Here is a 72,089-nt window from a genome sequence, read left to right as displayed (position 1 = left end):
AACGAGTACCCGAGCATTTTAGTGCTCGTTAGTGTTGAGCGAACATGCTCGACACTGCTCGGTACTCGCCCAAGCATCACGCTACTCGGGATGTTCAGTGAGCACCGAGCATTTCCGGGTCCCCACCCTGCATGTTTGGCGCTCTTTACAGAGCCAATGAACATGCAGGGATTGCCAGCCAGTCACTGTAATGCCGCAGCCATGTTGGTTGTGGGCATTACAGTGATTGGCTGGCCGCACAGCGTCACCTCGAGTATTTAAAACTGGGCGCCGCCATCTTGGACACAGTCGCTGATTTAGGGAGAGATATAAACTGCGAAATAGTTAGTGTAGGGTCTGTAAAGGCTGCCAGATCAAACAAACAGTCCTTCTCAGGACTAATATCCATCCCAGATATCAGGCAGGAAAGGCTGTATAGGAGACGCAGTGGTTATACCAGCAAACGCTGCATTACAGTCCTGTGTGCTGCTCCTGTTGCTGAAATTGCTGGACTTAGCTCCAGGTCTCAGGGGACAGGAAAAATCCATTTTTTTTTCATCTAAATCCTCTTTTTTTTTTCCTCCTTCACACTGTACAAATACCCGTCTTATTAACCTTTTGGTGTCCCCCCCCCAAAAAAAAAGCATGTCTCTGATTTTTCAGACACAAATATATCTGTTGAAAATAGTCAGGTGTAGGCTAGAGAAACAGAAGTATTGTTTCGCACTTCCATGATTCAAACCTCTGTATTATCCACTTTTGGGCCATTTGTATCTAAAAAAAAAGCAGTTTGAGTGTGTCGCTCACTGTTCAGCCGCAAATATATCTATTTAAAAAAGTCTGGTATACCCCAGTAAACAATAACTGTGGTTTTGCCATCCCACGGTAAAAAATCTCTATTATTCAGGTTTTGGTATATTTTCCGTAAAGAAAAACAGTAGTGTCTCCTGACTGTTGTGACACAAAAATATATCTGTTGAAAATAGTCTGGTGTAGGCCCGAAAAATCACAGTGTGGTTTTGCAGTTCCACGGGTCAAATCTCTGTACTATCCAGTTTTGGGCCTTTGGAATCTAAAAAAAAAACTGTTTGAGTGTGTCGCTCACTGTTCAGCCGCAAATCTATATATTTAAAAAAGTATGGTATACCCCAGTAAACAATAACTGTGGTTTTGCCATCCCACGGTAAAAAATCTCTATTATTCAGGTTTTGGTATATTTTCTGTAAAGAAAAACAGTAGTGTCTCCTGACTGTTGTGACACAAAAATATATCTGTTGAAAATAGTCTTGTGTAGGCCCCACAAATCCCAGTGTGGTTTTGCAGTTCCACGGGTCAAATCTCTGTACTATCCAGTTTTGGGCCTTTGGTATCTAAAAAAACCCAGTTTGAGTGTGTCGCTCACTGTTCAGCCGCAAATCTATATATTTAAAAAAGTCTGGTATACCCCAGTAAACAATAACTGTGGTTTTGCCATCCCACGGTAAAAAATCTCTATTATTCAGGTTTTGGTATATTTTCCATAAAGAAAAACAGTAGTGTCTCCTGACTGTTGTGACACAAAAATATATCTGTTGAAAATAGTCTGGTCTAGGCCTGACAAATCCCAGTGTGGTTTTGCAGTTCCATGGGTCAAATCTCTGTACTATCCAGTTTTGGGCCTTTGGTATCTAAAAAAACACAGTTTGAGTGTGTCGCTCACTGTTCTGCCGCAAATCTATATATTTAAAAAAGTCTGGTATACCCCAGTAAACAATAACTGTGGTTTTGCCATCCCACGGTAAAAAATCTCTATTATTCAGGTTTTGGTATATTTTCCGTAAAGAAAAACAGTAGTGTCTCCTGACTGTTGTGACACAAAAATATATCTGTTGAAAATAGTCTGGTGTAGGCCCGACAAATCCCAGTGTGGTTTTGCAGTTCCACGGGTCAAATCTCTGTACTATCCAGTTTTGGGCCTTTGGTATCTAAAAAAACACAGTTTGAGTGTGTCGCTCACTGTTCAGCCGCAAATCTATATATTTAAAAAAGTCTGGTATACCCCAGTAAAAAATAACTGGTTTTGCCATCCCACGGTAACAAATCTCTATTATTCAGGTTTTGTTAGTTTTTACGTAAAGAAAAACAGTTATAGTTTCTCCTGATTGTTCAGATTGTTTAAAAGAGTCGGGTGTAGGCCAGAGAAATAGAACTGTGGTTTTCCTCTTCCACGGTTCTAATCTACATTTTATTACCCTTTTTCCATTGATAGTGCAAGTGTAAGCTATTTTACTTCCATAACAATGGGCAAGGCGCGTGGCAAGGAACGTGGAAGTGGACGTTCTGGTGATGGTTCGTGCAGAGGACGGGGCAGTGGCCAAGGTGAAAATGTGCCACAACCAACAGCCACATCTTCTCGCTCCCACTTCTTGACCGAATTACTAGGGAAGCACAGAACAACACCAGTATTGAGAACAGATCAGTGTGAACAGGTTATTAATTGGATAGCAGATAATACTTCCAGTTACCTGGGCACCACCACCTCCGGTCTGTCTTCCACACGGTCAACTCTTAGTAGCCGTGAGTCTCGACTGCATACTCCTCCTCACCCTGATGCTCCTTCCTCCCACCATGCCGAGTGTCGCCAGACAGCAATTGATCCCACACTTGGACACTCTGAAGAGATGTTCACTGGTCCATTTCCATATTTGTGCCCCTCGTCTGATATGCTTGAAGTGGTGGTAGAGGAGATCCCATGTAGCGATGCCCAAATATTTGAACAGCCGAGGCCACAGGAAGTCGACGCTGGCAATTTGTCACAAGAGGTGGACGATGACGAGACACAATTGCCAGGAAGTGAGGAGGAGCATCGTGGTGCGCAAGTGGAAGAGGAGGAGGTGGTGGATGATCTAGCAACTGACCCAACGTGGCAGGAGGACATGCAGAGTGAGGCCAGCAGCACACAGGGGGAGGGAGGCAGAGTACCCCAACAGGCAGGAAGAAGCAGTGTGGTGGCCTCAGACAGAAGGCGGGCAACCGTTCCCCGTAACACCAACACGAGGGACATTGCAAGTACAAGCAGTAGGTCTTCTAGAGTCTGGAATTTATATAAAGACTCTGCTGATAACCCCTAAAAGGCCATATGTTCCACCTGCCATGCCAGCATCAGTGTAACGGGTCTGGGAGGTGGAACCTCTGAGCAACTATACAAGGGGGCAGTCCTTGTAAGGAAGCGGGTGGCTCCCAGGGAAGGCGGGCAGGTAGTCACGGCAAGTGACAGGGACAGTCTCTGGGTAGAAGGGCAGGTAGTCACGGCAAGTGACAGGGACAGTCTCTGGGCAGAAGGGCAGGTAGTCACGGCAAGTGACAGGGACAGTCTCTGGGTAGAAGGGCAGGAGGTCACGGCAAGTGACAGGGACAGTCTCTGGGTAGAAGGGCAGGAGGTCACGGCAAGTGACGGGGACAGTCTCTTGATAGGCTAGCAGGCAGGTGGCTGGTGGGTGCTCCCAGGTGAGCGGGCGAGAGTCTCTGGACAGGCAGGTGGTCACGGCAAGTAACGGCAGAACCTCCAGGTAGACTAGCAGACAGTTAGCAGGTGGACGCTCCCAGGTGAGCGGGCAAGAGTCTCTGGACAGGCAGGTGGTCACGGCAAGTGACGGCAGAGCCTCCAGGTAGGCTAGTAGACAGGTAGCAGGTGAGGGCTCCCAGGTGAGCGGGCAAGAGTCTCTGGACAGGCAGGTGGTCACGGCAAGTGACGGTAGAGCCTCCAGGTAGGCTAGCAGGCAGGTAGCAGGTGAGCGCTCCCAGGTGAGCGGGCAAGAGTCTCTGGACAGGCAGGTGGTCACGGCAAGTGACGGCAGAGCCTCCAGGTAGGCTAGCAGGCAGGTAGCAGGTGAGCGCTCCCAGGTGAGCGGGCAAGAGTCTCTGGACAGGCAGGTGGTCACGGCAAGTGACGGCAGAGCCTCCAGGTAGGCTAGCAGGCAGGTAGCAGGTGAGCTCTCCCAGGTGAGCGGGCAAGAGTCTCTGGACAGGCAGGTGGTCACGGCAAGTGACGGCAGAGCCTCCAGGTAGGCTAGCAGGCGGGTAGCAGGTGAGCGCTCCCAGGTGAGCGGGCAGGCTGGTCCATAGACAGACTGACAGGTGTCGGAGGGCAGACTGTCGGACCGCAGGCTTGCAAGCAGGTAAGCGGATATCAGGCAGGTATCAAGCAGGAAACTGGCAGGTGACTGGCAGGTAACAGGCAGGAATCTGGCAGGTAACTGGTAACGGGACCTGAGGGCTGAAGCAGAGTTGAAAGGCTTTGCAACAACATTGCTCGGGCACCTCCATTTTGGAGGAGGTGCCTTATATATGGTGAAGTCCTCCGGCTATTGGCCGGGGACTCCTTAGGATGGCGCGCGCGACCCCTTTAAGAGAGGGGGAGCGCGCGCGCGCCCTAAGCACCGTGGCCGGGAAGCAGCGCGCGCTGCCAGCAGAGCGGGTGGAAGACGCCGGGCACGGAGCGGAGAGGTGAGGGGAACAGCGTCCCTGCCTAGCAGGAGGCAGGGACGCCGACGCTACAGTACCCCCCCCTTTAGGCCCCCCCTTTTTTAGGCCAGAGAGAAATTTATCAAGGATGAGAGGGGCATGGATGTTCTCCCGGGGCTCCCACGTTCTCTCCTCAGGATCAAACCCCTTCCAATCTACCAGAAAAAAGTTTTTTCCTCTTACCCTTTTGGTGGCCAGAATGTTCTCTACCTCAAACTCATTCTCAGCGGAAACCGGAGCAGGGGGCGTACCTGTAGACTTGGAAAAAGAGTTAAGTACCACGGGTTTGAGGAGAGATACATGGAAGGAGTTAGGGATCCGTAAGTTGGCCGGGAGTTTCAATTTATAGGCCACCGGATTGACTTGTTTGATAACTTCCAGTGGGCCGATGAACCGAGGCCCTAACTTGTAGGAGGGAATCTTGAGCCGGACATACTTGGACGAGAGCCAGACTTTATCTCCAGGACGGAATTGTGGAGGATCCAGGCGTTTTTTGTCATCGTGTTTTTTCATCCGCTCGGACGACTGAAGGAGTGCGGATCGGGTACTCTCCCAAATGGAGGAGAATTCGCTAACGAGAGATTCCGTGGCCGGATTGTCCACCGAGGTGGAGACGGGAAATGGGATCCGAGGATGCTGACCGAAGACTTCAAAAAACGGGGATTTGGAGGAAGATTCGCTCTCGTGATTATTGTAAGAGAATTCGGCCCATGGTAGGAGATCCACCCAGTCCGAATGGTGGGCATTAACGAAGTGCCGGAGGTAACTGGTCAGGATCTGATTGATCCGCTCCACTTGACCATTGGACTGTGGGTGGTAAGCGGAGGAGAAGTCCAGGGTGATGTCAAGCAGCTTACATGTGGCTCTCCAGAAGCGTGAGGTGAACTGAACCCCACGATCCGACAAGATGTGGAGGGGCAGGCCATGGAGACGGAAGATGTGGCGGATAAAGTCTTTAGCCAGTTCAGGTGCAGACGGGAGACCCGGCAGGGGAATGAAGTGCGCCATCTTGGAAAAGCGGTCAGCGACCACCCAAATGACCGTACAACCGGCAGAGACAGGGAGATCCGTTATAAAGTCCATAGCTATATGCTGCCACGGGGCAGCAGGTACTGGAAGAGGAAGGAGGCGACCGGCTGGCAGGTGTCTCGGAACTTTGTTGCGGGCGCAGGACACACAGGCTGAAACAAAGTCTATTACATCCTTGTGCAGGGTAGGCCACCAGTAATGCCGGGTAATAAGCTGGAGGGTCTTTTTCTGACCGACGTGGCGAGCTAGCTTAGACGAGTGACCCCAGAGTAGGACCTTCTTCCGATCAGGTACTGTTACGAACGTCTTACCGGGAGGGAGACGATTTAGATTCAGGGGAGCCACCTGCATACTCTAGCAGGATCATTGATGTGCTTCGGTTCCTCCTCTAGATCAGACACCAGGAAGGATCGGGACAAGGCGTCAGCTTTGATGTATTTGTCTGCCGGGCGAAAATGAAGAACGAAATCAAAGCGGGCTAAAAACAAGGAACACCGGGCTTGGCGCGGGTTAAGTCTCTGGGCGCTCTGGAGGTAAGCCAAGTTCTAGTGGTCCGTGTAAATTATTACCGGGTGAAGAGCCCCCTCGAGCAGGTAACGCCACTCCTCCAGTGCCAGCTTAATGGCCAATAACTCTCGATCTCCTATAGAATAATTGCGCTCAGAAGGGGAGAAGAGTTTGGAGAAGAAGCCGCAAGTTACCATTCTTCCGGAAGGCGACTTTTGGGTAAGTACCGCTCCGGCTCCAGAGGAGGAGGCGTCAACTTCCAGGAAGAATTGTTTGTTGCCGTCCGGACGATGCAGCACCGGGGTGGAAGAGAAAGCCTGTTTTAAGGAAAGAAAGGCTTCCTCTGCTTCGGGCGGCCATTCTCTGGGATTAGTGCCCTTACGGGTGAGCGCAGAGATTGGGGCAGTCCGGGAAGAGAAGTGCGGTATGAAGAGGTGGTAGTAGTTGGCGAAACCCAGGAACTGCTGAATAGCTTTCAACCCCTCTGGTCGGGGCCACTTCTGGATGGCAGACAGTTTCTCAGGATCCATTCGTAGGCCGGTCTGAGAGATTATGTAGCCCAGAAACGGAAGCAAGGTGTGCTCAAAGAGGCACTTCTCATATTTAGCGTAGAGGTGGTTCTGCCTGAGCCTGAGCAGAACCTGACGAACATCCCTCCGGTGAGTGAGAAGATCCGGAGAGAAGACCAAGATGTCATCCAGGTACACCACTACGCAGGAGTAGAGAAGGTCCCGGAAGATGTCATTGACCAACTCTTGAAAGACGGCGGGAGCGTTACAGAGACCGAAGGGCATTACCAGGTATTCATAGTGGCCGTCCCGGGTGTTGAATACCGTCTCCCATTCATCCCCCTGACGGATACGGACCAGGTTATACGCCCCACGGAGGTCCAGCTTGGTGAAGATTCTAGCCCCCCTCAAACGGTCAAATAATTCCGGAATCAGCGGAAGGGGGTATTTATTCTTCACCGTGATCTGGTTAAGGCCTCTATAGTCTATACAGGGACGGAGTGAGCCGTCCTTCTTTTTTACGAAGAAGAAGCCTGCTCCCGCGGGGGAAGTAGATTTCCGGATGAATCCCCGGGCCAGATTTTCCTCAATATATTCTGACATGGATCGGGTCTCAGCAGCGGACAAAGGGTAAATGCGCCCACGGGGAGGAGTAGCGCCGGGCATCAGGTCGATTGGGCAGTCGTATGGTCTATGAGGGGGTAATGTCTCTGCCTCCTTTTTATTATAGACGTCCGCATAAGACCAATAAGGAGCCGGAAGACCAGGTAGATTGGCTGGAGAAGGAGAAAGACGGACAGGATGGACGGGAACTAAACAAGTCTTATGGCAGTCCTGTCCCTAGCGAAGGACTTCTCCGGTCTGCCAATCAAGCACGGGTGCATGTCTCTGAAGCCAAGGTAGGCCTAGTAAGAGGGCGTGAGAGAGTCCAGGCAGAACATGAAAGAAGATGCTCTCTGAGTGCAGCATTCCCACCTGCAGGGTTATGGATTCGGTGATGAGTTGGATGGGATGTGGTAAGAGGCCCCCATCCACGGCAGCGACAGATAAGGGTACAGCTAGAGATTTGGTGGGAATGCGGTATTTCTCTACCAGGGACTGAGAAATGAGATTTCCGGCAGCTCCAGAGTCAAGTTGGGCTAGTTCAAAATAACGGTTCTCCCCGCAGATGATAGAGACCGACAGCAACAGAGATGGAGAGGGTTTACTCTTGTCTAGGATGACCTCTCTGAGCAATCCTAGACACAGGCTTTTCCCGACCTCTCCGGGCAGGAACGGATCCGGTGCTCCTTACTGCCACAGTAGAAGCAGCTCCCCTCGGCTCGGCGTAACTCTTAACGGGTTTTGACCATCTTGGTCTGGTCGACCTGCATAGGCTCAGGTGAGTGCGCCTGGGGAGTAACGGGAGAAGTGACAGGTTTCTGGAAGGTAGGGGCTAGACGTGGAAACCTCCTCTCACGGGTGACCTCTTTGGCGCGCTCCTGGAACCGGATGTCAATCCGGGCGGCAAGTGTTATTAAGTCGTCGAGAGTGGTAGGAATGTCCCGACCGGCGAGTTCATCTTTAATACGGCCGGACAGACCCTCCCAAAAGACAGACACCAGGGCGTCGTTATCCCAGGCCAGCTACGAAGCAAGGGTATGGAACCATATGGCATATTGGCCCACGGTGAGATTACCTTGACGGAGGCGTAGCAGAGATGATGCGGATGAGGTCTTCCGTCCTGGTTCGTCGAAGACTTTCCGGAAGGCCGTGAGAAAGGCTGGCAGGTTGGACACCAGGGGGTCTCCTCTCTCCCATAGAGGATTTAGCCAAGCCAGTGCCTCTCCCGTGAGATGGGACATGATGAAGGCTACTCTGGCTCGGTCGGTGGAAAACTGGTGTGTCAACAGTTCGAAGTGCAGAGTGCACTGGTTAATGAAGACCCGTGCCTGGCTGGGATCTCCGCCAAAACGAGGAGGGGCGGAGAGGCGGGGACCGGGAAGAGATGCCATGGTGTTGATGGGCTGCAGCGGTGCCGGGGTAGTAAGTGTGCGAGTGGAGGCAGCTCCCGAAGAGGTAGTCAATGTGTCCAGGCGGGAGTTAACACCACGCAGGTGACTCAGGATGGACTCCTGTTGGGACCTCTGACGGGAAAGTTCATGACATAGGTCCGAGAGCAAGGGAGCTTGGGTGCCACCGGGTTCCATGGCCCGAGCAAACTGTAACGGGTCTGGGAGGTGGAACCTCTGAGCAACTATACAAGGGGGCAGTCCTTGTAAGAAAGCGGGTGGCTCCCAGGGAAGGCGGGCAGGTAGTCACGGCAAGTGACAGGGACAGTCTCTGGGTAGAAGGGCAGGTAGTCACGGCGAGTGACAGGGACAGTCTCTGGGCAGAAGGGCAGGTAGTCACGGCAAGTGACAGGGACAGTCTGTGGGTAGAAGGGCAGGAGGTCACGGCAAGTGACAGGGACAGTCTCTGGGTAGAAGGGCAGGAGGTCACGGCAAGTGACGGGGACAGTCTCTTGATAGGCTAGCAGGCAGGTGGCTGGTGGGCGCTCCCAGGTGAGCGGGCGAGAGTCTCTGGACAGGCAGGTGGTCACGGCAAGTAACGGCAGAACCTCCAGGTAGACTAGCAGACAGGTAGCAGGTGGACGCTCCCAGGTGAGTGGGCAAGAGACTCTGGACAGCCAGGTGGTCACGGCAAGTGACGGCAGAGCCTCCAGGTAGGCTAGCAGACAGGTAGCAGGTGAGCGCTCCCAGGTGAGCGGGCAAGAATCTCTGGACAGGCAGGTGGTCACGGCAAGTGACGGCAGAGCCTCCAGGTAGACTATCAGGCAGGTAGCAGGTGAGCGCTCCCAGGTGAGCGGGCAAGAGTCTCTGGACAGGCAGGTGGTCACGGCAAGTGACGGCAGAGCCTCCAGGTAGGCTAGCAGGCAGGTAGCAGGTGAGCGCTCCCAGGTGAGCGGGCAAGAGTCTCTGGACAGGCAGGTGGTCACGGCAAGTGACGGCAGAGCCTCCAGGTAGGCTAGCAGGCGGGTAGCAGGTGAGCGCTCCCAGGTGAGCGGGCAGGCTGGTCCATAGACAGACTGACAGGTGTCAGAGGGCAGACTGTCGGACCGCAGGCTTGCAAGCAGGTAAGCGGATATCAGGCAGGTATCAAGCAGGAACTGGCAGGTGACTGGCAGGTAACAGGCAGGAATCTGGCAGGTAACTGGTAACGGGACCTGAGGGCTGAAGCAGAGTTGAAAGGCTTTGCAACAACATTGCTCGGGCACCTCCATTTTGGAGGAGGTGTCTTATATATGGTGAAGTCCTCCGGCCATTGGCCGGGGACTCCTTAGGACGGCGCGCGCGGCCCCTTTAAGAGAGGGAGAGCGCGCGCGCCCTAAGCACCGTGGCCGGGAAGCAGCGCGCGCTGGCAGCAGAGCGGGAGGAAGACGCCGGGCACGGAGCGGAGAGGTGAGGGGAACAGCGTCCCTGCCTAGCAGGAGGCAGGGACGCCGACGCTACAATCAGCAGGGGTGACAAAACTACCAGCCTGACCACCACCAGCATGATCAGGCACATGGCAGCAAAGCACCCGACTTTGTGGGGCGAAACCCAGGTTCCACGACCAGTGTCAGCGGGTGTCACCACTGCTTCTTCCACTGTTGTGCGTGCAATAGAACCCCCTGTTGTGTGTGCAAGGCAATCCCCTGTCCATACTGCAAGTAAAGATGCCCCCTCCTCTCAGTCTTCACTTGTTATGGCAGTTTCTCAAGAAACAGCATCAACGTCCACGTCCATGTCCCACCGCAGCGTTCAATTGTCCATATCCCAGACCTTTGAACGAAAGCGGAAATTCGCAGCTAATGCCCCACAGGCCACAGTCCTAAATTTGCATATTTCACGACTGCTTGCGTTGGAAATGCTGCCTTTTAGGCTGGTGGACACGAAATTCTTCCGCAATCTTATGGCGGTGGCCGTCCCTCGGTACTTGGTCCCCAGCTGACACTATTTTGCCCGGTGTGCCATCCCCGCACTACACAAGCACGTGTCCCAAAGCATCTGCCGTGCCATCAACAACGCAGTTACTGGGAGAGTCCACCTGACAACGGACACGTGGACAAGTGCTTGCGGCCAGGGATGGTACATCTCTCTGACGGCACACTGGGTAAACATAGTGGAAGCCGGGACCCAGTCGGACCTTGGGACGGAACACATCCTCCCCATACCAAGGATTGTGGGCCCTATGTCAGTCATAGTGGCCCCCACAGTGTATAGCTCCTGCGCATCCTCCTCCTCCTCCTCATGTTCAGCCTCCATCTCAGATATCACCACATCAGTTACAAGCTGGAAGCACTGCAGTACTGCCTCTGCCAAGCGGCAACAGGCTGTGCTGAAACTCATAAGCTTAGGTGATAAACCCCACACTGCTTGTGAGTTGTGGACAGCTGTGAAAGAGCAGGCAGATCTGTGGCTGAGACCGCTGAACCTACATCCCGGCATGGTCGTGTGTGACAATGGCCGCAACCTGGTGGCGGCTCTGAGGCGAGTTGAGATCACACACGTACCATGCCTGGTTCATGTGCTTAACCTCGTGGTTCAGCGGTTTCTTAAATCGTACCCCGAGTTGCCAGATCTACTCGTGAAAGTACGCCGCCTGTCAGCTCATTTTCGCAAGTTGGCTACAGCTTCCGCCGCCCTTCCTGTGTTGCAGCAGCGTTTGCAGCTTCTGGCACACCGACTGGTGTGTGATGTCCCCACACGTTGGAACTCTACCCTCCACATGTTGCAAAGGATTTGTGAGCAGAAGAGAGCAGTTGTGGAGTACCAGATGCAACAAGGCCGTCGATATTCAGGTCAGACTCCACACATAAGACCTCAGGAGTGGACCTGGATGTCTGACATATGTACCATCCTGACAAACTTTGAGGAGGCCACCAAGATGGTGAGTGGCGATGACACCATCATTAGTGTCAGCATCCCACTTGTCTGTCTTTTGCAACGCTCTCTGCAGAGAATTAAAGAGGAGGCATTGCAGCCAGAGTATGATGAGATGGATCAAGAAGCCGTAGTGGGCTATTACACACAGCCCAGCCTCATCTCATTTCAACAGGCATTGGGGGACAATGAGGGAGAGGAGGAGGAGGAGGAGGAACAGGAGCTGGTATCATGCGCTGTTGACGGTAGTATCTGTACAAGTGTCATACCGTCGGTTCAGCGTGGGTGGCCTGAGGACAGGGGGGAGGAGGAGGAGAGCATGGTCAGTCATCATCTTGGTGAGGACACGGAAATCTTGCACGTTACCAGTCTGGCACGTATGGCTGACTTTATGTTACGCTGCCATAACCGTGACCCTCGCGTTGTCAAAATGTTGGGTGACAGTCATTACTGGTTGGTGACACTTTTAGACCCCCGCTACAAGGAGAACTTTCACTCTCTTATTCCTGAGGTGGAGAGGTCTACAAAAATGTGGCAGTACCAGAAGGTCCTTGCTGCAGAACTCTTAAAAAAATTCCCATCTGAACACGCTAGCGGCAGAGGTCACAGTTCGAGTACAGGCGAGAGAGATGCAACTCCAATCCAGCAGAGGCAGGGGAACACTGTCAACGTTCTGGGACAGATTTCTGACACCCGCCCAGCTTACAGGCCCTGAGGCACGGGGTACTCTCACAAGGAGTGGAAAGTTTCAAAAGATGGTGAGGGAGTACCTTGTTGACCGTACCAGCGTCCTCCGTGATTCCTCTGTGTATTTTAATTATTGGGTATCCAAGCTGGACACTTGGAATGAACTCGCTCTGTACGCCTTGGAGGTCCTGGCCTGCCCTGCCGCTAGCGTGTTATCGGAGCGTGATTTTAGTGCCGCTGGGGGAATTATAACTGATAAGCGCACTCGCCTGTCAACTGACAATGCTGACAAGCTGACCCTTATCAAAATGAACAAGGGCTGGATTGGGCCAGACTTCTCATCACCACCAAATGACAGCAGAGTAACATAAAGTCAAATCCACTGTGTTATTTCGGGAGGTGTATTCACATGCACCGCTTCACTCCCACACATAGGTATACGCTTCCTCATTTCGGCTGTTTTATGTTCTTCTCCTTATCCTCAGCCTCCACCACCACTATACCACCAGGGTGCCAGCATTGCAAGTTCCTCCGTCCTTATTTTTGTCAGCTTTTGCTTGGAAGGCTTAAGCAAAGACTGTGGGAGTCCCACTCCCCAATAATGGGACTTATGTTTGTAATATGCTGTACTGCATGGCTCTTGTAAGGGGCATTGCAAGTTGCTCCGTCCTAATTTTTGGAAGCTTTTGCTTGGAAGGCATAAGCAAATCCTATGGGAGACCCACTCCCCAATAATGGGACTTATGTTTGTAATATGCTGTACTGCATGGCTCTTGTAAGGGTCATTGCAGTTCCTCATAATTTTTGGAAAGCCTTCCATTCACTGCTTAGGCCAACAGTGCACAGGAGACCCAGTTGCTATAAATGGAAAAAAAGGTTTAGTTGAGTCCCCCTGACCTCCATGTCATTTCCAAGGGGCATTGGAGTGCCTCGAAATTTTTGGTAGGCATTGCACTCACTGTATGCCCTATAACTGTGTAGCCGAACCGCTCCTTTTGTTACAGAAACATATCCTACAAGACATATCTGGTTGACTGGCCTGATATTGATGTGAATGGTCCCTGTTCCTCCTGCTCTTTCTCCTTTGCCACTACCTCATCCATCATTTATCACCTGAAGCTTTGTTTTAACGGGAGTCATAGAACTTGGATAATAGCAGGAAAACATCCAGCAATCCTCGGAGGAGGTAGGATATGCGCCAAAACGCTGACCACCTCAGGCCTAGCCGCTACTACATACATGCGCTTGCATTCCAACAAAACAAAACAGATGCTAACTTCTATCATCTTCATCATGCTCCTCACCTTGGCACTCTCAACTCCCCTGATGGAGAAGCCAGGGTCCACCGGAGGAGTCTGGTTGTCTGGTGGGCTCGGCCAATGCTGCCCTATAGCAGGCCAGGCTAAGAAAAGTGTGGGAAAGGTTACCGGGACAAATAGGGTAGGCTGGGGACCGAGTATGGACACCCGGCCGCCCCCTGGAGGCTGGGGAGCAAGCGGGGACATCCGGCCACCGGGCGGCTGGGGACTGAGTATGGATACCAGGCCGCCGACGCAGCCATGGCGTGGTGGCCAGATTCCGCCTCCACATGCCTAAAAGGCCCAATTTAAAGTGCAAGCAAGCAGTATGATATTGCAGCCTGGGGGTGGGTGGGTGGCAGGCTGCATACTTGCCCTTGCATTGCAAGGAATGGGAGAGGTACAATTGAACACTGCCCTGGGACAAGGACTTGAACGGGGATAGTTGCAAGTCTGCAATGACAGGTGCAGGGTGGGAGGCATCTTCGCATGTACCATGAACAGGGGTTTGGCATGCACACACTACAGCGGAATAGGCTCTCCTTCCCACTAAATGCACTGGGGAGGGCACAAGTAATGTTTTGATATAAGTGCTTAATCTTATGTATAAGGCACACCAGGACAAATAGGGGCAGCTGGGGACTGAGTATGGATACCTCGCTGCCGAAGCAGCCATGAGGTAGTGGCCAGCTTCGGCCTCCTCCAAACTAAAAGGCCCCATTTCAAGTGCAAGCTAGCAGTATGGCATTGCAGTCTGGGGGTGGGTGGCAGGCTGCACACTTACACTTGCATTAAAAGAAAACAAAGCAGATGCTAACTTCTGTCATCATCATCATGCTCCTCACCTTGGCACTCTCAACTCCCCTGATGGAGAAGCCAGGGCCCACCGGAGGAGTCTGGTTCTCTGGTGGGCTCATCCAATGCTGCCTTAAAGCAGGCCGGGCTAAGAAAAGTGTGTGGGGGGATGTTCCAAGGAGAAATAGGGGTGGCTGGGGACCGTTTATGGACACCCGGCTGCCCCTAGGCGGCTGGGAACCGTGTGTGGACACCCGGCCGCGGGGCGGCTGGGGACCGAGCATGGACACCCGGCCGCTGGGCAGCTGGGGACTGAGTATGGATTCCAGGCCGCCAACGCAGCCATGACGTGGTGGCCAGATTCCGCCTCCACAGATTCCGATACCCATGCTGTCCCCATGTCATTTGAGCACTGTCACTATCGTTTTGGGCACTTGTTAGGCTTTTAAAATACTGCCAGGGGTGCCACCGCAAAAATGCTTGGGTCTCCCATAGACTAACATTGGGCTCGTTGCTCGGGTATCACGGCGAGCTCGGCCCGAGCTTCGAGCACCCGAGCATTTTAGTGCTCGATCAACACTAGTGCTCGCTCATCACTATTTACAACCTTATCTGGCCATGTGGTGTGTGACACATCATCAGACACATGCAAACAGTGCTGAAAAGCATCTCTAACTCCCAGGTCACTGCTTAAAAGTGTGCCCATCATCAGTGATCCTTGGCGCAAGCGAAGATGCCTCCCGCCATGCACCTATCGTTGCAGACTTGCAACAATCACCGTTCACGTCCTTGTCCCAGTGCAGCATTCAGTTGTCCTTACTCCATTCCTTGGAATGCAATCGCAAGTATGCAGCCAGCCACCCACCAACCCACAGGCTGCAATACTATACTGCCAAATTTTTGACAGCTGCTTGCACTTGAAATGTTGCCTTTTAGGCTCATGGAGGCAGATGTTTTTCATAACCTCATGCCGGCAGCAGCTGGGTATCCATACTTGGTCCCCAGCCGCTATTGTTTCTCCAGGTGTCGTCTCCGCCTTCCACAAGCATGGGTCCCACAACATTACCCGTGCCCTCCCCAGTACACTTACTGGGAAGGACCACCTAACCACAAACAAGTGGACAGGTGAATGTGGCCAGGGATGGTACGGAGCCAGTCCACAGCTTTTTTTGCTGAGTTGTATTTCACCACAGCCATATTCTTTATCTTGGTGAAAGGACTTGGGAAACTATATCTACCCAGCTGTCATTTCTCCCGGGAAGTCCTCTTAAGCTGTTTTCACTTGAAATGTGGCCTTTTAGGCTCGGTGAGGCGGAAGCATTTCATAACCTCATGCCAGCGGTGGCCGGGTGTCCATACTCGGTCCCCAGACGCCACTGTTTCTCCTGGTGTCATCTCTGCCTTCCACAAGCACGGGTCCCACAATATTACCCGTGCCCTCCCCAGTGCATTTACTGGGAAGGACCGCCTAGCCACAAACACGTGGATAGGTGAATGTGGCCAGGGACGGTACAGAGCCAGTCCACAGCTTTTTTTGCTGAGTTGTATTTCACCACAGCCATATTCTTTAGCTCGGTGAAAGGACTGGCATAGAGGGAAACCGTATCTACTCTGGGTGTCATTTCTCCCAGGAAGACCTCTAAAGCAGCTTTTGGAGAAGCAATGGCAGCCTGTCCAACATTAACTCGCACTTCTCGGTGGTGCTTTGACACACAAACATCTTTCTTTGCGCATTTAATTTCATGACTACAGAGTTGGGCAATGTACACAGAAAGGCCTTCATATTATATATAGTCGTGGCAAAATGCCACTTGAAAAATACATGGCTAATGATTGCCACAAGCCTACTCAACATAACATATAATAACAGGAGAAACAGAGTACATAAAGGCATAAAAACGTAATAACTTTATTAGATAGCAAATATAAAAGCAGCCACTGAAGGTGGCAGCATAGAACAAATAATAGAGTTACAGAGTGCAGCACATGGTGGTATGTATACAAAGTGTATATACCAAAAAAGGATTCCCTCAAAATGGAGGGAAGAGAAAAGGTAAGCACAAAATGTACCAGTGGTACACACCATACATATGCATAAATAAACACAAATGCACAGGTGAGTATATACAGACAATAAAGGTACCAATGGTACACACCATACATATGCATAAATCAGCACAAATGCACAGGTAAGTATACATAGACAATATAGGTACCAATGGTACACATCATACATGTGCACAAATCAGCGCGAATGCAAAGGCGAATATATACTGACAATATAAATACATGATATCGCTTACCAAATATAAATATAGATACAGAGAATAGACAGGCCAGGGGCCAGGAGAACTGAGGGTGCCAAGTGGCCCAAAATAGAGCCTCGACGCGCGTTTCGCCCCTTAGCTGGGGGCTTTCTCAAGAGGCATAAGAGTATGAAAAACCAGGGCCTTTTTAAAGTATTAAGCATGGTCACATGACCGCATCATAGGTCACGTGGCCGGATGTAAGGGAAGGATTCGTGCCAAGCGGCGCATGCGCCGGACGCCGAGCGCCGTCAGCGCGGGCAGCGTCCGTCACCCAGCAACGCGCATAGCGGAAGCACAAGATATGTGCCCCGGAAATGCGCAGCTGGGGAAGAGACGGCCGTGCCCGGGCCGAGAACACCGTGCCTCCGGCGCATGCGCACCACGAATCAGTCCCCAAGGCATAACATAACCACAAATAGCAGGGAAAAACCCCCACGGGAGAGAGACAAGGACCAAGATAAATGGGACAGCATATATCTCAGATGTAGTGTGGCAACATACAGCATAGGATAATAAATAAGATGCACAAATTGTGAGGAGATAGACAGTTCTGTCACACGTATGGCCAGTATCCATATGTCCATATATCGCAGCAGTCCCATAGGATCCAAATAAGTCATCACGTGGGTCAAAATATGTTTGTCCTTTGTATGTGGTATCTTGGCAACAGGAAGGGAAAGGACCAAGAGAGAACAAAACAAAAACAAAAAGAAAAAAGAAAAGTAAAATGAATAAAGTGAAAAAAATACAGGATAATAATAAAAACAACATGTACCAATTAAAAACAGCAAGAGCAATATTCAGGGCCATAGGCATAAATAAAGCATAACATCTGAGGCGGAGAACAATCCACGGGAAAGGAATCATGTCACAAAAAGGGAGCGAAACTAAGTGTCTCATTAAGGCCCAGGGGAGACATGGTTTTCAAACGTATAATCCATTTTGTTTCCCTCTGGCCAAGAATCTTGGCCCAATCACCACCACGGGAGCCGAGGTGTAGAACATCAATTCCACGCACTTTCAGGGATTTGGGGTCACAGTTATGTTTACTATGGAAGTGACGTGGGATGGTTTTTAGCTCGCGTGGGTCGGCCACCGTCTTGGCCGCGCCGATGTCGCGCACATGCTCCCGTATCCTCACCCGCAACTCTCTCGTGGTAAGTCCGATATAAATTAAGTTACAAGCACAAGTTGCATAGTAGATTACATTGGTTGAAGCACACGATATAAAGTGACGGATTTGGTAATCCCGAGAGCCGTCGGATGAGGAGAAGGAAACAGAGCGCGCGGCATTGGCGCAGGCAAGACAGCGGCCGCAAGGGAAAAACCCAAGTCTTGGTCCACGCGACCCAAAAGGGTTGGTGGGTTGGGGGATATAATGACTCCGTGTCAACATGTCACGGAGGTTATTAGCTTTCCTAGGTGTCATGAGTGGGTAGTCCCCCACAGATTCGCGTAGGGAGGGCTCCGCACCAAGAACAGCCCAATGTTTGGAGAGGATCCGCCGCATCTCCGCCCACTCATGGTTGAAAGTGGAGATGTAGCGGATCCTCCCCGTGTCTCTCTTCACACCAGATAAAGTAGAATATAGTAGATGGTTGCGAGGAGTAGCCCTCGCCCTCTTATAGCCACGACGGATGCATCTGTTACTGTATCCTCGTTCCTGGAATCGTCGAGTAAGATCAGCTGACTGAATCTCAAATTGAGAATCAGTTGAGCATATGCGCCTCATCCTCAGTAATTGTCCCACCGGGACGGCGCCAATGGTAGAGATAGAATGAGCAGACGAGGCATGGACGAGGGATTTAGTAGATGTCGGTTTACGAAAGACATTTGTCTGTATATAACCTCTTTCATCAACTTCCAAGTTAATGTCCAAAAAGGACATTTTGGATTGGTGGTGGGTATATGTGAGCCTGATTCCCCAATCATTTTGATTCAACCTGCTCATAAATGCATCGAGCTCCTGCACTGAGCCCCGCCACAAAAGAAAAATATCATCAATATATCTCAGCCATGTCACGGCCAGGTCATTGTCCTGGACACCCCCATCGCCAAAAATTTCTCTCTCCCATGCCCCCAGGAAGAGGTTGGCGTATGAGGGTGCACAGGCCGCCCCCATGGCCGTGCCACATAGCTGGAGATAAACAGTGTCCTTAAATAAAAAATAATTATGATGCAGGACGAAGCGCAGGAGCTCGAGCAAGAAATCACCAGAGGGGCCGTCCAGGTCGGAGCCCCGGAGGAAGAGGCGCACAGCCTCCAGGCCCAATTCGTGTTGGATGCATGTATAGAGACTTTCAACATCCGCCGTGACTAAGAGGGTCTGTTTATCCACAAGGACCCCGTCCACCCGCCGGAGGACCTCCGATGTGTCTTGGACATAGGAAGGTAAGGTCTCCACTAGTGGGCGAAGGTGGGAATCAATGTAAGTACAAATAGGGCCCACCAGACCACCTATACCAGACACGATCGGACGCCCCGGCGGGCGGAGGGGGTCCTTGTGGAATTTGGGAAGTAAATAAAATGTGGCTGTACGAGGGAAGCGTACCGTTAACGCCTCCACCGTGTTTTTATCAATAATATTCATTTCACAGGCCCTGGCTAGGATGCCTTGTAGGGTGGAGGAGAATGAGGCGGTAGGATTGAATGCCAACTTGGAATACGTGTTACAATCCCGTAGTTGTTTCAGGGCTTCTTTTTCGTACTGTGAGCAGGGCCAGATTACAATATTGCCCCCCTTGTCAGCTGGTTTTATTACAACGTCAGTTAGAGACTGAAGTTGGCTAATTGCTTGTCGCTATAGATAAGTCAAATTGTCAAATCTTCTGTGAGTAGATAGACGTTTTAGGTCTTCTGTCACAAGTCGCACAAAGATGTCGACTGCTGGGCTAATTGACAAGGGGGGGAACCTTGCAGATCTAGATCTTATTTTTTCTAGTGACCCACCTCTTTGTGAGTTTTCCTGCTCCAGTAGAAGTGCTTCCAGGGTCTGTACCGCCTCCCTCTCCGCAACCTCTGTCGGGCTCCCATCACCACCGGGCCTGGAATGCAATTTTTGCAAAATTAATTTACGAGCAAAAAGGGGGAGGTCCTTAAGTGCAGTAAAAAAGTCAAATGAATTGGTAGGTGCAAATGACAAACCCAACTCAAGGACCTCCACCTGTGCTCTAGTAAGAGTTGGGCAATGGCCTGATCTGCAATGCGGTTTGAGAAATAATATGCATAAGCACGTCCGATCGACATTAAAAAAACAGCCATAGAGTGTCCGGGAACCTTCCCCACATTTTTCTTAGCCACGGCTGCTTCTCGGCAGGGTTGGACGGACCCACCAGAACACCGGAGACTTCTCCGGTGGACCCTGGCTTCTCCTTCAGGAGAGTTAATAGTGCCGAGGTGAGGCCACCATCTGCTTAGTTTTCTGTTACTTGGAATGCAGGACACTATCTCTCCTGGTGTTGTCTCCGCCTTCTAGAAGCACGGGTCCCTGAACATTACTGCTGGTACTTTTCTGTGAGAATCTGCTTGCTTCCTACCAGCCTGGAATATTTCCAGTAAACTATGGTACGACGCCATGGTATTAGCACTGCCTCCAGTACCAGTAGCGAAGTCTTCCCCAATTTCCTTCTCAGGAATTTTATTTGGTAGATTGAGTGGCTGCCCAAATACATTAGTTTCTCACAAAGGAGCTGAAGATAGAGTGGCAGCAGGTGCAAGTTTCTCCAGCCTGTTAGATATCAGAGGGTGAACGGCAGCACATTGGATCAGTGGTTAGCACTGAAGCCTAGCAGCGCTGGGATCCTGGGTTCAAATACAAGCAAGGACAACATCTGCAAGGATTTTGTATGCTCTCCCCATGTTTGCGTGGGTCTCCACTAGAGATGAGCGTTGTTCTACTCGAACTGTTCGCCAATCTCAAATTCGAGCTGTTTTGGGCGGTGTTCGAGCCGGTCGGCGAACACGAACAATTTGAGAAAAATTCGGCTGTTCGAGGTTATGTTCGATAACTGTTCGTGCACCAAAATCATAACTGGATTTTTTCTCAGTAATGATGAAAATTAATGTTAATACGCAGTTTGAGTGTACAGCGGGGCGGGGGGAGGGGCAGGGGATGGATCTCTGCAGGAACAATGAAGATCTCCATTTTTTTTTCTCTTTCCCGCATTTGCAGTGGGGAGGTGCAATCTGTCAGCCTATCAGCAGCGCACACACGGAGCGAAGTGCTTTTTTTCACACAAGCAAGGGCATGTGTGATTGGCAGTGTATGTCACATGTCCTTGCCCTATAAGACCAAGCCATTTTCCCCGTCGCCACCATTTTCTCACTGCTGCAGCTGCGTGTTAGACGGCACCGCTGTTGCTGTGTGCGCTATACCTTGTTAATTTCAAGCCAATTTTCGCACAAATATACAGATAGCTTGGGAGTAGGGAATAGTTGTGATTGCAGTCCTTTTAAGGACTAGGTTACAGCATTTCCTACGACTTTTATCAGGCAGGTCTGTGCTCTTAAATAGATAGATTGTGGGAGTAAAGACTAATTGTAATTGGAGTCCTTTTCAGGACTAGGTTACATCAGTTCCTATCAGTTTTTGCCAGGCAGGTCTGTGCCAGTGCTGTTCAAGTTTTTTTCACAGCATTTGGCTGAATCTAGCAAAGCTAATCCTTTTTGGCCTATTGCAGAGTGTGTTAGTCAGTGGAGTAGCCTATCTGTGTTGCAAGATATACCACCTGTGTATAGAATACCAATTTTTTTACTGCACCTAGTGAAGTAAAATCTTTTGGGCATAGCATCATTCTATTAGTCCATCTATACTGACCTCCATCAGGTTGCAAACTGAATATAATTTTTTTCTGCATCTAGCTCTGAAAAAATATTTGGGCTTCTAGCAGTGTGTGGGACTTGGTCTATTAGTCCATCTATACTGACCTCCATCAGGTTGCAAATTAAAAATAATTTTTTTCTTCATTTAGCTCTGAAAAAATATTTGGGCTTCTAGCAGCGTGTGGGACTTGTTCTATTAGTCCATCTATACTGACCTCCAACAGGTTGCAAATTAAAAATAATTTTTTTCTGCATCTAGCTCTGAAAAAATATTTGGGCTTCTAGCAGTGTGTGGGACTTGGTCTATTAGTCCATCTATACTGACCTCCATCAGGTTGCAAATTAAAAATAATTTTTTTCTGCATCTAGCTCTGAAAAAATATTTGGGCTTCTAGCAGTGTGTGGGACTTGGTCTATTAGTCCATCTATACTGACCTCCATCAGGTTGCAAATTGAATAAAAAAATTTTCTGCATCTAGCTCTGAAAAAATATTTGGGCTTCTAGCGGTGTGTGGGACTTGGTCTATTAGTCCATCTATACTGACCTCCATCAGGTTGCAAATTAAAAATAATTTTTTTCTTCATTTAGCTCTGAAAAAATATTTGGGCTTCTAGCAGTGTGTGGGACTTGTTCTATTAGTCCTTCTATACTGACCTCCAGCAGGGTGCAAATTGAATATAATTTTTTAATGCATCTAGCTCTGAAAAAATATTTGGGCTTCTAGCGGTGTCTGGGAGTTGGTCTATTAGTCCATCTATACTGACCTCCATCAGGTTGCAAATTAAAAATAATTTTTTCTGCATCTAGCTCTGAAAAAATATTTGGGCTTCTAGCAGTGTGTGGGACTTGGTCTATTAGTCCATCTATACTGACCTCCATCAGGTTGCAAATTAAAAATAATTTTTTTCTGCATCTAGCTCTGAAAAAATATTTGGGCTTCTAGCAGTGTGTGGGACTTGGTCTATTAGTCCATCTATACTGACCTCCATCAGGTTGCAAATTGAATAAAAAAAATTTCTGCATCTAGCTCTGAAAAAATATTTGGGCTTCTAGCGGTGTGTGGGACTTGGTCTATTAGTCCATCTATACTGACCTCCATCAGGTTGCAAATTAAAAATATTTTTTTTCTGCATCTAACCCAGCCAATAGTTTTGGCCTAATACCACAGTTTGGCCACTCAGCTCTGCTCGGTTACCATCCATTGTTTTTTTGTGCAAACAACTCCAGAGTTGTGAATTAGTTAACCACCAAAATGAGTGGAAAAAGGCCTGCTGCTGGTGGAAAGGGGAATAGGCGTGTTGGGAAGGGGAAAAAAGGTTGTGTCCGTGGGGTAGGTGCAGAAGAAAGACCATCTTCCAGCCAAACTAAAATGTCTACTTCTTTTAGCGGACAATGTGATAAGACCCCTTTCTTACGGCCACGCCAATCGCTACAAATTCCAGATGAGGCACAAAAACAGCAGGTGCTTCAACGGATATCAAGTGCTCCTTTAAGTGGGCTCTCCTCCACATCAACTTCAACATCACAAATACTCCAGTCCTCAAAGGTGTCACCCAAATCGCACTTGCTTCCTCACAGCTCCCAAATCTCCAGCTGCCCGTCTGAGTATGAGGTAGAACAGATGGTTGAGTCTGCAGAGCTGTTTACTCATACTATAGCCTGGGAATCAGAGGTCGACTCCAGCGCTTCTGTGAATCCAGACGAGGAAATGATCTGCACTGATGCCCAGAATCTTTATGAGTCAGATCCAGGACCAGACGCAGAAGGTTCTGACCATAATGTAGACCCTCATTCCCAAACTGTAACTCCTGTTGGTGGAGACAATGAGGAAGACGATGATAAGACTCAAATACCTGATTGGAGAAACAACTTTAGTTTTTTGTCAGGGCAGGAACAGGTTGGCTCTGAGGACGACGGGTGTGATAACGCACAGGGTGATGATGATGAGGTCGGAGATCCCACTTACTGTCAACCCACAGTCAGCCAAGAGATGAGGTCAGCAGAGGAGGTGGAGGAAGATGCTAGTGACGACGAGGTCAGGTTGCGCCTTCCTGGACAGAGACGTAGTACTGGAAGCACGTCAACAACTGCATCCTCAAACACAACTCTGCCTCTCACCACAAGTCGTGGTGGCTCTTCAGGTCGCATGGGTGCTAAGCCTTGCATAGCCTGGGCATTTTTTCAGATCGATAAAGATGACCCAACTCGTGTTATCTGTAACATTTGTCAGCAAAAGCTAAGTAGAGGCCAAAAAATACATAGTTTGAGTACTTCATGCATGAACCGGCACATGGACATGAAGCATAAGTTGCAGTGGGAAGCTCAGTGTGCTACAATGCGGTCTAGCCGGCCGGGCCAACCACCGTCTGCCATATCTTGTGCATCCGCGGCCTCTTCATCCTCTGTGACTGGGGGGACAGCAGTCACACCTGTTTTGGGGCGCAGACCTGCCACCTCTTTACCCGCAACAGCCAGCGTGATCGGCAGGTCATCATTTTCTTTGGAGGTGGTAACACCAGCTGGTCTTGAGCGCTGTCCGACATCGATAGCACCACCTTTGGATCAAGGCAACCTAACATGTCCGCCTGCATCTTCCTCACAGACCGGCAGTTTGCCGGGGACACCCTTATCAACCCCGTCTAAGCACAATAGCCAGCCCTCGGTCCCTCAGATGTGGACAAGTAAAAGACCATTTCCTCCTAGCCATGAGAAAGCTAAGAGGTTGAATTTCACCATCTGCAAGCTCTTGGCTACAGAAATGCTGCCTTTCCGCCTGGTGGACACAGAGGATTTTCGAGACCTTATGTCCGTCGCAGTGCCCCAGTACCAGATGCCCAGTCGGCACTACTTCTCAAAGAAAGGTGTGCCTGCGCTCCACCAGCATGTCGCACACAACATCACCGCTTCTTTGAGAAACTCTGTGTGTGACAGGGTGCATTTCACCACAGACACTTGGACGAGTAGGCATGGACAGGGGCGTTACATGTCGCTGACTGGGCACTGGGTAACTATGGTGACAGCAGGACAAGGGGCTGCTGTCCAAGTCTTGCCGTCCCCACGAGTTGTGCGTCAATCCTCTTTATGTCATTTTTCCTCCACTGCTTCTGCCTCCTCAACCTCCTCTCGGTCTTCCACCTGCACCCAAAGCCTGTCTGGTCATGCCACAAGCTTTCTAACTGCGCAGAAGGGATCCTGCACACCTCCTTACTATGCTGGCAGTAGGGCTCAACGTCATCAGGCGGTTTTTACATTGAAATGTCTGGGAAATGTGAGTCACACAGCTGAGGAGTTGTGGTCAGCTCTGGAGAACCAATTTCATGAATGGTTGTCTCCACTGGACCTGAAACCAGGGAAGGCCGTGTGCGACAATGCTGCAAACCTGGGTGCGGCCCTTCGCCGGGGCAATGTCACACACGTGCCTTGTATGGCTCACGTGTTGAACCTGGTTGTCCAGCAATTTTTAGCCCACTATCCCAGACTAGATGGCCTTCTGCAGAGGGCACGGTCGCTGTGTGCTCACTTCCGCCGTTCGCATCCCGCAGCTCAGCGACTTACATCTCTACAGAAGTCGTTGGGCCTGCCACTTCACCGGCTAAAATGCGATGTGCCTACCTGGTGGAATTCAACTCTGCACATGTTGCAGCGACTGTGGCAGCACCGACAAGCCCTGGTGCAATACGTTCTGACGTATAGCCTGGGCCAACGAGATTCAGAGGTGGGGCAAATCACGCTGGAGGAGTGGTCTCAGATCAGGGACCTATGCACCCTTCTGCACAGTTTTGAAATGGCGACGAAGATGTTTAGTGCTGACGATGCCATTATCAGCATGACTATTCCGGTGATTTACATGCTGGAGCACATGTTAAACAGAATTCGGAGTCAGGTGGTGGCACAAGAGGAGGTGGAGGAAGTAGAGGAGGAGGAGTTGTATGCGGAAGGGCTAACATCTGCAAGGTCCAGACGGTCGGCAGCACCAAGGCGGCAGGCATGTGAGGGTGGGGGAGATGATTTTACCAGGGCGCATGGTAGCAGCCAAACTAGTGAGGAAGGTGCAGGAGCCCAGGAAGAAGTGGAGGACGAACTGATGGAAGACTCATCAGATGAGGGAGACCTTGATCACATTTCTGTTGTGCGAGGTTGGGGGGAGAGGACAGAGGAAGGAAGCATGATTGCTACCTCGCCACCAACACAACAGGGACTTGGTGCTCCTGGATGCGCAACACACATGAGTGCCTTCTTGCTGCACTACCTGCAACATGACCCTCGAATTGTGAGAATTAGAAATAATCCTGACTACTGGGTTGCCACACTGTTAGATGCCCGGTACAAAAGTAAATTTGCAGAAATTATTCCTGCCATAGAAAGGGATGCACGCATGCAGGAGTATCAGCAGAGACTGTTGCAGAATCTTACTTGTGCTTTTCCACAAAATACCAGTGGTGCACGTAGTGAATCTCACAGTTCCAACTTGCCAACCGTGGGACCGTCAAGTGTTCAGCACTCAAATCGTAACAGAACCACAGTATCTGCTGGTAACATCAATTTTGCGGAATCATTTCACCACTTTTTTAGCCCATCCTTTGCAAGGCCACAGGAGACAAGAAGTCTGACACATAGTCAACGCCTACAGACGATGGTACAGGAGTATCTCCAAGTAAACATTGAAGCCACGACTGTGTCACTGGACCCTTGCTCTTTTTGGTCTTCCAATCTGGATAAATGGCCGGAGCTAGCCACTTACGCCTTGGAGATCTTGTCATGCCCCGCAGCCAGCGTTCTGTCTGAACGTGTGTTCAGCGCTGCTGGTGGTGTGCTGACAGATAAGCGCACGCGGCTCTCCACTGATAATGTAGACAGACTCACGTTCATAAAGATGAACAAATCATGGATCCGAAACGACTTTTCTACCCCTGTGTCATCCTGGGGAGAGTAAAAGCTTGATGATTGGTTAAAATCACCCTACCAACCGTTTTAAGCTTTCAAATTACTAATCATGTTTATCTGTATCTTGACTGGAAAATAATTTGGGCTTTGTAGCAGTGTGCAGCACTGATCCTATTAGGCCATCTATAATAAGCTTCACCAGATTTAAAATTAAAAATAATTTTTAGCTGCATCTAGCCCGGAAAATAATTTTGGGGCTCCGAGATGCGCAAGACACATAAGTGCCTTCTTGCTGCACTACCTGCAGCATGACCCTCATATTGTCAGAATTCGAAGTAATCATGACTACTGGGTTGCCACACTCTTAGATCCCCCAAACTTTTCGATCAACCTTTTCATTTTAATAAAGACCAAAAAAATGGTCATTTTTGAAATTATAAGCATTAGCAGGTTGTTAGAAACTGAAATCAAACAGTTTTCAACTCAAAACTTTATTCTAGGTGATGTTACATTTTCACATAGGACCCCTTGTTCGAAAGGAGCTTCTGAACTCTCTCGTCCATTGAATTTGTCAGGTTTTGGATGGTTTCTGCTTCAATTGTTTTGCATGAGGACAGAATACCCTCCCAGAGCTGTTGCTTAGATGTGAACTGCCTCCCGCCATCATAGACACTCCTTTCAATGATGCTCCAAAGGTTCTGAATGGGGTAGAGGTCAGGGGAGCATGGGGGTCACACCATAAGTTTGTCCCCTTTTATGCCCATATCAGCCAGAGATGCAGATGTTTTATGTGCAGCATGAGATGGTGCATTATCATGCAGAAAAATGATCTTGCTGTGAAATACACGGTTCTTCTTCTTGAACCATGGCAGGAAGTGCTGTTTGAGAAAATCCACATACATTATGGAGTTCATCTTTAGCGCCTTCAGGGATCCTAAAGGGGCCGACAATCTCTCTCCCCATGATTCCAGCCCAAAACATTACTCCACCTCCTCCTTGTTGGCGCTGTAGCCGTGTTTGCGTGGGGTGTCCATCAACCAGCCATCCTCCACTCCATTCATCTGGACCATCGAGCGCTGCACGGCACTCATCCGTGAACAAAACAGTTTTGAAATCAGTCTTCATGTAATGTTTGGCCCACTGGAGCCGTTTCTGCTTGTGTGAAGTGGATAGAGGAGGTCGACAGGATGGCATATGCACAGCTGCAAACCTCTGAAGGACCCTGCATCTTGTTGTTCGGGGGACGTTGGAGGCACAAGCAGCTTCAAAAACTTGTCTGCTGCTATGACAAGGCTTTTTTGCCGCTGCTCTTTCAACCTGACGTAATTGCCTGTAGGAAAGAGTCCTCAATTTGCCCTTATCAGCACGCACACGTGTGTACTGTGAATCAGCTACATACTTCTTGATTGCCAAGACACTTCATCCTGATCATCGCACAATGTTGATTGTAGTCATGCCTTGACCTAAACACTCCACAATTTGTTGCTTCTCAGCAGCCGACACATCCTTTTTCTTTCCCATTTTGGCAGAAAATGTAGGCTGCTTAATAATGTGAGAGAGCCTTCTTAAGTAGTCTTGCCTTTCATTGGACACACCTGCCAAACTAATTAGCACAGGTGTCTGCAATTGCTTACAGTGATATAAAGAGCCCTGACACACATCACCATCAATGAGTTTAACTGACAAACAAACAAATTCTTCCCTTATCACTCCTAAACACTTTTTGCATAATAATTTGGAACGCGGTGTACATGTGCTTTTCCACAAAACACCAGTGGTTCACGTAGTGAATCTCACAGTTCTAACTTGCCAACCGTTGTCTGTATGGAATTGTTCAATAAAGGGCCCAAAATTAAGATAACATAGATGGGAGAGGTCTCTATGAATAGGAATTCCTAAGTATTTGATACCCTGTGAGGGCCAGGCAAAGGGAAAGTTGGACTGGATGGAATCCTATATGGATTTAGGGAGGAAGACATCGAGGGCCTCAGACTTCGCTGCATTGATTTTAAAATTTTACCATGTAACAAAGTGATCTATTTCAGCCATAACAGCAGGGATGGATATATGTGATTGAGTGATATATACTAGGACATCATCAGCAAATAGAGAGCACTTGTACTCGGTGCCTCCCACCTCAATCCACCTAATATTGGGGTTATGGCGAATTGATGAGAGCAGGTGCTCCGTCACTAGGATGTATAAGAGAGGGGACAGAGGACATCCCTGCCTTGTCCCATTGGTGATTGTGAAAGGTGATGAAAATGTTCTGACGCACCCCCTGTGCCTTGGGACACCCGGAGCCGGACCCTTTTTGGTGGATGCTGGTGGTTGTAGTCTTCATGGCGGCGATCCGGTTCCGTGGCTCAGGGCGGTCAAACCAGTGGCGGAACTATTTATGTGGTTTTGATGTTTAAATGTCCGACTACGCCACCCGTGGATTGCGGTCAGAGTGAACCGCCGCTACAGGGCAGACCGCTAAGGCTGGTGTTGTGGGTGCAGCAGAGCGTAGCATAACTCCCCACGGGAGGAGTATAGCCTCAGGGCAGTGTATGCGGAGGATGGGGGTGATGGTGCAGGGCAGCAGCAGTAATGACACGGAGTCAGTGATGCAGTTCAGGGCCTTTACTCACAGTTCTTATTATCCAGACCACGTCTGCAGGTAACGGCTGCCCACGTCATACTGTGCTCACCAGGTGAGGGGCTCAGACAACTCCCAGATAACTTTGGAGCGCTTCACAGGACCCCCTTTGTGTGTCCTTTGTCTGGCCTTTCTTACCAACACTTCTGTCCGGCTGCCTCGGGCCTCCTCTTGGTAAACTTGGCGCCAGTTTCCCTGACCCTATGTGGTGCCTTCCTAGCGGGTGGAGCAAGGGGCTGCGCCACATAAAATGTCAGAGCCTCCGGTTTCTAGCTGAGGGTCGTTTCCTGCCTCCACTAGTTCGGGGACCGGTCTCCCCCTTTGGCCTGACCCCTCCACGCAGGTGGATTCGGGCGTGCGGTGGCGACTCGCCCGTCCGCACCCCTGGGATCCCTTCATTCCTCGTTCCTGGAGCCTTCTCCGCTCCTCTTCCTTCCTTCTCCCTCTTGCAGGCCTGGGCCTCTGTTACTAGGCCCGCCTCCGGAGCAGAGCTCATGCAGAGCCCCTGCTCCCTGCCACTTCTGCTCAGACTTCTCTGCACTGAACTAAGATGGTGCCCACCTTTTATACTCCCTTCTCAATGCACCCAGGAACTGCTTCCTCCCTGCTCCTGCACTGCAGGGTTCCCCTTCCTCAGTGTTCCCTCCCCCCACTCCAGCCAGGGACAGGGACTGTCGTGCCCATCTCAGGGGCATATTGGTCGCCCTGCCCCACGGCAATGTGGTGTAATGCATGCAGGTGTCGGGTCCTGATCCACACTCCATCCTTATCTGAGAGTGAGATATCACACCTCTGGGTGAGGTGCAATACGTCTGTAGCAACCGAGCCCTCGGTGCTACAGTTCCATTTATCTTCAGCGTAGGTGACGTATTGTGATACAGGGCCGTGATTTTGGCTATAAAAGGGTCCCCTAGACCCCTACCCCAAGCTTTTTAAAAGAATCATATATGGCGTGCCAGGAGACTCTATGGAATGCTTTCTCAGCATCCAACGAGAGTATCTACTTACAAATTTTTAACTGCATCTAGCCCAGGAAATACTTTGTGCCTAGTAGCAGTGTCTGCTAGTCAGCGGATTATCCCGGCTGTTAAGCAAGCTACACCACCTGTAGTTTGGACACTTAATTTTTTCAAAGGAAATGCTTCGGGACCACGGGATACTTAGTGAAGAGCATCAGGAGGCACCCCAAGGCATAGGGGCTGGGACTGGCACTAGGATGCCTTGCGGTGGACAGCCGAGCTTGATCCTTATAAAAGCTTTTTAACTGCAGCAGCTTTAGTGGACGCTACTGGAGCTGGAATTACGCGGCTGCTGGCATGAGACTTGCCCTCCAATAGATCCTTGTAAATGGATTTAAAGTGTATTCATTCAAATTAGAGGGACAATTTAAATTAAAAAGCTTAGAGCTGCCTCCACCACAGGGGGGCTCTCTCGACCCACCAGCGGACAGGCACCAGTATTGGGAGAGGGGGGCTGGCCGTCAGGGTTCACCGCGGCTCTGGCACAAACCCGGCGACACGGAGGTGGCACGGGCAGGAGCGGACTGGCCGTCTCGGCTTCTCACTTTTTGGATTTTAGAAGGGCATGACATGCCTATATCTGTGTCTCCCCCTCCTTTTACTCCTCCACCTCTTTTCTTTTCGCATGACTATATGTACTTGTCACTTTTCCATGTGTTAGTTGTGTCTTCTGAGCAGTTTGTCAGCTTTTGGACACCTTTGAAGGTGTTTTCTATGTGTTTCTATGTGTTTTTGTTTGCCTGCCATTGGTTTTAACGGTGTTCGAAGGTGTTCGACGAACAGTTCGACGAACAGTTCGGCGAACACAAGGGTGTTCGACGAACCGAACCGAACTCGAACACTACGGGGGTGGCTCAACATTAGTCTCCACCTCAGTAAAAAAGCAGCCATAGAGTGTCCGGGAAACTTCCCACACACTTTTCTTAGCCAGGAATGTTTCTCGACAGGGTTGGACGGTCCCACCGGAGAATCCTCATGTGTGCCCTGGCTTCTACTTCAGGAAAGTTCATGATAACGCTAACTTTGCAGCTGCTATGGGGTTCTTGAGCGGGGGAGAAAGGTGAGCCCTCAGAATCAAATCCTCTGGTGGGCCCAATGTTTTTCAATCTGAAACAGCTTCTCAGTGGGAGTTGTATTTCGTCACAGCCATATTCTTTAGCTCGGTGAAAGGACTGGCATAAAGGGAAACCGTATCTACTCGGGTGTCATTTCTCCATCACCAGGTTCTTCCCATTGTCACACATGACCATGCCTGGCTGTATGTTCAGCGGTGAGAGCCACAGATCTAGCTGCTGTGTTACAGCTTTCAACAACTCTGCAGCGCTGGGGGGTTTGTCACCTAAGTATTAAGCATGTTATCTAGAGCACAGCCTGTTGCCGCTTGGCCAAGGCAGTGCTGCAGTGCTTTCAGCTTGTGACTGATGTGGTAATTTCGAAGATGGAGGAGGAGGTGCAGGAGCTGAACAATGTGATTACATTGAGGTTACATTGGCGTCTCTGTTTTTATACTAAAGAAAGATCCTACTGTTTTTGTTTTTTTTTACTTTATTTTTAAAGGCAAATGCACCGGGAAATGTCATTTTAACATTTTACAACCTTATCTGGCAATGTGGTGTGTGACACATCATCAGACACATCCTGTTTCATTGATGATGGAGGGACTCTTAAAGACACATAGAGCAGGGCCACAGTAACGAGTACAACAAATTCCCATTAGAAAGGAGAGAGTCTGCTATACAGTTATAGGGTATGCAGTGAGTCCAACGGCTGACCAAATTTAGGAAAAACCACACTAAGAATTTAAAGTAATATAGAGCAGGGCCACAGTAACGACAAATTCCCATTAGAAAGGAGAGAGTCTCCCATAGTGTTGGCCTATGCAGTGAATGCAAGGGCTGCCAAAAATTTGGAGGCACTTCAATGCCCCTTGGAAAAGACATGGAGGAGGTTCTCATAAAAAATGTTCCCATTAGAAAGGAGCAGGCCTCCTATACTTGTAATTCCCATGCACTAAGTGTATGGGCTGACAATCATTTACCCCTGGGGGGGGTATACATGAACATACTGTATAAAAAAAATTTTTACGGGCATCATTAACACCCTTTAAAGAAATTATGTGGGTGTTGCCTCACGGACCACGGTCACCCAGGTGATATTGTGGTGGAGGATGAGGAGAAGGAGGAGGACAAGAGCAAATAGCCAACATCAGGAAGCATATACCCATGTGTGGGTGTGAAAAGGTGCATTGGAATACAACTCCCAAGAAAATACACTGGATTTGAGTTTATCCTTCCTGGATATTTAATGAAAAGTCTAAGAAATATAATAGCTGGTGTCTTACCTGTGACAGGTGATGCACCATATGCCTGTGATGCACCATATGCACCGTCCCTGTAAGTTTATGTACTGCTATCATTTGGTGGTGTTGAGAAGTCTGGCCCAATCCAGCCCTTGTTCATTTTTATAAGAGTCAGCCTGTCAGCATTTTCAGTTGACAGGCAGATGAGCTTATCAGTTATAATTCCACCAGCGGCACTAAAAATCCGCTGTGATAAAACGCTGGTGGCAGGGCAGGCCAGGACCTCCAAGGCATAGAGAGCCAGTTCATTCCACGTATCCAGCTTGGATACCCAATAATTATAAGGCACAGGAGAATCACGGAGGACATTGGTACGGTCAGCAATGTACTCCCTCAGCATCTTCCCAAACTTTGCACTCTTTGTGAGAGTACCCCGCGCCTCTGGGCCTGTGCAATAAGAGGGTCTGAGAAAACTCTCCTAGAACTTTGACAGTGTTTCCCTGCCTCTGCTGGATTGAAGTTGCGTCTCTCTCGCCTGTACTCCTTGGTTGTCCAACGAAGTGTGCCCTCTGCCACCAGCGTTTTCCGCAACAAGGGCCTTCTGGTACAGCCCCATTTTTGTAGACCTGTCTGCCTCAGGAATAAGAGATATAAAGTTCTCGTTGTAGCGTGGGTCTAGAAGTGTCACCAACCAGTAATGACTGTCACCCAAAATTTTGAGAACGCGAAGGTCATGGGAAAGGCAGTGTAAGATAAACTCAGCCATGCGTGCCAGACTACTAACAGGCAAGACATCCGTGTCCTCACCAAGAGGATGACTGACCATGCTCTCCTCCTCCTCTCTGTCATCTGGCCATCCACACTGAACAGACTGTATGACAGCTGCTCAGGTAGTACCGTCTATAGTGCATGAAACTAGCTCCTGTCCTTCCTCCAACTCCTCTTCCTCATTGTCACCCAATCCACGTTGGCATGAGATGAGGCGTGGCTGTGTGTAATCACCCTGTATGGTTCCTTGCTCCATCTCATCGTGCTCTGCCTGCAATGCATCTTCTTTGATTGTGAGCAGAGAGCGTTTCAGAAGAAAGAGAAATGGGATGGTGATGCTAATTATGGCGTCATCGCCGCTCACCATCTTGGTGGAGTCCTCAAAGTTTTGGAGGATGGTACATATGTCTGACATCCATGTCAACTCCTGAGGTCTTATGTGTGGAATCTGAACTGAATACGGCCTTGCTGATGCTGGTACTCAACAACTGCCCTCTTCTGCTCACAAATCCTTCCCAACATCTGCAGTGTAGAGTTCCAATGCGTGGGGACATCACACACCAGTCTGTGAGCCGTAAGCTGCAAACGCTGCTGAAACAAGGCAAGGGCGGTGGAAGCTGTAGTTGACTTTCTTAAATGGGCACACAGGCGGCGTACTTTAACAAGCAGATCCGGCAGCTCTGGGTAGGAATTGAGAAACTGCTGAACTATGAGATTAAGCACATGGGCCAGGCATGGTACGTTTGTGAGCTCGCCTCGTCTCAGAGCCGCCACCAGGATCTGGCCATTGTCACACACGACCATGTCTGCCTGTAGGTTCAGCGGTGTGAGCCACAGATCTGCCTGCTCTTTCGGAGCTGTCCACAACTCTTCAGCATTGTGCTGTTTGTCACCTAAGCATATTAGCTTCAGTACAGCTTGTTGCCACTTGGCCGAGGCAGTGCTGCAGTGCTTCCAGCTTGTGACTGATGTGGTCATTTCGGAGATGGAGGCTGAAGAGGAGGAGGAGGCTGAGGAGGATGTGATGCAGGAGCTGTAGACCATGGGGGCAACCCTGATTGACCTAGGGCCCGCATCCTTGGCATCGGGAGGATGTGTTCTGTCCCAAGGTCCGAATGGGTCCCGGCTTCCACTATGTTAACCCAGTGTGCCGTCAGCAAGATGTACCATCCCTGCCCACAAGCACTTGTCCACGTGTCTGTGGTTAGGTGGACTTTCCCGGTAAATGCGTTGTTGAGGGCACGGCTAATGTTTTGGGACACGTGCTTGTGTATTGTGGGGACGGCACACCGGGAGAAATAGTGGCGGCTGGGGACCGAATACCGAGGGACATCTGCAGCCATCAGGTTGCGGAATGCTTCTGTCTCCACGAGCCTAAAAGGCAACATTTCGAGCGCAAGTGAGAACTTAGTAGTGGGGCGTTGGTTGCATATTTCATATTTACGCTTGCGTTCCAAGGACTGGGGTATGGACAACTGAACGCTGCGCTGGGACAAGGACATGGACATACTTCCTGATGCTGCTACTTGAGAGTGTGCAACAACAGGTGCAGGGCAGGAGGCATCTTCGCATGCACCATGGACAGGGGATTGGCTTGCATGCACAACCACGGAAGAAGCAATGGTGCCACCTGCAGACACTGTTCCTGGACCCTGGGGTTCAGCCCACAAAATCGGGTGCTTTGCTGCCATGTGCCTGATCATGCTGGTGGTGTTCATGCTGGTCATTTTGCCACCCCTGCTGATGCTGGCCTGGAAGGTGGCGCAAATGGCCTTTTTGGGTTTATCGGCAGAGTCTTTAAAAAACAACTCGGGAAGACCTAACAGTTGTACTGCAACTTCCTTCGTGTTGGTGTTACAGGGAAGGGTTGCCTGCCTTCTGTCTGCGGCCACCACACTGCTTCTTCCTGCCTGTTGCAGTGCTCTGCCTCTCTCCCCCTGTGTGCTGCTGTCCTCGCTCTGCATGTCCTCCTGCCAGGTTGGGTCAGTTACTATATCATCCACCACCTCGTCTTCCACTTCCACACCCTGGTCCTCCTCCTGACTTTCTGGCAATTGTGTCTCATCATTGTCCACCTCTTGTGACACTTTCTCACCGTCGTCTTCGTGTGACCGTGGCTGCTCAAATATTTGGGCATCGCTACACGCGATCTCCTCTTGCCCTGCTTCAAGTGGACCACGCGAGAGGCCCGAATCTATAAATGGAAAAGTGAACAGCTTTCCCCCCAAGTGTGGGATCAGTTGTCTCTGGGCACTCAGCATGATGGGAGGAAGGAGGATCAGGGTGAGGCATATGAGGTCCAGACTGACAGCTACTGAGACTTGACCGTGTGGAAGACAGGGTGGTGGTGGTGGCTAAGTGACTGGAAGCATTATCTGCTATCCAACCAACAACCTTTTGACACTCCTCTGGGTTCAATAGTGGTGTGCTGCGGTCCCCTTGAATTGGGACAGGACAGTCAGGTGAGAAGATGTGGGTGTTTGTTGTGGCACAATTTCAGCTTGCCCACGGCCTTGTCCTTGGCCTCTCCATGCACCATTACCATCACGTCCAGTTCCCCATCCCTTGCCACGTGCCTTGCCCATTTTAAATGGAGGACAGTATCTTCCACGCTCACTACAAATGACTGAGTTTGGAGCAAACTTATATGTGATCCGTGTGATGGAGAAAACACAGTTTTAAATACCTGGCCTGTACGTAAGTAGTTTGAGCAGCAAACTGGGGGGAATTGCTTCACTGACACACTGAAAATTTTTTTTAATGGAGGCCAGAAATGGCAGTATTTTCTGACAACCTATATGTGATCCGTTTGACGGAGAAAACAAAGTTTTAAATAGCTAGATTTCTAGCGCTGTAATATGGAAAGGACCTGGCTGTATTCTGAAGTGCTAACAGGCAAATGTCGCAGAAAAATGGTGTTCTCTGGATTGCTTTTTAAGCAAATAATGAGGATTACGATCCAAAAAAAAAGTATTCCTGGCCCCTGAGACCTGGGCCTTTGTATAGAAATATCTAACTGCAGCAGAAGGCAGAATTGGAATGGAGCCTATTGTGCTATATGCACTGCAGTCTGCTATATACCCTGCCTGCCTGCCTATATACACTGCCTGCCTGATATCTCTGCAGATGGATTAGTTAGTCCTCAAAAGGACTGTTTGTTGAGATGGATATGTGTAATTTACGTTTTTTCTCCCTACACTACCTAATACACAAGCAAATATCTCCCTTTCGCAGCAGCACCTCTCCCTACTCTGCCTGATTCTGGAGTGACTGTGACGAGTACGGCGGCGCCAGGTCTGATATAGACCTGATGACGCTGTGCGGCCAGCCAATCACTGTAATGCCACATCCACCATGGCTGCGGCATTACAATTAGTGGCAGGCAATCCCTGCATGTTGATTGGCGCTCTAAAGAGCGCGAAACATGCAGGGAGGGGACCCGAGCTCCCGCCGAGCAACCCCAGAAATACTGGGTGAGCGCCGAGCATCTCGAGCAGTGAGATGCTCGGGTGAGCACCGAGCAGTAGCGAGCATGCTCGCTCATCACTACTCACCACCTCTCGTGGAAGTGACGCGCCCCCTGGGCCTGTGCGGTGCTGCTGTGCAGGGGGAATACCCGGAGCCGGATCGCTGGGATGCTGGGGGTTGTAGTCTCCGTGTGGCGGTGACCCGGTCCGTGCCCAGGGTGGTCAAACCAGTGGCAGTCTATTTGTATGGTAATAGGTGTCCGACTACGCCACCCGTGGATTGCGGTCAGTGGGGACCGCCGCTGCGCTGCAGACCGCTGAGGCTGATGTTGTTTGCGCAGCTGAGTATGGGATGACTCCCCACGGGAGAAGTATTGCCTCAGGGCAGCTAATGTGGAAGATGATGGGAGTGATGGTGTGAGGGTCCCAGTGCTAATGGTGCTGGAGCGGCAAGGAATCACAGAGACGTGAGGTGCAGTTCAGGGTCTTTACTGATGGTACAAGGCGGACCCTCCCGGGAGTACTGGCTAGTATAAGGGGCCTGGTCAGTCTGCGAGCAAGCAGGAGTTCCCCTGGCCAGGTGGAGTTGTAGGCCTCCCCGTTAATCTGCACTCTTCCTGGCTACCTTGCTGTCAGCGTTTACAAGTAGCCCACGTCCCTGAGTATACCGTGTGGTGCTCACCCGTATGGCTGGTGACTTGGGGCCTTCTGTTAGCCTCCGCTCCTGGATGGCGGCGCTGGTCCCTTCTCTGTGACTGAGCCTCCGGGCTTCTATGGCCAGAGGACCTGGAATCCCCTGCCGGCTGGTTTCTGCTGCTGGGTGTAGATCAATCCCCACAGCCTCGGACTCCTGTGTCCGGTTTCAGTGTACTCAGCCAGGGCGAGCTATATCTCTGCTCAAAGCCCATGGCCTTCTGCCTCTGCTCCTCCAGAGCTCCTGTTCTTGCTTTCCCTCTCCAGCCTCTGACTGCTCTAATCCCGCCCCAGACCCAGTTTAAAAGGGCAGATTCCTCCCCTCCCAGGTCTGGGCGGACCGTGTTGCATGCTTAGGGATCCTGACCAGAGAAACCTCCCACTTGCTCTCAGACATAATATCTCTATTACTGCGGCAACCAGACCCCTGGGGTGTCGCATTCCCCCCTAGTAAATTTTAGTACTCCGGGACTAAACACATTTTTGAAGAAACATAAATACAAGGTATAACAATAACAAGACAACATATTTACAAGAAGCTTTAGTCTGTAGAGGTCACGGCGTTTCCGTGACCGGGTGTCCATATCACCCAACAAGGCAAAGTCTTGGCACAGAATAGGGGACCTGTCCAAAGCAAACCCCTTGCGTTGGCCTTGGGCGTGGCTGCAAGGGTAGACTAACTACTTTGGGCCACAAGGAGGCCACGCCAGACAGGTTTTCTCTTCCGCGGCCGTCTTCGCAAGAGGCACCAAGGTGCAACTATCTACAAAACTGTTCCGGTTATCCAGTGTCCATAACCTGTTAGTCCAAATAAATCTGCAGGGTAACTGAGAAACATAATTAGTAACAGGCAACAAACATAAACCATAAACATTTTTCAATAAACAGTCAACTTTACAGTGTATTGGTTTAGATTCTCCAGCGAGCAGGCATCTGACCTCTAGTGACTCTAGTGGACCTACGGAGCTCACTAACTGGTTCTGCACTACAGGGTGTAGGAGGTGTTATGGGCAAGCTGGGCAGCTTTCTGCGCACTCTTTGGCTCACTAGGGGCACGGCAGGCTCACTACTAGCAGAGGGTTGATCCTCCTGTACTGCTGGTGTGGACTCTTCTGCCTCTTGGGCCGGCTGCTCTTCCAGCTCTACTGGTTCCTCTGTAGGCACTTGCGGGGCTGGCTGGAGAAAGGTGAGGACGGGTACCACGACAGCGCCGTTTACTTGTGTCCAAGACCGGGGGAAGTCTCCGAGTACGGTACTGATCATTTCTTCCCTTTCCTCTGCGGGTTGAGGGTTTTCTTGATCTTCTTCAGGGCTTTGCAGCTGCTCGGGACACTTCTTCAGGTGGTCTCTGGAGACAATGGCTGTGGTTTCTCCTCCATCCTTACTGATTACGCAGATTTTTGGGTTCTCATGGCTTGATGGCAGTACGGTGTACGGGTCCTTCTCCCACTGGTCGTCCAACTTGTGGAGCCGCCTCTTCCTCTTCAAGACCTGCTCTCCAGGTACCAGGGGAACAGCGGGAGCATACTGGTTATAAGCCTTCTCTTGCCTTTCTCTAGCTTGAGACAGACTTCGCTCGACGCTCTCCTGTACTTTCCGATACTGCTGCTGCCGTTCTGTATCCCAGTCTGCCTCTGGCGAGGTGTCCAGAGGCGTCAGGACTCCCATATCCAGGTCAATAGGCAGCTTACCAGGTCTTGCTCTCATTAGGTAAGCCGGGGTACTGTTGGTGGAACCTACAGGGATGTGGTTATACAGGTCCACCAGATCGGGCAGTTTCTCAGGCCACAGACTGCGTTCTTCCAGGGGCAATGTTTTTAGCAGATCTATCACCACCTGGTTCATCTTCTCGCAGAGTCCATTGGTTTGAGGGTGATAGGGCGTTGTTCTTATCTTCTTGCAGCCATACAGGTTGCAGAACTCCTGGAAGACCTCAGCTTCAAAGGCTGGTCCTTGGTCTGTCAGCACTTGGTCCGGGTACCCGTGTGGATGGCAGAAGTGCAGCTGGAAGGCTCTAGCTGCTGTTTGAGCCGTTAAGTCCTTGACCGGGACCACCACCAGGAACCGGGAGTAATGATCTACGATTGTGAGGGCGTAGACATACCCAGATCTGCTTGGAGCCAGTTTCACATGGTCCAGGGCTACCAGTTCCAGTGGCTGTCTGGTGATGATGGGCTGCAAGGGAGCCTTCTGGCTGGCACGGTCCTTTCTTCTCAGGTGGCACGGGCCACAGTCTCTGCACCACCTCTCGATGGCTCCTCTCATGCCTACCCAGTAGAACCGTTCACGCAACAAGAACTCCAGCTTCTTCCATCCGAAATGCCCTGCTCCGTTGTGGTATGCCTCCAGAACCATAGCCGCGTCTGATCTTGGGACCACTACCTGCCAGGTCAACTCATGTGTTCGAGAGTTAACCATTCTCCGGCACAGCTTCTCCCTGTAGAGGAACAGCTTACTTTTCTCCTTCCACAGTTGCTTGGTCTCCTCCGGAGCATCTGGGTCAAGACGGGCATCGGCCTGGGTCAGCATTTCCTTCACCAAATGGACTGCAGGATCACTGTCTTGCGTCTCCGCCCAGTTGTAGTGGGGCAAGGGATTGAACGTCACGGAGCGCCTGTCTTTCACACGGTGGGAATACAGGGTAATCCCATGACGGTGGAATGCAGGGAGCTCAACTTCTTCCAGATCTTCCCCTACGTCCGGTAAGTTCGGCATTCTAGACAGGGCATCCGCGTTGGCATTTGAGCGTCCTGCCCGGTATTTGATGGTGAATTCAAAGTTGGACAGGCGGGCCATCCATCTCTGTTCCAGGGCACCGAGCCTTGCAGTGTCCAGGTGTGTCAACGGGTTGTTATCCGTGTACACGGTGAATTTGGAGGAGGCAAGGTAATGCTTGAAACGTTCGGTCACTGCCCACACTACTGCCAGGATCTCCAGCTTGAATGAGCTATAATTCTCAGGGTTCCTATCCGTGGGCCGTAGCTTTCGGCTGGCGTAAGCGATTACCCGTTATTTCCCTTGCTGGATCTGGGACAGTACGGCTCCTAGCCCGATGTTGCTTGCGTCCGTGTGGAGGATAAAGGGCTGGCTGTAGTCTGGATATGCCAGGAGTTCATCCCCCGTGAGGGCCATCTTCAGCTGGCAGAAGGACTCCTCTTCCAGCTTTTCCCACCTGAAGGGCGGCTTCTGGTTTTTGGCTTTCCGAGATTGACCTATCAGGAGGTCCTGCATAGGGGCTGCCATTTTGGTGAAACCGGGAATGAATCTTCGGTAGTAGCCTACCAACCCGAGGAACTGCCGCACTTCCTTTATGCTGGAGGGTCTTGGCCAGTCCTTAATCACAGTGATCTTATCAGGGTCAGGAGCCACTCCGTCAGCACTCACCACGTGTCCCAGGTACTGCACCTTTGGTTTCAGGAGGTGACACTTGGAGGGTTTCACCTTTAGGCCGTAGTTTGCCAGAGCTTCAAACACTTCTGCCAGGTGTTTCAGGTGGTCCTCGTAGGTCTTGGAATAGACGATGACATCGTCCAGGTATAACAGGACCGTCTCGAAGTTCCGGTGTCCCAGACAGCATTCCATCAACCGTTGGAAGGTTCCTGGTGCGTTGCAGAGCCCGAACGGCATGCAGTTAAATTCACTGAGACCCATCGGGGTGGTGAATGCGGTCTTCTCCCGGTCCGCCTCTGCTACAGGAACCTGCCAGTACCCGCTAGTGAGATCCAAAGTAGAGAAGAAGTTAGCAGATTTTAATGCAGCTAAGGACTCTTCTATCCTTGGTAACGGGTACGCATCTTTGTGTGTGATACGGTTGACCTTCCTGTAGTCTACACACATTCTCATGGTGTTGTCTTTCTTTTTCACTAAGACTAGTGGAGCTGCCCAGGGGCTACAGCTGTCCCTGATTACCCCAGCCTCCTTCATGTCTCTAAGCATCCCCTTGGCGTGTTGGTAGTGTGCCGGGGGTACGGGTCGGTATCTCTCCTTTATGGGAGGATGGTCTCCCGTGGGGATGTGGTGTTCTACCCCCTTTACTCGCCCGAAGTCTAGCGGGTGTTTACTAAACACTCTCTCGTACTCTCGAACCACCCGATAGACTCCCTGTTTCTGGTGTGAGGGAGTGGAGTCAGTACCCAAATGCAGTTGCTGACACCAGTCCTCCATTGGTTTCTTAGAGCCGTTACCTTCCTCTGGTTGAGATGGAGGCAAGGGTTCTACGGCCTGTACAGAATTCTGGTTTATGGTGAACAATTTGGCTAGCGTGGCATACCGGGGCAGGTGTACTTCTCTCTCCCCGATATTTATGATGCGAACGGGCACCCTCCCATGGCGTACATCGACCACCCCCCGTGCTGTCAAAATGGTGGGCCTACTGTCTGAGTAGACGGGTTCTACCATTGCTTGGTAGTCTCTACCTCTTAGGCCAATAGCTGCCCGGCACCAAATCATCATCTCACTTTTTGGGGGCATGGCAATAGGGAACGGGTCACACATTCTCACGCTACCTATCTCACCACCAGATAGTTCCACCTGTTGCCGCTTCATCAGTGCCCGGATCTCTTTTTGGAGCACACTCTGCTGGCCGGAACTGGCATTCTTGGCAACCTGCTGTAAAATGAGAATCACCTCTGCAAGACAATTTTCAATCACATTAGTTCCCAAGGTTATTCTAGGGTGACTCTCATGACGGTCTATGTCCACTATTATCAGTCCTTGTGCCGCCAGTTCGACTTTACCGATCTTAATGGTCACCTCTTTGAATCCCACCTGCGGCACGGGCTGACCATTGCTGGCGATGATACTCAGGTCGTCATCTGGGTAGCGGGTTATGTCCGAGTCATTCCAGTACTGCTTGAAGAGCACGTACGGGATGGTGGTGACCTGTGACCCGGTGTCTAGTAGGGCACTCATAGGAATGCCATCCAGTACCACAGGCAAGATTGGACGTCCCCCTACGTATTTATCACGCCAGTTTGATGGGCCTGATGGTCTTATGCCTGGGGGTTGGCCCTCTACCCCAGGTTGTGCCCGTTTAAATGACAGTACCTTGCCACATGTCCGGGTTGATTGCAGCGGCGGCAGATGGGTCGTCCGTCCTCGTTGTATCTGTCGCTGGCTCTTCCTCTGGCCGGTGGGGTCCTCCTCAGTCGGCGCCACGGGACGTCCTCCGGTCCGGATGCCAGCTGGATCTTTCCTGGAGTAGAGACCTGTAAAGACTGCACAGTTCTGGTTAGCGCGGCAACGCTCTTAGTCAGCTCTTGGACCTGATGGTGCAGGTCTGTAGCCGGGTCACTGTTTAAAGCCTGCGCATCAGCTCCCACAGGCCCTGCAGACAAGGGCGCCGTCTCCTGGTGGTAAGTGATAGCAGGGCGCCTGTGGGTCACAGCGCCACCTGGTGCCGGTTCTCGGAGCACCCGGATGGCTCTGTCCTTGAACTGTGCAAAGTCCAGGTCAGGGTCCTGTAAGGCCATTGCCCGCAACTGGGTTCGGTGGGCATTGCACAGTAGACCCTCAATAAATTGTTCAGTCAACAGCTTATCTTCATTTCCCACGCTGTCAGGGTCTGCCTGCTTAATGGCTCTCAGGGCCTCTTGTAGGTTTAGCGCATAGTCTCTTATACTCTCATGTGCCCGTTGTTTGCACCCATAAAATCTTAGTTTTATTTCGGCTGAGGTGCGGGTGTCAAATGTGTCTTTCAGCCGGGTTAGTATGTCTCTGACAGTCCTCTTCCTCCCAGGTGGCCAGGACTTTACCTCCCTTTAGGCTGCCCCGATTAATTGGGCCACCAGGATGCTCACTTTTTGCTCTTCTGTGAGGGGGTACACCTGGAAGAGGCTATCCAGTCTTTCTCTAAAGTCATTTAGAGTATGTGACTCCCCTGAGTACTGGGGTAGCCAGGTTGCCCCCGGATATAGGGCATGGTGAATGGCATGACTGTTGCAGCGGTTGCGCTGGCGGAGGCAGTGGAGCTCCCCTCGGTATCCGGCATCCTCCTCCCCCCTAGTGGACCGTGGCCTACCTTGCGATGCTCTTCTTCCGTAGGCTGCGGCTCCGCAGTCGATCGTCGGGGTTGAGGACCTGGCGTCGCGCTCCGATGACGTCAGCGTCGCTCTTCCTCCCTTCCAGGACCTTGCGCAGCGTCAGAGCGTGGGGCGGAGCTTCGGATCTCGCGCGCTTTCAGCGTCCACGCCCCTCTTTTTCCCGTGCGGCGTCCCGAAGATGGCGTCCGAAGGCGGGAAGCAGCTGCGGATGGCGGGAAGAAGGCAGAAGACTGCGGGAAACGGTCCAGGATGGAGTCTGATGGCGGGAATCGGCTCCAGATGGCGGGAAACGACTCCGGACGGCGGGAAACTTCACCACAGGTAAGTATAAAAGTCTCCTTTTCAGGCACGCAGTACCCGGTGGTTGCGGGCACGAAATCCTGCCGACTACGCCAAAGTTGACGCGCCCCATGGGCCTGTGCGGTGCTGCTGTGCAGGGGGAATACCCGGAGCCAGATCGCTGGGATGCTGGGGGTTGTAGTCTCCGTGTGGCGGTGACCCGGTCTGTGCCCAGGGTGGTCAAACCAGTGGCAGTCTATTTGTATGGTAATAGGTGTCCGACTACGCCACCCGTGGATTGCGGTCAGTGGGGACCGCCGCTGCGCTGCAGACCGCTGAGGCTGATGTTGTTTGCGCAGCTGAGTATGGGATGACTCCCCACGGGAGAAGTATTGCCTCAGGGCAGCTAATGTGGAAGATGATGGGAGTGATGGTGTGAGGGTCCCAGTGCTAATGGTGCTGGAGCGGCAAGGAATCACAGAGACGTGAGGTGCAGTTCAGGATCTTTACTGATGGTACAAGGCGGACCCTCCCGGGAGTACTGGCTAGTATAAGGGGCCTGGTCAGTCTGCGAGCAAGCAGGAGTTCCCCTGGCCAGGTGGAGTTGTAGGCCTCCCCGTTAATCTGCACTCTTCCTGGCTACCTTGCTGTCAGCGTTTACAAGTAGCCCACGTCCCTGAGTATACCGTGTGGTGCTCACCCGTATGGCTGGTGACTTGGGGCCTTCTGTTAGCCTCCGCTCCTGGATGGCGGCGCTGGTCCCTTCTCTGTGACTGAGCCTCCGGGCTTCTATGGCCAGAGGACCTGGAATCCCCTGCCGGCTGGTTTCTGCTGCTGGGTGTAGATCAATCCCCACAGCCTCGGACTCCTGTGTCCGGTTTCAGTGTACTCAGCCAGGGCGAGCTATATCTCTGCTCAAAGCCCCTGGCCTTCTGCCTCTGCTCCTCCAGAGCTCCTGTTCTTGCTTTCCCTCTCCAGGCTCTGACTGCTCTAATCCCGCCCCAGACCCAGTTTAAAAGGGCAGATTCCTCCCCTCCCAGGTCTGGGCGGACCGTGTTGCATGCTTAGGGATCCTGACCAGAGAAACCTCCCACTTGCTCTCAGACATAATATCTCTATTACTGCGGCAACCAGACCCCTGGGGTGTCGCAGAAGCCTATTCCACTCATTAATCACACTCACTGTCATATTTTCTTTTCTAATATCTAATCTGTATCTTCTCCCTTTCAGTTTCATTCTATAACTTCTCATGTTAACATGTGCAAATGAGAATAAGGATGATCCATCTACATAGTTACATCCCTTCAGATATTTGTAGACCGCTATTAAGTCTCCTCTTAACCTTCTTTTTTGCAAGCTAAATATTCCCAGATCATTTAACTGTTCCTCATAGGACATACTTTGCAGTCCACTGACCATCCTAGCAGCTCTTCTCTGAAGTTGCTCCAGTTTTTCAATGTCTTTTTTAAAATGTGGTGCCCAGAACTGGACACAGTATTCCAGATGATGCCAGACCAAGGAAGAGTAGAGGGGAACAATTACTTCACATGATCTACACTCTGTGCTTCTCTTAATGCAGCCCAGAACTGTGTTTGCCTTTTTTGCTGCTGCATCACACTCTGCTCATGTGCAGTCTGTGATCTATTAGTATACCCAAGTCTTTTTCATACGTGCTGTTGCTTAGTTCTATTCCTCCCATTCTGCAGATGTAATTTTCGTTAGTCAAATTTGGCACTGTGAAATTCACAGAGTTGCTGCTGGCGGCCATTCTTGCTTCTTCTTCTTAGTGCACTGTTGTTCTCTCTCCTCTGGCCTGTTCTCTGGGTTTTGGGGTTTCTGGGTCCCTGGGTATCTGGGCGCATAACCTGTTGGAAGCGGATTAATGTCTGTATTGACCAGCCATTCAACAGTGAATATATATTTATTCAGGAACAAAAATAACACAGCTTACAAATGATATTTCTTATAGCTTAGGATCTTAGCATCTTGCCTGTCAGCTTGCACACACAATGAACAGGAACTTCCTGTTTTTTCTCAACAGCGCTTTACTGGCAATATAACACTACTGCTTGAGACAGAAACTCATACACTATTAAACAGAAGTAAATAGTAGTTGTTAAAATATATACATTAATAAGCATTATTCCAACATCCTCTCTACATAAAAGCTTCATCTTTGTTTTGTTGGTGGGTTTTCTTCTATGAACTGCTGATTTCAGGCCCTTTTCCAACATTTCTATAGGATTAAGGTCAGGACTTTGACTTTGTCAGGACTTGACTTCTCTATAATCTATTTATTCTTATTAATTTATTTTGTTGTTGTTTATATTTCAGCTCAATAAATTCATAAGAAATATTGACTTCAACACAGCCTCTGGTGAAAATTTCTTCTTTAAGAATGGAGAAGCTCCAGCAAAATATGATATTCTGAACTGGATTTTAACTCCTAATAAAACAATTCAGATTACTCAAATTGGAAGTTATGTGAAATCTGCTACTTTTGGTCAACAGTTGAATATTAATAGAAGATTGATACAATGGAATACCAAATTCAAAGAGGTAATTTATACAATGCATAATAATAGCCATAATGCAACATTATTAGTAAATGCATAAAACTTTCTGCATAATAAGTAGACAATCACATCTGAAACTGCACAGGGGCACAGAAAGACTGACTTGTGTTTTCAGAAAATTTTACATAGTAACATAGTTTTTAAGGTTGAAGGAAGACTAAGTCCATCTAGTAAATTCTAGTTCAACCCATAGCCTAACATGTTGATCCAGATGAAGGCAAAAAACCATGTGGCAAACACTAAGCTCCACATTGGGGAAAAAAATTCCTTCCTAACTCCATACGACAATCAGACTAGTTCCCTGGATCAACGCCCTATCAAGGAATCTAGTATATATAACATGTAATATTATATTTTTCAAGAAAGGCATCCATGCCCTTCTTAAATTTTAGCAGTGAATCACTCATTACAACATCATGCGGCAGAGAGTTCCATAGTCTCACTGCTCTTACAGTAAAGAATCCGTGTCTGTGATTATGATTAAACCTTCTTTCCTCCAGACGTAGAAGATGCTCCCTTGTCCCCGTCTCAGGCCTCAGAGTAAAAAGATCAGTAGAAAGGTCTTTGTACTGTCCCCTCATATACTTGTACATAGTAATAAGATCACCCCTTAGCCTTCGTTTTTCCAAAATAAATAACCCAAGTGTAATAACCTGTCTTGGTACTGCAGACCCCCTCAGTCCTCTAATAACTTTTGTCGCTCTTCTCTGCACCCGCTCTAGTTCAGCTATGTCTTTCTTATACACCGGAGACCAGAACTGTACACAGTATTCTAAGTGTGGTCGCACTAGTGACTTGTATAGAGGTAAAATTATGTTCTCCTCATGAGCATCTATGCCTCTTTTAACCGGTTCAGGACCGCCCACTGTATATAAACGTCGGCGCTGCCTGGGCTGTGTGCAGCGCCGACGTTTAAAAACTGTGGGTGGTCCCCAAGCTCAGGACCCCCAGGGTCCAGCAAGTGCTACGGTTCCGGTGCAGAGCGATAGCTCTGACAGGGGATATCATTGGGACCTGATTGGATCAGGTCCCAATGATGTTAACCCTTTGCTATCTTCTATATGCCGCGATCTATAGTGATCGCGGCATATAGAAGATAGTGAGAGGAGAGGGGGTCGTCAACTTACCTCTCCGACGGCCCCCTGATGTCTTCCAGGACCTGCCGTTGTTATGGCAGCCGGAGGTCACATGACCGCCTCCGGATCTGCCATATATGGTGTCCTGCTAGGCTCAGCCTGCAGTTGAGTCCAGCAGGAGACACTGACTGTGAAACAGTCAGCAAAGATGTCATGCAATGCAATACATGTCTATTGCATTGCATGAGATCAGTGATTAGAAAAATAAAAATTAATGTCCCATACAGGGACTAAATAAAAATGTAAAAAAAAGTCCAAAAAATGTTTTCAAACTGTTAAAAAAAATCACAAAATAAATAAAAATAAATAAATATAATATTAAACTAATAAATCCGTATATTTATGCAAAAACAAAAAAAGTACACATATTTGGTATCGCCGCGTCCGAAACAACTCGATCTATAAAACTGTCACACTAATTAATTAACTCCTTCTGTGCACACCGTAATAAAAATAAATAAAAAATGGAGCAAAATACTATGCTTTTTCATCATATCGCCAAACAAAAAGTGGAAAAAAATTAGATCAAAAAGCAAAATGGAAATAAAAACAGTACCGCTGAAAACGTCATCTTGTTCCGCAAAAAAAAGCCGGCATACAGCTCCATCAGCCGAAAAATAAAAAAGTTATAGCTCTCAGAAAAAAGCGATGCAAAAAAAATATTTTTTCTATAAAATTGTTTTATTGTGTAAAAGCGCCAAAACATAAAAAAAATACCGTAAGTGTAGTATCGCTCTAAACATACTGACCCGAAGAATAACGCTGCCTTATCACTTTTACCACACGTAGAACTGCATAAAAAAAAACTCAAAAAACAATTCCTGAATTGTTGTTTTTTGTTAATTTTACCTCCCAAAAAACGGAATAGAAAGCGATCAAAAAATGTCATGTACCCAAAAATGGTACCAATAAAATGTCAACTCATCCCCCAAAAAGCAAGCCGTCACATGACTCTGTCAGCCGAAATATGCAAAAATTATAGCTCTCAAAATATGGCGATGCAAAAACTAGATTTTGCAAAAAAAAGCGTCTTTTAGTGTGTGACAGCTGTCAGTCATAAAAACCCAATATAAATCTGGTATCTCTGTAATCGCACCGACCCAAAGAATAAAGTAATCTCATCACTTATACCGCACGAGGAATGGCGTAAAAAATAAATAAAACCAATTCTTCACCTGCTACTGATTTGTTTATTATGTCTCCCAAAGATTGCAGTAAGGCTCTGCTCACATTTATCCTGCGCTCTGCGCTGAGCACTTACACCAGAGTTTCCGTGTAAATCTCTGAAATACGTGATTCAGACGGAACCCATGATGGAAGGTTCCCTGTAATGAGGCAGATATAGGCCACTGTGGATGCCGTCTGGCCTGTGATCCCACGGTGTCAGTTTTTTTAGGCGTGCATAAAAGTGCGGTTGGCCACAGTTTTGTGCACTTCTGAAAAAAAGGACACCGCTAAACAGAGGCCAGACGGAGTCCAGAGTAAGTCTGCTGCCTCATTAGAGTGAATGGATCCCACAGGGGTTTCATCTGAATTACATCACTTGGAAATTTAGATGGAAACCCCGATGTAAGTGCTCAGCCTAGAACGCCGGATAAATGTTGCGTAAAATGTTCCCAATAAAAGCTTCAACTCAGTCCTCAAAAAAAGCTAGTCCCCACTCAGGTCCGTCATCTGTTAAAAATATTCCAAGTTACTGGTAGCCGAAAGGCACTGGAAAAGCGAAATGGCCCTTGCCCCCCAAAAGAAATTCAGAAAATTTTGTGCTCCCAAATCCAAATGCCTATTCTACAATAATTTGTTCTCCAATTGTCAAATAGCACTCCGTCCCTCCCAGATCTCGCCGTATGGCTAAGCAGTACGATACAGCCACATATGGGGTATTGCCACTTTTAGAAGAAATTGTGTGACACATTTCGGCACCATTTTTAACCCATTGCCCTTTGTGAAAATGTAAAATCTGAGGGTAAAACATTTTTTTGTGGTAAAAATATAATTTTGTTTTTTTCACTGCCCAATGGTATAAATTTAAAAATTGAAAAATACTCACTACTTCCCTAGATGAATTCCTTGAGAGGTGTAGTTTACAAAATGGGGTCAATTGTGGGGGTTTCTGCTGTTTCGGCATGTTAGCGACTCTTCAAATATGACATGGTGTCTGCAACCTATCCCAGCCAACATAGCGCTCCTTTCTCTTCCGAACCCTGCTGTACACAAAGCAGTGGCTTTCCCCCACATATGGGGTAACGGCGTACTCAGGAGAAATTGCACAACAAATTTCATGGTGCAATTTCTCCTGTTATCCTTATGATAATGCAAACTTAAGGGATTAAAAACGTTTTTGTTGGAAAAATGTGAAAATTTTATTTTTACAGCTCAATATTATAAACTTCTGTGAAGCACCTTGGGGTTTAAGGTGCTCACCACACATCTAGATAAGTTCCCTAAGGGGTCTAGTTTCCAAAATGGTGTCATTTGTGGGGGGTTTCCACTGTTTAGGCACATCAGGAGCTCTCCAAACGCAACATGGCGTCTGCTAATTATTCAAACAAATTTTACATTCAAAAAGTCTAATGGCGCTCCTTCCCTTCCGAACCTCAGCGCGCTCATGAGAAATTGCACTACAAATTGTGTATTCCATTTTTTCCTGTTACCCTTGTGAAAATAAAAAAAATTGGGTCTAAAGTAACATTTTTCTGAAAAAAAGTTAAATGTTCATTGTTTTCTTCCACATTCCAAAAATTTGCGTGAAACACCTGAAGGGTTAATAAACTTCTTGAATGTGGTTTTTAGCACCTTGAGGGGTGCAGTTTTTAGAATGGTGTCAATTTTGGGTATTTTCTGTCATAAAGACCCCTCAAAGTCACTTCAAATAAGATGTGGTCCTTAAAAAAATGTTTTTGTAAATTTTGTTGGAAAAATTAGAAATTGCTGGTCAACTTTTAACACTTAGAACTTCCTAACAAAAAAAATTTTGGTTCCAAAATTGTGCTAATGTAAAGTAGACATGTGGTAAATGTTATTTATTAACTATTTTGTGTGACATATCTCTCTGATTTAAGGGCATGAAAATTCAAAGATTTAAAATTGCAAAATTTTCAAAATTTTTGCCAAATTTCCAATTTTTTCACAAATACGCAAGTGGTATCGAAGAAATTTTACCACTATCATGAAGTACAATATGTCACGAAAAAATAATCTCAGAATCAGGGGAATCCGTTGAATCGTTCCAGAGTAATTACTTCATAAAGTGACAGTGGTCAGAATTGAAAAAGATGGCCCGGTCACGAAGGCAAAAACAGGCTCTGGCGCGAAGTGGTTAATGCATCCCATTATTTTATTTGCCTTTGCAGCAGCTGCCTGACACTGGCCACCAAACGTGACCTTGTCCTCTACCAATACACCCAGGTCTTTTTCAGTTACAGTTTTGCCCAGTGATTTACAATTAAGCATATAATTATACATTTTATTTCCTCTTCCCGAGTGCATTACCTTACATTTATCCCCATTAAAGCTCATTTGCTTTTCTCCATGCTCAATGTGGTACACACAAGGACACAGGACAGAGGTTGAGTCAACTTTAATCCATGTTAACTGGCTGCAAGTGTGATTTAGCTATTGCCAACACCTGTTAGGTGCCACAGGTAAGTTACAGGTGCTGTTAATTACACGAATTAGAGAAGCATCACATGATTTTTCAAACAGCGCCAATACTTTTGTCCACCCCCTTTTTTAAGGTTTGATGTGGAAATATATCCAATTTGGCTTTAGGACAATTCTTTTTGTGTTTTTTCATTGAAGACAAATTAAATGAAGATAATAATACCAAAGAATTTGTGATTGCAATATTTTCAGGAAGAAACTGAGTATTATCTGACAGAATTGCAGGGGTGCCAATACTTTTGGCCACCACTGTATATATATGTATATATATATATATATATATATATATATATATATATATATATATACCAAATCTTGAAACACTAATCTGTATGCCCCCTACAAGGTCGATAATAAATATGTTAAAAAGAAGCGGGCCCAATACTGACCCCTGTGGTACCCCACTGTTAACTGAGACACAGTCTGAGTGTGTTCATTAATAACCACCCTTTGTTTCCTATCACTGAGCCAGTTCTTAACCCACTTACATATATTTTTCCCTATCCCCATTGTTCTCATTTTAAGCATCAACCTTTTGTGTGGAACCGTATCAAAAGCTTTTGAAAGGTCCATATACACAACATCCACTGCATTTCCTTGGTCCAGTCCGGAACTTACCTCTTCATAAAAGCTGATCAGATTAGTTTGACAGGAACGGTCCCTCGTAAACCCATGTTGATATTGGGTCATGAGGTTATTCTTCTTCAGATACTCCAGTATAGCATGTCTTAGGAAACCCTCCAGGATTTTACCCACAGTAGAGATTAAGGTTACTGGCCTATAATTTCCAAGTTCGGTTTTTGTCCCCTTTTTGAATATTGGCTCCACATATGCTATACGCCAGTCCTGTGGTACAGACCCTGTTATTATGAAATCTTTAAAAATTAAAAATAATGGTCTATCTATGACGTTACTTAATTCCTGCAGTACTCGAGGGTGTATCCCATCTGGGCCCGGGGATTTGTCAACTTTAGTGATTTTTAGTACTTCCTGCTGGGTTAAGCAAGTGACATTTAATGGAGAATTTTTGTCATCACTGATCATGTTTTCTGTCATGCGATTTTCTTGTGAAAATACTGTTGAAAAAAAATCATTTAGCATATTGGCTTTTTCCTGATCCTCATCCACCATTTCACCCAGACTATTTTTAAGGGGGCCAACACTATCATTTTTTAGTTTATTACTATTTATGTAGTTAACTAGATGGTGGCCCGATGGTGTTTAAATTTGGCGCCAATCTCGCTGATTGGTAGCGGTCGCCGGCGGCCGCGACCAATCAGCACAGCGGTGTTTAAATTTAGCGCCAATCTCACTGATTGGTCGCGGCCGGCCACCGCGACCAATCAGCAGAGCGGCGTTTAAATTTGCCGCCCATCTCGCTGATTGGTCACGGCCGGCCACCACGACCAATCAGCAGAGCGGCGTTTAAATTTGCCGCCCATCTCGCTGATTGGTCGCGGCCGGCCACAGCGACCAATCAGCGTCGTATTAGTGTGGGCCCGGGAGCGGCGCTGCTTGTGCGGCTCCGTATTAGCGAGGACCGGGGAGCTGCGCTACCTGTGCGGCTCCATCTCCTGCGAGAAGCCGGGAGATGAGCGGCTACTCGCAGCAGAAGCATCCCGACCGGCGGCGCCGCTCCCCGGTCCTCCGTTCACACTTGCTGTCGGGAGATCAGCGGGCCAAGCCGCTGATCTTCCGACGTTAGCCGCATGGAGGTCAGCGGCGCCGGTCGGGGTAGTTGTGCTGCTAGCGCCGCTCATCTCCCCGCTGCATCGCCGCTGACCTCCGTCCGGCAGATGAGCCGCTGCCGGACCAATGAGCGACGCGGGATTTCCTGGACAGACAGACAGACAGAAAGACAGACAGACAGATAGACAGACAGACAGACAGACAGACAGACGGGATAAGACAATTATATATATAGATAGTGTTGAGCGAGCATGCTCGACACTGCTCGGTACTCGCCCGAGGATCTCACTACTCGGGATGTACGGCGAGCACCGAGCATTTCCGGGTTACTCGGGCGGGAGCTCGGGTCTCCGCCCTGTACGTTTGGTGCTCTTTACAGAGCTAATGAACATGCAGGGATTGCCAGCCAGTCACTGTAATGCCGCAGCCATGTTGTTTGTGGGCATTACAGTGATTGGCTGGCCACACAGCGTCATCTCGAGTATTTAAAACCGGGCGTCGCCCGGGATCAGACAGTGTAGGGTCAGTGCTGCTGAGTTAGGGAGAGATATATAGTGCGAAATAGGTAGTGTAGGGTCTCTAAAGCCTGCCAAATCAATCAAACAGTCCTTCTCAGGACTAATATCCATCCCAGATAACAGGCAGGCAGGCAGGCTGTATAGGAGACGCAGTGGTTATACCAACAAACAGTGCATTACAGTCCTGTGTGCTCCTGCTGGTCAAAATGCTAGACTTATCCCCCGGTCTAAGGGGCCAGGGAAAATCCTTTTTTTTTTCATCTAAATCCTGCATTTTTTTCCTCAGTCAGACTGTACAAATACGCGTCTTATTAACCTTTTGGTATTTCCCCCCCCCAAAAAAAAAAAATTGAGTGTGTCTTTGACTGTTCAGACACCAATATATCTGTTTAAAAGATTTTGGTGTAGGCCACATAACTATAACTGTGGTTTTTCAGTTCCACAGTTCAAATCTCAGTATTATACAGCTTTTGGCTTTTTGTCCGTAAAAAAAAACAGAAATAGTGTCTCTCTGACTGTTCAGACACAAATATATCTGTTTAAAAGATTCTAGTGTAGGCCAGAGAAATAGAACTGTGGTTTTCCTCTTCCACGGTTCTAATCTCCTTTTTCTTACCCTTTTTTCCATTGATAGTGTGAGTGTAAGCTATTTTACTTCATTTACAATGGGCAAGGCGCATGGCAAGGGACGTGGAACTGGACGTTCTGGTGATGGTGCGTGTAGAGGACGGGGCCGTGGCCAAGGTGAAAATGTGCCACAACTAACAGCCACATCTTCCCGCTCCTACTTCTTGACCGAATTACTAGGGAAGCACACTACAACACCAGTATTGCGAACTGATCCAGGTTATTAATTGGATAGCAGATAATACTTCCAGTCACCTGGGCACCACCACCTCTGGTCTGTCTTCCACATGGTCAAGTTTTAGTAGCTGACCACATACTTCTCCTCACCCTGATGCTCCTTCCTCCCACTATGCCTAGTGTCGTCAGACAGCAACTGATCCCACAGTTGGACACTCTGAAGAGCTGTTCACTTGTCCATTTCCATATTTGTGCCCCTCGCCTGCTCCGCTTGAAGTGGTGGAAGAGGAGATCCCATGTAGCGATGCCCAAATATTTGAACAGCCACGGCCACAGGAAGTCGACGCTGGCAATTTGTCACAAGAGGTGGACGATGACGAGACACAATTGCCACGAAGTGAGGAGTAGGATCGTGGTGCGCAAGTGGAAGAGGAGGAGGTGGTGGATGATCTAGTAACTCACCCAACGTGGCAGGAGGACACGCAGAGCGAGGCCAGCAGCACACAGGGGAAGGGAGGCAGAGTACCCCAATAGGCAGAAAGAAGCAGTGTGGTGGCCGCAGACAGAAGGCGGGCAACAGTTCCCCGTAACACCAACATGAGGGACATTGCCAGTACAACCAGTAGGTCTTCCAGAGTCTGGAATTTTTTTAAAGACTCTGCTGATAACCCCAAAAAGGCCATTTGTACCACCTGCCATGCCAGCATCAGCAGGGGTGACAAAACTACCAGCCTGACCACCACCAGCATGATCAGGCACATGTCAGCAAAGCACCCGACTTTGTGGGGCGAACCCCAGGGTCCACGACCAGTGTCAGCGGGTGTCACCACTGCTTCTTCCGCTGTTGTGCATGTAAGAGGACCCCCTGTTGTGTGTGCAAGGCAATCCCCTGTCCATACTGCATGCAAAGATGCCCCCTCCTCTCAGTCTTCACTTGTTATGGCAGTTTCTCAAGAAACAGCATCAACGTCCACGTCCCACCGCAGCGTTCAATTGTTCATATCCCAGAGCTTTGAACGAAAGCGCAAATTCGCAGCCAAGGCCCAATGGGCCACAGTCCTAAATTTGCACATTTCACGACTGCTTGCATTGGAAATGTTGCCTTTTAGGCTGGTGGAGACAGAATCCTTCCACAACCTGATGGCGGGGGCCGTCCCTCAGTACTCGGTCCTCAGCCGACACTATTTTGCCCGGTGTGCCATCCCCACACTACACAAGCACGTGTCCCAAAACATCTGCCGTGCCCTCAACAATGCAGTTACTGGGAGAGTCCACCTGACAACGGACACGTGGACAAGTGCTTGTGGCCAGGGACGGTACATCTCCCTGACGGCACACTGGGTAAACATAGTGGAAGCCGGAACCCAGTCGGACCTTGGGACGGAACACATCCTCCTCACACTGAGGATTGCGGGCCCTATGTCAGTCAGAGTTGCCCCCACAGTGTACAGCTCCTGCGCATCCTCCTCCTCCTCAAGTTCAGCCTCCATCTCAGATATCACCACATCAGTTACAAGCTGGAAGCACTGCAGTACTGCCTCAGCCAAGCAGCAACAGGCTGTGCTGAAGCTCATAGGCTTAGGTGATAAACCTCACACTGCTTATTTTCGGAAGTCGGCTACAGCTTCTGCCGCCCTTGCTGTGTTGCAGCAGCGTTTGCAGCTTCCGGCACACCGACTGGTGTGTGATGTCCCCACACGTTGGAACTCTACCCTCCACATGTTGCAAAGGATTTGTGAGCAGAAGAGAGCAGTTGTGGAGTACCAGCTGCAACAAGGCCGTCGATATTCAGGTCAGACTCCACACAAAAGACCCCAGGAGTGGACCTGGATGTCTGACATATGTACCATCCTGACAAACTTTGAGGATTCCACCAAGATGGTGAGTGGCGATGACGCCATCATTAGCATCAGCATTCCACTTGTCTGTCTTTTGCAATGCTCTCTGCAGAGAATTAAAGAGGAGGCATTGCAGCCAGACTATGATGAGATGGATCAAGAAGCCGTAACGGGCGATTACACACAGCCCAGCCTCATCTCATCCCAACGTGCATTGGGGGACAATGAGGAAGAGGAGGAGGAGGAGGAAGAAGAGCAGGAGCTGGTATCATGCGCTGTAGACGGTAGTACCTGTACAACTGTCATACCGTCGGTTCAGCGTGGGTGGCCTGAGGACAGGGGGGAGGAGGAGGAGGAGTAGGAGAGCATGGTCAGTCATCATCTTGGTGAGGACACAGAAGTCTTGCCCGTTACCAGTCTGGCACGCATGGCTGACTTTATGTTACGCTGCCTTAACCGTGACCTACGCGTTGTCAAAATGTTGGGTGACAGCCATTACTGGTTGGTGACACTTTTAGACCCCCGCTACAGGGAGAACTTTCACTCTCTTATTCCTGAGGTGGAGAGGTCTACAAAAATAGGGCAGTACCAGAAGGCCCTTGCTGCAGAACTGTTAAAAAAATTCCAATCTGAACACTCTAGCGGCAGAGGTCACAGTTCGTTGCCCAACCAAGGCGTACAGGCGAGAGAGACGCAACTCCAATCCAGCAGAGGCAGGGGAACACTGTCAATGTTCTGGGACAGTTTTCTGACACTCGCCAAGCTTACAGGCCCTGAGGCACGGGTACTCTCACAAGGAGTGGAAAGTTTCAAAAGATGGTGAGGGAGTACCTTGCCGACCGTACCAGCATCCTCCGTGATTCCTCTGTGCCTTTCAATTAAGGGGTATCCAAGCTAGACACTTGGAATGAACTCGATCTGTACGCCTTGGAGGTCCTGGCCTGCCCTGCCGCTAGCGTATTATCGGAGCGTGTTTTTAGTACCGCTGGGGGAATTATAACTGATAAGCGCACTCGCTGGTCAACTGACAATGCTGACAAGCTGACCCTTATCAAAATGAACAAGGGCTGGATTGGGCTAGACTTCTCATCACCACCAAATGACAGCAGAGTAACATAAAGTAAAATCCACTGTGTTATTTCGGGAGGTGTATTCCTATGCACCACTTCACACCCACACATGGGTATACGCTTCCTCATTTCGGCTGTATTTTGCTCTTCTCCTTATCCTCAGCCTTCACCACCACTATACCACCAGGGTGACCGTGGTCCATGTTGCCAGCATTGCAAGTTCCTCCGTCCTAATTTTTGGCAGCTTTTGCTTGGAAGGCATAGGCAAAGACTATGGGAGATCCACTCCCCAATAATGGGAATAATGTTTTTAATATGCTGTACTGCATGGCTCTTGTTTGCCAGCATTGCCAGTTCCTCTGTACTAATATTTGGCAACTTTTGCTTGGAAGGTATAAGCAAAGACTATGGGAGACCCACTCAACAATAATGGGTCTAATGTTTGTAATATGCTGTACTGCATGGCTCTTGTAAGAGGCATTGCAAGTTGCTCCGTCCTAATTTTTGGAAACTTTTGCTTGGAAGGCATAAGCAAATACTATGCGAGACCCACTCCCCAATAATGGCACTAATGTTTGTAATATGCTGTACTGCATGGCTCTTGTAAGCGGCATTGCAAGTTGCTCCATCCTAATTTTTGGAAGCTTTTGCTTGGAAGGCATAAGCAAATACTATGGGAGACCCACTCCCCAATAATGGGACTAATGTTTGTAATATGCTGTACTGCATGGCTCTTGTAAGAGGCATTGCAAGTTGCTCCGTCCTAATTTTTGGAAGCTTGTGCTTGGAAGGTATAAGCAAATACTATGGGAGACCCACTCCCCAATAATGGGAATAATGTTTTTAAGATGCTGTACTGTATGGCTCTTGTAAGTGGCATTAAAACCGTCTTGTTAAGCTACTGTGACCTCCAAGTCTCTTCCACGGGGCACTGATATGGTCTTTTTATTCCACTGCGACCTCCACCACTCTACCAAGGGGCATTAAAACCATCTTGTTAAGCTACCGTGACCTCCACGTCCTTTCGAAGGGGCATTAACACCGTCTTGTTAAACCACTTTGAACTCCACAGCTCTTCCAAGGGGCATTAAAACCATCTTGTTAAGCTACTGTGACCTCCACATCTCTTCCAAGGGGCATAAAAACCATCTTATTAAACCACTCTGAACTCCACAGCTCTTCCAAGGGGCATTAAAACCGTCTTGTTAAGCTACTGTGACCTCCACGTTTCATACACGGGGCATTGATATTGTCTTTTTATTCCACTGCGACCTCCATCACTCTACCAAGGGGCAGTAAAACCGCCTTGTTAAGCTACCGTGACCTCCACGTCTCTTCCAAGGGGCATTAACACTGTCTTGTTAAACCACTCTGAACTCCACAGCTCTTCCAAGGGGCATTAAAACCGTCTTGTTAAGCTACTGTGACCTCCACGTCTCTTCAAAGGGGCATTAAAAGCGTCTTCTTAAGCCACTCTGAACTCCACAACTCTTCCAATGGGCATTGAAATGTTGTTTTTAATTACCTCTAATCTCCACGACTCTTCCAAAGGGCATTGCATTTCCTCCTAATTTTAGTCAGCTTTTGCTTTTCAATGCAGAGGCGAAAACTAAGGGAGACACACTCCCCAATAATGGGTAGAAGGTTTTTAGTACCCTGTAATCCACGTCTGTTTCAAGGGGCATTTCAGTTCCTCATACTTTTTGAAAAGCCTTCCATTCACTGCTCAGGCCAACAGTGCACAGGAGACCCAGTTGCTAAAAATGGAAAAAAAGGTTTAGTTAAGGCCCTCTGACCTCCATGTCATTTTCAAGGGGCATTGGAGTGCCTCAAAATTTTTGGTAGGCATTGCACTCACTGTATGCCCTATAACTGTGTAGCCGAACCGCTCCTTTTGTTACAGAAACATATCCGACAAGACATATGTGGTTGACTGGCCTGATATTGATGTGAATGGTCCCTGTTCCTCCTGCTCTTTCTCCTTTGCCACTACCTCATCCATCACTTATCACCTGAAGCTTTGTTTTAACGGGAGTCATAGAACTTGGATAGTAGCAGAAAAACATCCAGCAATCCTCGGAGGAGGTAGGATATGCGCCAAAACGCTGACCACCTCAGGCCTAGCCGCTACTACATACATGCGCTTGCATTTCTTGAAAACAAAGCAGATGCTAACTTCTATCATCCTCATCATGCTCCTCACCTTGGCACTCTCAACTCCCCTGATGGAGAAGCCAGGGCCCATCGGAGGAGTCTGGTTCTCTGGTGGGCTCGTCCAATGCTGCCCTAAAGCAGGCCGGGCTAAGAAAAGCGTGTGGGGGGATGTTCCACGGAGAATTCGGGGCGGCTGGAGACCGTTTATGGACACCGGCTGCCCCCAGGCGGCTGGGGACCGTGTGTGGACACCCGGCCGCGGGGTGGCTGGGGACCGAGTATGGACACCCGACCGCCCCCTGGCGGCTGGGGACCGAGTGTGGACACCTGGCCACCGGGCGGGTGGGGACTGAGTATGGATTCCAGGCCGCCAACGCAGCCATGACGTGGTGGTCAGATTCCGCCTCCACATGCCTAAAAGGCCCAATTTCAAGTGCAAGCAAGCAAGCAGTATGGTATTGCAGCCTGGGGGTGAGTGGGTGGCAGGCTGCATACTTGCGCTTGCATTGCAAGGAATGGGGAGGTACAATTAAACACTGCCCTGGGACAAGGACTTGAACGGGGATAGTTGCAAGTCTGCAACGACAGGTGCAGGGTGGGAGGCATCTTCGCATGTACCATGAACAGGGGTTTGGCATGCACACACTACAGCGGAATAGGCTGTCCTTCCCACTAAATTCGCTGGGGAGGGCACAGGTAATGTTTTGGTATGCGCGGTTAATTTTATGTATAAGGCACACCGGGACAAATAGGGGCGGCTGGGGACTGAGTATGGATACCTCGCTGCTGAAGCAGCCATGAGGTAGTGGCCAGCTTCGACCTCCTCCAAACTAAAAGGCCCCATTTCAAGTGCAAGCTAGCAGTATGGCATTGCAGCCTGGGGGTGGGTGGGTGGCAGGCTGCACACTTACGCTTGCATTAAAAGAAAACAAAGCTGATGCTAACTTCTATCATCTTCATCATGCTCCTCACCTTGGCACTCTCAACTCCCCTGATGGAGAAGCCAGGGCCCACCGGAGGAGTCTGGTTCTCTGGTGGGCTCGTCCAATGCTGCCCTAAAGCAGGCCGGGATAAGAAAAGTGTGTGGTGGGAAGTTGACAGGAGAAATAGGGGCTGCTGGGGACCGTTTATGGACACTCGGCCGCCCCTAGGCGGCTGAGGACTGTGTGTGGACACCCGGCCACCCACTGGCGACTGGGGACCGAGTGTGGACACCCGGCCACCGGGCGGCTGGGGACTGAGTATGGATAGCAGGCCGCCAACGCAGCCATGACGTGGTGGCCAGATTCCGCCTCCACATGCCTAAAAAGGCCCAATTTCAAGTGCAAGCAAGCAGTATGGTATTGCAGCCTGTGGGTGGGTGGGTGGTTGGCTGCATATTTGCGCTTTCATTGAAAGGAATGGGGGAGGTACAGTTAAACACTGCCCTGGGACAAGGACTTGCACGGAGATAGTTGCAAGTCTGCATCTTCTGATGCGGCAAGGATGACTTCTGAAGGGCACACTTTTAGGCAGTGACCTGGTTGTCAGAGATGCTTCCAGGGTTCTTCCCCATGCTGTTCCCATGTCGTTTCAGCACTGTATGCATGTGTCACACAGCACATGGCCAGATAAGGTTGTAAAATGTTAAAATGACATTTCGCGGTGAATGCATTTGTCACGGTTGAAAGCAATACAAAAGTGCAAAAACGCATAAAAAATGCTACTTGTGAACATAGCCCAAGATGTGGAGGAGTATTTTTGTTTTTGGTTATTTTTTTTACCTTATACACAAGTCTTTACCCTGGAAAAGAAATTCCATAACATATTTCACAGGAAAACAGTTTCACTTTCGTTTGTGAACGTTTTATTATGAGCCTGTAAAAGTGGCTTATTGCCTCTGACCACGTTGTTGACAACAGTGACCTGGGGGTCAGAAATGCTTCCTGGGGCGATCACCATGCTGTCCCCATGTCATTTGAGCACTGTCACTGTCGTTTTGAGCACTTGTTAGGCTTTTAAAAGACTGCCGGGGGTGCCGCCGCAAAAATGCTCGGGTCTCCCATAGACTAACATTGGGCTCGATGCTCGGGTCGAGCACCCGAGTATCACGGCGAGCTCGGCCCGAGCTTCGAGCACCCGAGCATTTTAGTGCTCGCTCAACACTAGTGTCCATCTATTGGGTTTGGCTGTAGTGGAAGCGGTGTCGGTCTCCATTATACTACTTAAACTCTAGTGAAATTCATGCCACTTTGGTGGTTTTAAGCTCTCAGTTTTTTAAATGTGAACACTCCTGATTGTGTCTCCATCTATTGGGTTTGGCGGTAGTGGAAGAGATTTCTGTCTTCATTAAACTACTTCTACTCTGGTGAAATTGATGCCACTTTGCTGGTGTCTGCCTCTAATTTTTGGAAATGTGGGGAATCCTGATTGGGTTTCCATCTATTGGGATTATCTGTAGTGGAAGAGATTTCTGTCTCCATTAAACTACTTTTGCTCTGGTGAAATTCATGCCACTTTGGTGGTGTTAGGCCCTAATTTAGGGAAATGTAAATACTTCTGATTGAGTCTCTTTCTACTGGGTTGTCTTTAGGAGAAGATGTGTCATTCCTAATTCTACAATTTCTACTGTAGTGAAGTTGATGTCACTTTGCTGGTGTGTGCCACAAATTTTTGGAAATGTGGGGAATCCTGATAGGGTCTCCATCTACTGGGTTGGCTGTAGGGGAAGAGCTGTCATTCCTAATTGTACAATTTCCAATGTGCTGAAATTGATGCCACTTTGTTGGTGTCTGCCAGTAATTTTTGGAAATGTGGGGAATCCTGATTGGGTCTCCATTAGTGATGAGCGAGCGTGCGCCATTGCTCGAGATGCTCGGCGCTCTGGGAGTATTTCCTAGCTGCTCAGGCGGGAGCTCGGGTCTCCTCCCTGCATGTTTGGTGCTCTTTAGAGAGCCAGTGAACATGCAGGGATTGCCTGCAACACACTGTAATGCCGTAGCCATGTTGGTTGTGGCATTACAGTGATTGGCTGGCTGCACAGCATCATCAGGTCTATATAAGACCTGGCGCCGCTATGCTCGTTACAGTCTACCCCGGAAACAGGCAGTGTAGGGAGAGATGCTGCTGAGCTAGGGAGAGATTTGGTTGTTTATTAGTTAGTGTAGGTATACCACAACATCTATATATATCCATCTGAGCTAACAGTCCTTCTGAGGATTAATCCAGCTGCATATTTTCAGTGGTGAAGGTGATAGCAGGAGTTAGGCAGGCAGGCAGTGTAAGTGGCAGATTGCAGTGCATAAAGCAAGAGGGTCCATAGAACCTCCTGTTAATCTAGGTATTCCACAATATATATATTGTAAGGCGGCGGTGTTCACACAGTGCAGTAACTGAGGCAGTGACCCAAGCAAGTCCAACATAAACAGCTTTTATTTCAGCAACTCACGGTTTAACAGAAAGTCCATACACAATGGTTGCCGTGGGCAACGGCCATGCCGTGCCGCTCAGAGCCTGACAGGTGCAGAGCCTTCCCAGGCGTGGGTTCAGCCACACTCAATCCTGCTGAGCTTTTCTGCTATGCTCCTAGCAGGTTCCAACATAGAACAACACTAATCCTTAGTGCAGGGTTTTTAAAGGACCTGTGGCAAGAGCCACTGGAAAACCCGGGTTGGAGGGAGGAGGCCGCCCCACTGCCTCCTGTGACTAGTGTTGAGCCACCCCCGTAGTGTTCGGGTTCGGTTCGGTTCGTCGAACACCGGGATGTTCGAGGAACTGTTCCTCGAACTGTTCGTCGAACACCTTAGAACACCGTCGAACACCGTTAAAACCAATGGCAGGCAAACAAAAACACATAGAAACACATAGAAAACACCTGCAAAGGTGTCCAAAAGCTGACAAACTGCTCAGAAGACACTCTCTTTAAAAAAGCCGGCCGGCAAATTCAGCAGCGGCATACACCGGTACCCGACAATTTAGACAAGAAGGAATAGAGCATCACACATAGATTAGATAGATAGAAACATGTCAGTCACACATATAAGAAGCACAGTGACAGTGTTGGTTACTGCACTTGTCATTTAGTGTAAAGGATTTATTAAAAAAAATATTAGTGTTTTCATGCACCGTCTCTTTAAAAAAGCCGGCCGGCAATTCAGCATCTGTACCCGACAATTTAGAACAGAAAGAATAGAGCTTCACACATAGATTAGATAGATAGAAACATGTCAGTCACATATATAATAAGTACAGTGATAGTGTTGCTTACTGTACTTGTCATTTAGTGTAAAGGATTTATTTAAAAAAATAATAGTGTTTTCATGCACTGTCTCTTTAAAAAAGCCGGCCGGCAATTCAGCAGCGGTACCCGACAATTTAGAACAGAAAGATAGAGCATCACACATAGATTAGATAGATAGAAACATGTCAGTCACATATATATGAAGTACAGTGATAGTGTTGGTTACTGTACTTGTCATTTAGTATTAAAATAAAGGATTTATTATTAAAAAAATTGGCGTGGGGTTCCCCTTAATTTTAGGCTCTAGCGGAGGTTAAGCAGACAGCTGGGGCAGATGTTTGAAGCCTGGGAAGGGGGTAATACCCACGGAGCTTCCCAGGCTACTAATATCAGCCCCCAGCTGAATACATAGCCTTTACTAGCTATTAAAATGGGGGACCCCCCAAAAAAAATGACGTGGGGTCCCCCCTAATTTAATAGCTAGCAAAGGCTAGGCAGACAGCTGGGGGCTGATATTAATAGCCCAGGAAGGGAGCCATGAATATTGGCCCCCTCTCAGGCTAGAAACACCAGCCGTCAGCCGCCCCAGAAATGGCGCATTCATAGGATGCGCCAATTCTGGCACTTAGCCTCGCTCTTCCACGCTGCCCTGGTGCGGTGGCAGGGGGTAATAGGGTTGGGGTTGATGTCAGCTTATAATGCCAGCTGACATCAAGCCCAGGTTAGTAATGGAGAGGCGTCTATAAGACACCCCCATTACTAACCCCATAGTCAAAGTTAAAAAAAACACAAACACCCAGAATAAAGTCCTTTAATTGAAATAAAGACACAATCCTTTATTGTTCTAAATTAAACCATACTTACCATCACGCCCATTCCAGCTGAAGCCAACGATCTCCTGCAATAAAAGAAAAATAATAAAGCAACCTCATCCTTACCTTTCCATGGTTCCCACGACAGCTTCAGCTCTGCTACATCGAGATGACAGGCTGGACCGCAGCAGAACGCTGCCATCCAGCCTGTCATCCCGCAGACACTGAGAAGCGCAGGCTTGCTTGCGCTGCTCAGCGTCTCTCTGTGACGACATCCAGATGAGCCGAGTTCATGTCCAATGAACTCGGCTCACCTCATGCACGTCACTGACAGCGTGGGAAAATTCTCACGCTGAAGCGCTGATTGCAGGAGAATTTTCCCACGCTGTCAGTGACGTGCAGGAGGTGAGCTGAGTTCATTGGACATGAGCTCACCTCATGCACATCACTGACAGCGTGGGAGAATTCTCCTGCACTCAGCACTTCAGCGTGAGAATTTTCCCACGCTGTCAGTGACGTGCATGAGGTGAGCCGAGTTCATTGGACATGACCTCGGCTCATCTGGATGCCGTCACAGCGAGACAGTGAGGAGCGCAAGCATGCCTGCGCTTCTCAGTGTCTGCGGGATGACAGACTAGATGGCAGCGTTCTGCTGCGGTCCAGCCAGTCATCTCGATGTAGCAGAGCTGAAGCTGTCGTGGGAACCATGGAAAGGTAAGGATGAGGTTGGTTTATTATTTTTCTTTTATTGCAGGAGATCGTTGGCTTCAGCTGGAATGGGTGTGATGGTAAGTATGGTTTAATTTAGAACAATAAAGAATTGTGTCTTTATTTCAATTAAAGGACTTTATTCTGGGTGTTGTGTTTTTTTTAAATACTTTACTAGAAATTCATGGCGGTCATGTCTAATACTGGCGTGACCCCATGAATTTTGGGCTTGGGGCCAGCTGATAATACCAAGCTGGCCCTAACCCCTTTATTACCCAGTGAGCCACCGCACCAGGGCCCTGGATGAGTTGGGTACAGCGCCAGAAGATGGCGCTTCTATGAACGCGCCATTTTCCGGGGTGGCTGCGGACTGCAATTTGTAGCGGGGGGGGGCCCAGAAAGCTTGGGCCTCCCTGCGCTGCAGATTCCAGCCCCCAGCTGCCTAGTTGTACCTGGCTGGACACAAAAATAGGGCGAAGCCCCACGTACTTTTTTTTTAATTATTTCATGAAATTCATGAAATAATTAAGAAAAAAAGGCCTTCCCTATATTGTTGTGTCCGGCCAGGTACAAATAGGCAGCTGGTGGTTGGGGGCAGCCCGTTCCTGCCTGCTGTACCTGGCTGGACACAAATATAGTGCGAAGCCCCACTTCAATTTTTTTTAATTATTTCATGAAATTCATGAAATAATTAAGAAAAAAAGGGCTTCCCTATATTGTTGTGTCCGGCCAGGTACAAATAGGCAGCTGGTGGATGGGGGCAGCCCGTTCCTGCCTGCTGTACCTGGCTGGACACAAATATAGTGCGAAGCCCCACTTCAATTTTTTTTAATTATTTCATGAAATTCATGAAATAATTAAGAAAAAAAGGGCTTCCCTATATTGTTGTGTCCGGCCAGGTACAAATAGGCAGCTGGTGGATGGGGGCAGCCCGTTCCTGCCTGCTGTACCTGGCTGGACACAAATATAGTGCGAAGCCCCACTTCAATTTTTTTAAATTATTTCAGGAAATTCATGAAATAATTTAAAAAAAATTGACGTGGGGCTTCGCACTATATTTGTGTCCAGCCAGGTACAGCAGGCAGGAACGGGCTGCCCCCAACCACCAGCTGCCTATTTGTACCTGGCCGGACACAACAATATAGGGAAGCCCTTTTTTTCTTAATTATTTCATGAAATAATTTAAAGAAAATTGACGTGGGGCTTCGCCCTGTTTTTGTGTCCAGCCAGGTACAACTAGGCAGCTGGGGGCTGGAATCCGCAGCGCAGGGAGGCCCAAGCTTTCTGGGCCACCCCCGCTGCAAATTGCAGTCCGCAGCCACCCCGGAAAATGGCGCGTTCATAGAAGCGCCATCTTCTGGCGCTGTACCCAACTCATCCAGGGCCCTGATGCGGTGGCTCACTGGGTAATAAAGGGGTTAGGGCCAGCTTGGCATTATCAGCTGGCCCTAAGCCCGAAATTCATGGGGTCATGCCAATATTAGACATGACCACCATGAATTTCTAGTAAAGTATTTAAAAAAAACACAACACCCAGAAAAAAGTCCTTTAATTGAAATAAACACACAATTCTTTATTGTTCTAAATTAAACCATACTTACCATCACGCCCATTCCAGCTGAAGCCAACGATCTCCTGAAATAAAAGAAAAATAATAAAGCAACATCATCCTTACCTTTCCATGGTTCCCATGACAGCTTCAGCTCTGCTACATCGAGATGACAGGCTGGACCGCAGCAGAACGCTGCCATCCAGCCTGTCATCCCGCAGACACTGAGAAGCGCAGGCTTGCTTGCGCTCCACAGTGTCTCTCTGTGAGGGCATCCAGATGAGCCGAGTTAATGTCCAATGAACTCGGCTCACCTCATGCGCGTCACTGACAGCGTGGGAAAATTCTCCTGCACTCAGCGCTTCAGCGTGGGAGAATTCTCACACTGAAGCGCTGAGTGCAGGAGAATTCTCCCACGCTGTCAGTGACGTGCAGGAGGTGAGCTGAGTTCATTGGACATGAGCTCACCTTATGCACGTCACTGACAGCGTGGGAAAATTATCCTGCACTCAGCGCTTCAGCGTGGGAGAATTCTCACGCTGAAGCGCTGAGTGCAGGAGAATTCTCCCACGCTGTCAGTGACGTGCAGGAGGTGAGCTGAGTTCATTGGACATGAGCTCACCTTATGCACGTCACTGACAGCGTGGGAGAATTCTCCTGCACTCACCGCTTCAGCGTGAGAATTTTCCCACGCTGTCAGTGACGTGCATGAGGTGAGCCGAGTTCATTGGACATGAACTCGGCTCATCTGGATGTCGTCACAGAGAGACGCTGAGCAGCGCAAGCAAGCCTGCGCTTCTCAGTGTCTGCGGGATGAGAGGCTGGATGGCAGCGTTCTGCTGCGGTCCAACCTGTCATCTTGATGTAGCAGAGCTGAAGCTGTCGTGGGAACCATGGAAAGGTAAGGATGAGGTTGCTTTATTATTTTTCTTTTATTGCAGGAGATCGTTGGCTTCAGCTGGAATGGGCGTGATGGTAAGTATGGTTTAATTTAGAACAATAAAGGATTGTGTCTTTATTTCAATTAAAGGACTTTATTCTGGGTGTTTGTGTTTTTTTTAACTTTGACTATGGGGTTAGTAATGGGGGTGTCTTATAGACGCCTCTCCATTACTAACCTGGGCTTGATTTCAGCTGGCATTATAAGCTGACATCAACCCCAACCCTATTACCCCCTGCCACCGCACCAGGGCAGCGTGGAAGAGCGAGGCTAAGTGCCAGAATTGGCGCATCCTATGAATGCGCCATTTCTGGGGCGGCTGACGGCTGGTGTTTCTAGCCTGGGAGGGGGCCAATATTCATGGCTCCCTTCCTGGGCTATTAATATCAGCCCTCAGCTGTCTGCCTAGCCTTTGCTAGCTATTAAATTAGGGGGGACCCCACGTCATTTTTTTGGGGGGGTCCCCCATTTTAATAGCTAGTAAAGGCTATGTATTCAGCTGGGGGCTGATATTAGTAGCCTGGGAAGCTCCGTGGGTATTACCCCCTTCCCAGGCTTCAAACATCTGCCCCAGCCGTCTGCTTAACCTCCGCTAGAGCCTAAAATTAAGGGGAACCCCACGCCAATTTTTTTAATAATAAATCCTTTATTTTAATACTAAATGACAAGTACAGTAACCAACACTATCACTGTACTTCATATATATGTGACTGACATGTTTCTATCTATCTAATCTATGTGTGATTCTCTATTCTTTCTATTCTAAATTGTCGGGTACCGCTGCTGAATTGCCGGCCGGCTTTTTTAAAGAGACGGTGCATGAAAACACTATTATTTTTTTTGATAAATCCTTTACGCTAAATGACAAGTACAGTAAGCAGCACTTTCACTGTACTTCGTATATATGTGGCTGACATGTTTATATCTATCTAATCTATGTGTGAAGCTCTATTCTTTCGGTTCTAAATTGTCGGGTACCGGTGTATGCCGCTGCTGAATTGCCGGCTTTTCATGTTTCACTGTTGACACTGTTCCCATCGATTTGGGCAATCACTGTAATGCCACAACCACCATGGCTGTGGCATTACAGTGAGTGGCAGACAATCCCTGCATGATTGGTGCTCTAAATAGCGCCAGACATGCAGGACACGCTTTTGGTGCACGAACAGTTATCGAACATAACCTCGAACAGCCGAATTTTTTGCAAATCGTTCGGGTTCGTCGAACAACTCGAACACCGCCCAAAACAGCTCGAATTTGAGATTGGCGAACAGTTCTAGTCGAACACCGCTCATCTCTACCTGTGACCTCCTCCAAGAAATGAGGGCCCTGCCGGGTTTTTACTAATCTGCCTTAGCCGGATCGCCTGACTAGGTCAATGCTCACCTTCATTCCTGCATTGCAGCCGCAGGTGTGTCTGTGACTTCAATGCACTCCAATGGTTTTAATAGGTCTCTGTACACATTCTGGGGAAGATATAACGTCCCTCGTATACGATCCCGGTCACTGCCTCACAATATATACAGTGGGTACGGAAAGAATTCAGACCCCTTTACACTTTTCACTCTTTGTTCCATTGCAGCCATTTGGTAAATTCTAAAAAGTTAATTTTTTATCTCATTAAAGTACACTCTACACCCCATCTTGGCTGAAAAAAAAACAGAAATGTAGAAATTTTTGCAAATTTATTAAAAAAGAAAAACTGAAATATCACATGGACATAAGTATTCAGACCCTTTGCTCGGACACTCATATTTAAAAATAAATAACCAAAATAAATAACCAAAAACAAAAATGCTCCTCCACACCTTGGGCTATGTTCACACATAGCGTTTTTGATGCGTTTTTGCACTTTTGCATTGCTTTCAACCAAGACAAATGCATTCACTGGGAAATGCTATTTTATCATTTCCCAATCTTCTCTGGCCATGTGGTTTCTGAGACATCATACAGTGCTGAAAAGACACCTCTGCCTTCCACAAGCATGGGTCCCACAACATTACCCGTGCCCTCCCAAGTGGACTTACTGGAAATGACCGCCTAACCACAAATACATGGTCAAGTGAATGTGGCCATTGATGGTACAGAGCCAGTCCACAGCTTTTTTTGCTGAGAGTTGTATTTCAACACAGCCATATTCTTTAGCTTGGTGAAAGGACTTGGGAAACTGTATCTACTCCAGCTGTAATTTCTCCCTGGAAGTCCTCTGAAGCTGCTTGCACTTGAAATGTGGCATTTTAGGCTCATGGAGGCGGAAGCTGTCCACAACCTCATGCCGGCGGTGGCCAGGTGTCCATACTCAGTCCCCAGCCGCCACTATTTCTCCCGGTGTCGTCTCCGCCTTCCATATGCACAGGTCCCACAACATAACCCGTGCCCTCCCCAATGCACTTACTGGGATGGACCGCCTAACCACAAACACGTGAACAAGTGAATGTGGCCAGGAACGGTACTGAGCCAGTCCAAAGCTTGTCAGTGAGTTGTATTTCACCACAGCCATATTTTTTAGCTCGTTGAAAGGACTGAGTTTTGGGAAACAGTATCTACTCGCTGTCATTTTTCCATCACCAGGTTCCGCCCATTGTCACACGCGACCATGCCTGGCTGTATGTTCAGCGGTGAGAGCCACAGATCAGGCTGCTGTGTTACAGCTTTCAACAACTCTGCAGCGGTGGGCAGTTTGTCACCTAATCATTAAGCATGTTATCTTCAGCACAGCCTGTTGCCGCCTGGCCAAGGCAGTGCTGCAGTGCTTTCAGCTTGTGACTGATGTGATCATTTCGGAGATGGAGGCCGAACTGGAGGATGAGGTGAAGGAGCTGAACAAGGTGATTACATTGAGGTTACATTGGCGAGTCTGGTTTTTATACTAAACAAATATGCTACTGTGTTTTCATATTTTTTATTATTTTTTTTTTATGTTATTTTTTAAGACAAATGCATTAACCAGGAAATGTCATTTTAACATTTTACAACCTTATCTGGCCATGTGGTGTGTGACACATCATCAGAGACATCTTGTTTCATTTTTGATGGAGGGACTCTGAAAGTCGCAAAGCCTGTTTTTATAGGACAACTTAAAGGGCCAGCAGTCGGCCCTTGATATTGTTAGAGAGCCATCAGCCGGCTATGCTTTGTTGTTCCCATTATTAACAAGTGGGTCTCCTATACTGTTATTGCGTATGCAGTGACTGCAAGGGCTGCCAAAAATTTGGAGTCACTCCAATGCCCCTTGCAAGAGACGTAGAGGTCTGAGAGTCTCCTAAAAACAATGTTCCAATTATTAGGAAGTGGGTCTCCCATACTGTTTGCCTATGCAGTGAAGCAATGGCTGCCAAAAGTTTGGAGGCACTCCAATGCCCCTTGCAAGAGAGGTAGAGGTCAGAGACCCTGCTAAAAACAATGTTCCCATTATTAGGAAGTGGGTCTCCCATAGTGTTTGCCTATGCAAAGAAGCAACGACTGCCAAAAATTTGGAGGAGCTCCAATGCCCCTGTGTATGTGACAGACTGCAGTGCATATAGCAATTGAACGTCCTGTTAGTCTAGGTATTCCACAACATATATATATATATATAAATCAGAGCTAGGCAGGCAGGCAGTGTATGTGGCAGACTGCAGTGTATAATACATCAGAAGAGGCTCCATTCCAGTTCTGATCCAACCTGGCAAGGTGACATGCAGAGCGAGAACATCAGCACACAGGGGGAGGGAGGCGTAGCACCACAACAGGCAAGAACAAGCAGTGGGGTGGCCGCAGACAGAAGGCAGGCAACCATTCCCCGTAACGCCAACACGACGGACGTTGCCAGAACAACTGTTAGGTCTTCCCGAGTCTGGTTATTTTTTAAAGACTCTGCAGATGACCCTAAAAAGGCAATTTGCACCACCTGCCAGACAAGCATCAGCAGGGCTAGCAAAATTAGCAGCTTGGCCACCACCAGCATGATCATGCACATGGCAGCAAAGCACCCGACTGAGTGGGCCGAACCCCAGGTTCCAGCAACAGTGTCTGCGGGTGACACCATTGCTTATTCCACTATTGAGCTTGCACGCCAATCCCCTGTCCATGGCGCATGCCAAGATGCCTCCCGCCCTGCACCTCTCGTTCAACACTCTCAGCTAGCACATCAGCAATCATGTCCACATCCTTGTCCCAGTGCAGCGTTCAGTTGTCCCTACCCCATTACTTGCAAAGCAAGCGCAAATACGCAGCCAACGCCCCACAGGCCACACTACTAAATTCACACATTTTGCGAATGCTTGTGCTCCAAATGTTGCCTTTTAGGCTCGTGGATACGGAAGCTTTCTGCAACTTGATGCCGGCGGGCGTCCCTCGGTACTCGGTCCCCAGTCACCACCATTTCTCTCGGTGTGCCGTCCCTGCATTACACAAGAACGTGACCTCAACAACACAGATACTAGGAAAGTACACCTAACCACGGACTGCTTGTGGGCAGGGACGGTACATCTTACTGACAGCACACTGGGTTAATATAGTGGAAACTGGGACCCAGTAGGATCTTGAGATGGAATACGTCTTCCCGACGCCAAGGATTGAGGGCCCTGGGTCAAGTCAGGGTTGCCCCCACATTCTACAGCTTCTGCACCTCCTCCTTTTCAACATCCAGCTCCGAAATGACCACATCAGTCGCAAGCTGGAATCACTGCAGCACTGGCTTGGCCAAACAGCAAATGGCTGTGATGAAGCTAATATGCTTAGGTGACAAACCACACAATGCTGAAGAGTTGTGGAGAGCTCTGAAAGAGCAGGCAGATCTGTGGCTGACACCGCTGAACCTACAGCCAGACATGATCGTGTGTGACAATGGCCAGAACCTGGTGGCGGCTCTGAGTCGAGGCGAGCTCACACACGTACCATGCCTGGCCCATGTGCTTAAACTCGTGGTTCAGAAGTTTCTCACAACCTACCCGGATCTGTCGGATCTGCTTGTCAAAGTACGCCGCCTGTGTGCCCATT

This window comes from Phyllobates terribilis, unplaced genomic scaffold (genome assembly GCF_046119375.1).
Source record: "Phyllobates terribilis strain yellow unplaced genomic scaffold, ASM4611937v1 Scaffold_12__6_contigs__length_324123572, whole genome shotgun sequence".
NCBI classification, from domain to species: Eukaryota; Metazoa; Chordata; class Amphibia; order Anura; family Dendrobatidae; genus Phyllobates; species Phyllobates terribilis.
This window is presented reverse-complemented; position numbering follows the sequence as displayed.